General features: G+C 45.2%; 1 protein-coding gene, 1 long non-coding RNA gene and 1 pseudogene across 3 annotated transcripts; 1 reads left to right on the top strand and 2 right to left on the bottom strand.

Annotated features, from left to right (window-relative positions):
* The first annotated feature begins 17,702 nt into the window (after positions 1 to 17,702).
* LOC130267332 (protein NDNF-like) lies at positions 17,703 to 55,515 on the top strand. Of its 2 annotated transcripts, none has more exons than XM_056516907.1 (4): positions 17,703 to 17,861; positions 36,907 to 37,116; positions 52,079 to 52,179; positions 53,214 to 55,515. In XM_056516907.1, exons 2-4 carry the CDS (start codon positions 36,941 to 36,943, stop codon positions 54,575 to 54,577), a joined length of 1,641 nt encoding a protein of 546 aa, XP_056372882.1. In that variant the 5' UTR covers positions 17,703 to 17,861; positions 36,907 to 36,940; the 3' UTR covers positions 54,578 to 55,515. The 2 variants fall into 2 exon arrangements, with proteins under 2 accessions (XP_056372882.1, XP_056372883.1); XM_056516908.1 differs by lacking the exon at positions 17,703 to 17,861 and adding an exon at positions 36,477 to 36,499.
* On the bottom strand, positions 40,428 to 40,597 carry LOC130267916 (U2 spliceosomal RNA; annotated as a pseudogene).
* LOC130267333 (uncharacterized) lies at positions 53,405 to 69,161 on the bottom strand. Its single transcript, XR_008843148.1, has 3 exons — positions 69,060 to 69,161; positions 54,228 to 54,355; positions 53,405 to 53,527 (listed from the first exon to the last, which is right to left on the bottom strand). It is a non-coding gene; the product is annotated as an uncharacterized LOC130267333 (long non-coding RNA).
* Positions 69,162 to 72,089: the final 2,928 nt, after the last annotated feature.

Here is a 72,089-nt window from a genome sequence, read left to right as displayed (position 1 = left end):
CAAGATGCCAACTTTGTTGCATTTTTGCCAAAAAACACTGGGAGAGATTTATCAAAACCTAGTTGCCCATAACAACCAATCAGATCGCTTCTTTCATTTTTGAAAAAAAAAAAGGCCTCTGAAAAGTGAAAGACGCAATCTGATTGGTTGCTATGGTTACAAGTCATGTGATTTTTTGATAATGTGACTCAAGGATTTTTATTGAAAAATTGGGAAGAAAAATTACAAAACTTTATTAAAAAAATATTTTAAACATATTTATTTTGTCAAAAAAAGTTTGAGATTTGACCACTATTATTACTGTGAAGGATGGCTGCTGGTTGGGCCTTAAACTGTGAGTGACTGCCACTGTATACTGCTGAGTGTCGACACAAGAAATAAACACCAGACAAAATATTGGTATCTATCTCCTTCTCAGCATACTGGCTAAGGAGTTGTCCTAAGGAGTTCTGTTTATTACACGGAAGTACATTGATTTTTACATTTGACAAAAAGGGAAGGTTAGTTATCGCGTCAAATTCATCATGTTATATTTTGATTGGCTATTTGAGTATTGCGTCTGTATATATTAGGATATTAAACATTCATTTCTTTCTTTCATCCCCCTATTCTGCCAGAAAATTCTGGATATATCTGCCCTTCTGCACAGTCTATATCTCTTCAAATATTTTGTCTTCCAACTTTCAGCCTTTTCTTATCTTACCTCTTCTGGCCTCGTTCCAAGGTCTTCATCTTCTTGGTCACAAGCAAATAGCAAGCTGATATATCTCATAAGGAAAATAATGTTTTTGTGTAGCATATTAGCATATATATCTATTTTTAATATATATATTTATCAGTAATCAAAATCAAAATGATCATCCTTATCATTATCACCATATAGCGATAAGATAATACTACCATACTGATACTAAATATAACCACTCCAACTCCAAGTTAGGCAGCTTTCACACTAAAGAATGCTCAGTTTTAAAGGTCCGTTATAATGACCCGTTTACAAAACCATTAAAAACGGACGTTAAACGGCCGTTACAAAAACACATTATAGTGTATGGGATTTTTACATTACCCGTTTTAACCCGTCATAGCCCCTGCATGCACTATTTCTCCTTTTACCTCTCCCTTCACAAAATAACATCTGTTATTAATAATGGGCTATGATGGATTAGAACGGCCGGAGCCAGAGGCTATCTACCCAATGCGTTAGCTGCTGGGGCACCTTGGTTCTTAACACTTCTCCCCAGAACTCAACAAGTAGTGTGATACTATATCACCATTTTACCTCTGCATAATTCACTCTGCCTCTACACGTGTCTTACTTTTAGTTTCAGGGGAACCCTCTGGCCAGTAGAGTACCCTGTACACGAGGACAGAAAAATGTTAGACAGATAGATATAAATTGAACATTTGTGCACTGGGACTACAAGTAATGTTACAGCCCTAACTTAAGTGTTTACATATGAACTGACTATGTGTGGTACATAACCTTATACACTATATTGTGAGCTAATCTTTGTACCTTGCGGGAATTTGTCCTTGTGTTGAGGTAGTGGCTACACCTTTCCTGTGTGGGTCAGGATACCTCCTATATAAATTGCTATGCACAACAGACACTGTACACCTTGACATTTTGTACAAACACATTATATACATTTTATTACAATACATAATAACCATTATAGTACACCAACATTAGTATTTACTTGTGCAAAGAGAATGAGCAAAAATATATTACTTTAACGGTATACATATTTTCATTGTATTGCTCCACAGTCCTGGTACACTTAGGGAGTACTTAGTAAGAAATCACGGCTAAAACCAAGCACATACACTTACACAAATGGCTACAAATGAACTTCTTGACAAGTTCGTCAGGCACTTCTTCTTAAATGTTGCATAACCTGTGGAGAACAAAAGTACTTCACATGGAAAGTTAGTGATATACAGTAGAATTATCATGGGTAGACTCCTTTAACTTGGGAACTTGCCATCCCAGCCTCGCCGGTCGGACTGCTTCCGAGGCTAGGACATGTAACGGGGTCCACGGGTCTGTGCCGCCTCTAATGGACTCACTCAGGTGTTCCAGATCACCCGGGACAATGAGGACTCTGTAATGGTGGGGCTGATGGCAACCACCATTTGCACTGCAGTGGCGCCACTGGGTGAACAGCAGTTGGTGCCTGCTGGGCCGGCAAACCTACCCTGCAAGAGTAGGCCAAGGCACTTCAGTTGGTGCCCGCTGGTTAGGCCAAACCTCCTTGACCACAGGAGTAGGCCTGGGCACATTCACAGACGACTGTGGTAGATACTTTGGTGCCATGACAGGCACTTCGGGCATGTAGACCTCTTCCTCCTGGACAGTACCTCTGACTTTGGCGGCAGCAACCCAAAGGGATTGGCGTCCCAGTCATCCGATGGGAAGTAGGCAAACGGAATCTGGGTTGGATTCTTCGGACGGGTTACCGCAGCCGCCCACTCTCACCGCAGCCGCCTCTAAAGCTCTGTACAGGAGTATACTCCACGATCTCCCCGCTCTCTAGAGAATGCTATGATGGGGGAAGATAGTCTCTCTGCACTGCCCGACAATTTACCAAGATGGTCCCACCATGACAACAGTCCATGAGGGTGCCAAACCACCGTACTGTCAAATTTTATGACTGTGGCTCTGCGATGTTCCATGGGTGGCTCTCCTTCTCGGGCATGTTCTACTTTCAAATTGTACAGGGCCTTGCATGCTTTAGTGTCCTGCTGCTGCACTTGTCACACCTCATACTGTATGCAGGGCTTCGGGCAAATGGCCGCCGGCCAGGCAATACTTGGCAACATAACATAGCTTCAGACCTAATCTTGCACATGGTTGACACAGTAGTTTTCTTACACCTCCCTCTTTATTTCTCAAGCGCCACGAGTAAACTACTTTTCATTTGTAAAGTCCCATACACTTTCTGACGCAGACTTAAATCGCATCGGCATACGGTTTTTGCAGACAATATTGGACACAGTTCAGACTAGGGGAGGACTTGTGGCATAAGGCGCACACCCGTATCCTGTTCGTGACACCATAAATTGTGGTAATGGGGTGTGATGAGGGCAGATGTTGTTACCCTAGGGGCAGATGGCATTAACCCCTTGTATTCGTGACATCAGGGTGTGGTTTAGCCTAAAACCACCCGAAGGTATATTGCTGGATCCTGGGCTAGGCACGGGGGCAATAAAGACTCTGACGCCAAGTTAAAGACAACAGTAGCTTTACTGAGGGTAGACAGTTGGTAAAGTCTATACAATTCAGCCAGGGCCCAAGGAGGTGACCAGTGATGCAGAGACCTTAAGGGCTTACTGGGACATTTAGTAAGACTGGACAATTGAATGCAGACCATGCTGACTTGACAGATGACTTGACTCATAAAGCTGTGACTTTAGCTTACTTGACTTGATGGTGGCTGCAGGACTTGACTTTAGAAGCAAGAGCTCTAAGCTACAAGAGAGCAAGAAGAGAGAAGCTAGCTCCACCCAGGGCTTATAAGGGGGAGACAAGCACGGAGCCCATAGGTCACTCTTGGTACCTCCTGGGTAACAATCACATGACATAACTCTTAAAGATGCAAAACATTTTATAATACAATACACTGCAGAACATATGTACAGGGGGTAAACAGGTGCAAGTAGACAAGGGACACTGAAGGAGGCAGCAAGGGTACGGGGTAACATCTCCTGTACTGGACAACCACACAAAGGATAGGAGATAAGATGTCTGAAGGACCCCCGCGATCAGACAGCTTATCTCTTCTTTTAGAACACTGGGTGCAGGCGGCGGGGTTGTGACATCACTGACACACCCCTCATGACATTACACCACGCCCCTCAATGTAAGTCTATGGGGGGGGGCATGGCGGCCATCATGCCCCCTTCTATAGACTTGCATTAAGAGAGAGTGGCGTGGTGTCATGAGGGGCTTGGCCATCACGTCACAAACCCGCCACCCGCTCCAAGCATTCGGAACAAAATGTTCCGAATGCTGGGGCAGCGGAGTACCCCTTTAAAGACATGTTCAGTGTTTCTGCAGAATCCAATAAGCTGAATTTCCGCTTTAGAAACTCTGCAGTGTGAATGGGACAGCGGAATCCTCATTCAATAGAATATGCAGTAAATTTTGCTGGATTCCAGAGCAGAACATAGCCTTATGCATTGGAGAATTCATGGAACACATATGATCTTAATGGGAACCTATACATACCTACAAAAATTACAAAACCACATATATAAAATCAAATATTTTATTGTGCTAGTCATGCTGAAAAATACTTTTATTAAATAACAAAGATAAGTAGTCATGTGGGAGGTCCTACTGGGTAGGTGTGCTGCCAATCACTGAGTAGCACCGCCCACATGACTATATAGCCCAGAATAAGCAGAGTCTTACAAGAATAAGCTTTTCCCACAAAACTATATATCAATCTGCTCCACTCCTCTTGCTCTATAACACATTTCCTGCACATTATTCTCTCATTAACCATTTCATCTTCTGACATCGATTCTAAAAGCAAGTTGCATGGGGTGGCAAAATGGGCAGTTGTTCTGATCTCCCATTTCCTTGGGGGGCACCAAAGGACAGGATTTCCAGCAGTAATCAAATCTGACCCCTTCTCTACCCTAGACCATAATGTCACTTTTAACAACTTGTCCATCTTACAACCATCAATGTGGTGTGTATGTAGGTATAGGTATTATTAGGCTTTGGAATTTGGCTGTTATGCGTGAACTATATGAACTTTGATGGGCTTTTTTCGGCACCGAAGGCTTTATTTAATAATATGTGCATATTGTATGGAAGAATTATCGATATTCTATGTCAGTATTTGGGTATAAACCTTATTCAATAAACGATTCTAAAAAAAAACATTTTAAACAATGAAAATGAATATTAATGCATTATTATAAAGTAAAAGAAACATAAATTATTTGATCAAATCACTTGTATTTAATCAAAGATACAAATACATATCCAACAAATACATATTATACATCAACATATACCAATAGCAAAATAGCATTTTTATATATTTTTCATATTAAATATTGTAATAGCCACTGCAATAGTTCTGAGCATGTGTCACATGGCAGGGTGGGATAGCTCACCTGATCTTTTGTCAATGGAATTGCAAAGTGCAGGAATTAGACCTCTGGACACTAAGATTCTGTGAAACAACTTTAACACTTTACTGAGACTTTTAGCAGAAATCTCATACAATACTGTCTCTTTTGCGCAGTGTATGATGTTACAGCTCTAAGTGTAGATGAATGAGTATTTGGTCACTGTCCCTTTAAAGGTAGCTTTTTCAGCAGATTTATTGAATAAAAAGTGTCTGAGGTGCTCAGAGGACATGTAAATGTAGTGACAGACACAGATGTAAACAGATGTTACACAGTCCAATTAGCTTGTTCTCTACTGATGAGGATCTCCACAGGTTAGCTTACTGTGGTGCAGCCCCAGATGTAGGCAAAAACTTCCAGTGACATGACAGCCACCCAGCACTAACTCCAACTGTAGGTCACTGAAGAGATTAATGTATGCAAAGGGATCCTTGTACAGCTTATTTTTCTCCTTTGACTAAAACAAAAATTCTTGGAGCTGAAGACTTGAAGCACTTTATCCTCACAGCGTGGTCTGGAACAGGAAGAGGACAATGACATGTTTGTAGAACAGGTATAACACTTTGACATTGGTGCAGGTATGTCTAACAGAAGCAAAGCTAGGAAATATTGCTCTGGTCAAAGCCAGACTTAGAACTGACAAACAGGGTTTGACTCCTCCTTAGAGAAGAGACTGGACAAGGAACTCTTCCCACAGCAATAGGCTTAGGAAGCATTATGTGACCAAGGTATCATTCATCTGATACAACAGTAATGCAAAATTAAACGCTTACACTCTTGTTTTACCTCACTGTAGTACAATGTTGTACAGTTCCCAAAAAGAAACAAAAAAAACAAAACAGTTTTGCAAGTACCCTAAAAACATTAATGTAGCTTGCAGAAAGTTTTCTTACAGCTACACAAGTTCTTTATGGATGGTACCTGTAACATAGGTACTAGGACATTATAATATGAATTAAATGCTACCATTTAGTTGCTTGTATACCATATAGTTGCTTGTTCCCTAACAAAACAAGGCTACAAATAGTTACATAGCCATAAAAAACTAAAACAAAAAAAATCTCATCATTAAGGCCACAAACGGTTAAACCTCTTTGCCACTGCTCACTGATTTCTGTTCCTGGAAATGTGACATCACATGACATTGATATGAATGGTCCTTTTCTCAGAATTTCAGTACTTTTCTTAGTAATCTCTTAGAAGTGCCATAGGGGTTGAGATCATAGCCTTCACCAGTGTCATTTACTGACATGTATCTATGACCTCACTTTGACGATACTTCCCATTTAAAGCAGATCTCCTGTGCAGATCTAAATCCAGAGGTTGTTTTTGTATTGGTTTCATATTCCCATGTGCACTATGGTGAAGTACCCAGTAAGAAGCTCTAGTCCTCTACATTGAGGGAGAAACCACACAAGGGGCCGGCTGCGTGCATTGAATCTTTACCCTCATGCTTTGGTTAATGGCGACACGATGTAATGGTTGTGGGCCACCTTAGGAGAACGTGGTTTCAGCTTCATGCGACCAGTCACTCGTGCGCCTTCGCCCTTAGGACACTAGCACTGTTACGCCTAGCGCTCCGGGTCCCCGCTCCTCCCCGGAGCGCTCACGGCGTCTTTCTCCCTGCAGCTCCCCGGTCAGTCCCGCTGACCGGGAGCGCTGCTCTGTCATGGCCGTTGGGGATGCGATTCGCACAGCGGGACGCGCCCGCTCGCGAATCGCATCCCAGGTCACTTACCCGTTCCCGTCCCCTGCTGTCATGTGCTGGCGCGCGCGGCTCCGCTCTCTAGGGCGCGCGCGCGCCAGCTCCCTGAGACTTAAAGGGCCAGTGCACCAATGATTGGTGCCTGGCCCAATTAGCTTAATTGGCTCCCACCTGGTCCCTGACTATATCTAACCTCCTCCCTTGCACTTCCTTGCCGGATCTTGTTGCCCTTGTGCCTAGAGAAAGCGTTTTGTGTGTTTAAACCCTGTGTACCAGAACTTCTGCTATCTCCCCTGACTACGAACCTTGCCGCCTGCCCCCGACCTTCTGCTACGTCCGACTTTGCTTCTGCCTACTCCCTTGTACCTCGCCTATCTTCAGCAGCCAGAGAGGTGAGCCGTTGCTAGTGGATACGACCTGGTCACTACCGCCGCAGCAAGACCATCCCGCTTTGCGGCGGGCTCTGGTGAAAACCAGTAGTGTCTTAGAACCGGTCCACTAGCACGGTCCTCGCTATCCCTCTCTGGCACAGAGGATCCACCTCCTGCCAGCCGGCATCGTGACAGTAGATCCGGCCATGGATCCCGCTGAAGTTCCTCTGCCAGTTGTCGCTGACCTCCCTACGCTGGTCGCCCAGCAAGCTCGTCAGATCGCCCAGCAGTCGCAACAGATAGCGCAACAAGATCACCAGCTGTCGTACTTGACCACCATGACACAGCAACTCCAGTCACAACTACAGCAAGTACAGTCGCAGCTACAGCAGCAACAACCATCTCCTCCGCCAGCTCCAGCACCCCTTCCGCGGCGAGTGGCCGCTCCTAGCCTCCGCCTGTCCTTGCCGGACAAATTTAATGGGGACTCTAAGTTTTGCCGTGGCTTTCTTTCGCAATGTTCCTTGCACTTAGAGATGATGTCGGATCAGTTTCCTACTGAAAGGTCTAAGGTGGCTTTCGTAGTCAGCCTTCTGTCTGGAAAAGCCCTGTCATGGGCCACACCGCTCTGGGACCGCGATGACCCCGTCACTGCCTCTGTACACTCCTTCTTCTCGGAAATTCGAAGTGTCTTTGAGGAACCTGCCCGAGCCTCTTCTGCTGAGACTGCCCTGCTGAACCTGGTCCAGGGTAATTCCTCCGTTGGCGAGTACGCCATACAATTCCGTACTCTTGCTTCTGAACTATCCTGGAATAATGAGGCTCTCTGCGCGACCTTTAAAAAAGGCCTATCCAGCAACATTAAAGATGTTCTGGCCGCACGAGAGACTCCTGCTAACCTGCATGAACTCATTCATCTAGCCACTCGCATTGACATGCGTTTTTCTGAGAGGCATCAAGAGCTCCGCCAGGAAAAAGACTTAGATCTCTGGACACCTTTCCCACAGTCTCCACTGCAATCTGCGCCTAGGCCTCCCGCCGAGGAGGCCATGCAAGTGGATCGGTCTCGCCTGACCCTGGAAGAGAGGAATCGCCGTAAGGAAGAGAATCTTTGTCTGTACTGTGCCAGTACTGAACATTTTTTGGTGGATTGCCCAATCCGTCCTCCACGTCTGGGAAACGCACGCTCGCACTCAGCTCTCGTGGGTGTGGCGTCTCTTGATGCCAAGTCGGCTTCTCCACGTCTCACGGTACCTGTTCGGATTTCCACTTCAGCCAGCTCTCCCCTCTCAGCCGTGGCCTGCCTGGACTCTGGAGCTTCTGGGAATTTTATTCGGGAGTCCTTTGTGAATAAATTCCGCATTCCGGTGACCCGTCTTGTCAAGCCACTCCACATTTCCGCGGTCAACGGAGCCAGGTTGGATTGCACCGTGCGTTACCGCACGGAGCCCCTCCTAATGTGCATCGGACCTCATCACGAGGAGATTATATTTTTTGTCCTTCCTAATTGCTCTTCTGAAGTTCTCCTTGGACTACCCTGGCTTCAACACCATTCCCCAACCCTGGATTGGTCCACTGGGGAGATCAAGAGTTGGGGTCCCTCTTGTTCCAAGGACTGCCTTCAACCGGTTCCCAGTACTCCCTGCCGTGACCCTGTGGTTCCTCCTGTATCCGGTCCCCCTAAGGTCATTAAGGACTCTGCCTGCCACAGGAAATGCCCCTCCCCCCCTCCCAGTTCCATCAGGCAAGCTTCTGTGTCCCCTCATGGCCCTCGTCCTGGTGTCACACTGCCCCGTGCCAGGTCTCGCCCTCTGCCCTCTCTCCCCATTCCTACTCCTGCGGTTCTGCCTGCCGTTGAGGAATCCCTCCATCCTTTCCCGGTGTCCTCATCCCAGGGGAGGCAGTTACCCGATAAAGAGAAGGGGAGACCTAAGGGGGGGGGTACTGTTACGCCTAGCGCTCCGGGTCCCCGCTCCTCCCCGGAGCGCTCACGGCGTCTTTCTCCCTGCAGCTCCCCGGTCAGTCCCGCTGACCGGGAGCGCTGCTCTGTCATGGCCGTTGGGGATGCGATTCGCACAGCGGGACGCGCCCGCTCGCGAATCGCATCCCAGGTCACTTACCCGTTCCCGTCCCCTGCTGTCATGTGCTGGCGCGCGCGGCTCCGCTCTCTAGGGCGCGCGCGCGCCAGCTCCCTGAGACTTAAAGGGCCAGTGCACCAATGATTGGTGCCTGGCCCAATTAGCTTAATTGGCTCCCACCTGGTCCCTGACTATATCTAACCTCCTCCCTTGCACTTCCTTGCCGGATCTTGTTGCCCTTGTGCCTAGAGAAAGCGTTTTGTGTGTTTAAACCCTGTGTACCAGAACTTCTGCTATCTCCCCTGACTACGAACCTTGCCGCCTGCCCCCGACCTTCTGCTACGTCCGACTTTGCTTCTGCCTACTCCCTTGTACCTCGCCTATCTTCAGCAGCCAGAGAGGTGAGCCGTTGCTAGTGGATACGACCTGGTCACTACCGCCGCAGCAAGACCATCCCGCTTTGCGGCGGGCTCTGGTGAAAACCAGTAGTGTCTTAGAACCGGTCCACTAGCACGGTCCTCGCTATCCCTCTCTGGCACAGAGGATCCACCTCCTGCCAGCCGGCATCGTGACAAGCACAATGTCTTCCAGTGTGCTCGTGCTGTCAAACATTCTTAAATAGAGCAGTAAAGCATATTCATTGCTGTCATTCTTGAAATATGTGACATTTTAAACAAGTACATTACGCTTGAGGCGCCCTGAACGTCAACATTTTCCATTAGCAAATAAAGATATCACCTCATTGTATGGTTTATATGGATAGTCTGTGTACACTGAGCTCGGTGTGCAGTACAATATATGGTAGGTAAGTACTGGAGAGTCTATGGTGGTGAGCTGAAGTCCCCATCAGGTATAAGGGGGGGGGGGGGCGGAAGTACAACGAGGAGACCCCAGTATTATAAACCAAAAGACCCTCTCTAAATATACCATACATATGAAAAGCAATAATAAAGATAATTATAAGTACAATAATAGTTATAGTAATGATGATGTTCAACCCTTTAACATGTTTACACAAGACATGTCCATCCAGTCCTACCACCTGGGCAGACACAGACGCAAAATAATTATTGTCTATGGCTTTTTTCACATCTACATTGTGGCTTCCATTGCCCAATAAACCCACTGTAGGGTTCAATGGTTACCTTCATGCTGACGGGAAAAATAATAATGCACGTGGGGCTATTCCTTCTCTTGAATCTGAATAAATTTGCAATGGAGGTTCCAAATGGAGCATCTAGTGAAAGTGTGAACAGAGCCTCCGTTGGATATATATATTGATGTCAGAACTGTGTCAGCTCCTAGCTCACTGTGATATATGTTAGATATTGAATATAAACACAAAAAAGGGAAGAGGTCCGGCACAGCCCTATATACCTGTCAGTATAAGCCCTCTGAACACACAATGAAATGTACCAGGTGTCTGTTCTCCTGCGGGTGGGGCTCTACGCTGAAGATATACACAAAATCAAAGTCCATGGAAAAAAGAGATAGCGGAGCGACTCACCCGATCCTAAAGGAGTTGGTTCAGACAATAGACATTGTGGTCAGGCGAAGGTGCAGCGGGAGGCGGAAGGTGTTACGGGGGGAATTCAGGCGTTGGGCCACAGCCGTAACGCACCTCTTGGTGCGATTGCAGGGGCCTGACGAAGCACCAAGAGGTGCAATACGGCTGTGGCCCGACGCCTGAATTCTCCCCGTAACACCTTCCGCCTCCCACTGCACCTTTGCCTGACCGCGATGTCTATTGTCTGAACCAACTCCTTTAGGATCGGGTGAGTCGCTCCGCTATGTCTTTTTTCTGTGGACTATGTTAGATATTGTTTCTCATCTAGCTAATTCATTGGGTTGTAGCATAAAACCAGGAAAGGTTAAAGCACCTTAATGGGTACCACCGGGCCGTTTTTGGGCTAGCTGGTACGGACTGTGGGAAGGGGTTGTTGTGGAGCCTCTGTGATTAACCCCCTTTCTCTCCCACTAGTTCTGTGCAGCTTCAGGTTACTGGGGAGCTAGCAAAGTGTTAACTGGGGTGGGATACTATGCAGGAAGGGGTGGGCCATAGGGGTCACATAAGCCAGGCTTTCATACCCTCCCCTTCCTCTTATCGTGGTGTCCAGCAGGAGTTTGGTCGTTTCTCCCTGGCTGTGTAATGGCTGATCAGTTGATAGGTCTCCTCCAGGAGCGAGCCGCAGCGGACCCGAGGTTCCTGGCTCGCTTGCTGGATGATCTAGGTGCCTCCCGGCCAGCCTCCTCGCTGTGTCCCCCGGAGCCCGGAGTATCAGGAAGCCGGCGAACTGCGCGGCGTTCCCGTGCGCCGGAGCGCTTCCCCCCCCCACCCAGTGCCTCTGCTGTCTGCCATCACAAGGGCCGCACATAGGTCCCTGGTTCCGGCCCTGAAAGCTTTGTTGGCGCAGTTGGAATCCGGTTCACCGGGGGAGGGGACGTCACAACCCCCCCCCTCGGCAAAGCGCCCCTCTTCCCCGCCTCGGGTGGGGGTGCACAAAGAGGCCTTTTTCTGCGGCATCAGTCCCTTAGGGGCTCATGTCGACGAAGAGGTCAAGAAAAAGATATGGGCCAATCAATACATTGACATTTGGTCTTTGATTTCGGTTGATCAGAGTACGGTTGATAAAGAGCGTCGGCCTTTGTCTGATAAACCTTCTGACCGGCGGCCGCGCATAGCAAAAATGGTGAGCAATTGGTTGCAGGCCTTCTCGGTCCTGGGGTGCAATATGGGTCAGCGGCATCCTGAATGCTGTTCTGAACTCTTCATCTACATGGATTCTATCTATGGTGCTTTTAAATCCCATGGCGGTTCTTCGTGGTGGAAATATGATGAGGAGTTGAGACGGCGTTTAGCTTTTCAGCCTGAGGTGGGTTGGGGTTCCAGGGCCACGGATGTATGGCTTAGGTTGATGATGTCCCAGCGGTCCAATCCCTTTCCAGCAGGGGCCACTGCCTCCTCAGGGCGCAGTGGCTGCGCAACGTCCCGGTTCTCGCTGGCTTTTCAATGAGGGCCACTGCAAGTTCTTCGGACTCTGCAAATTTAAGCACGAATGCTTCACCTGCGGCAGTCAGGTGTCCCCGAGTGGCAAAATTGCCGGTTAGAGGGACACCTGCTCCTGAAGGGAAAGATGCCGGTGAATGTGGATGCGATGTTGCCCTGGCTAGAGCTCTACCCCAATAGGTCTGATGCCGGACAGTTATATTTTGGTTTTGCTTGTGGTTTTTTCATCCCATATGTTCCCTCTGTTTTTTCTCAGCAAGCCTCGAATTTGCAATCTGCCGTTCTTCATTCAGCTGCCCTGTGGGAGAAAGTCAGTAAGGAACCAATTTGGGTTGTTTTCAAGGTCCTTTTGTTTCCCCCTCTTTCCTAATTTGAGGGTATCCCCTTTGGAGGTGGTCCCCAAAAAGGAGAGTGGCAAATTTCGCCTCATCCATCACTTGTCTTACCCGAAGGGTGATTCCGTTAATAATGGCATTCCTAAGGATGCGCCTTCTGTTACTTAAGCCTTTGACTGGGCTGTGTCGCTGGTTCAGAAGGCAGGTAGGGGTGCCCTTATGGCTAAATCGGACATTGAATCTGCTTTCCGCCTCCTCCCGGTACACCCGGAATGTTATCATTCTGGGTTGCCACGTGGATGGGATGTACTACTATGACACCTGTTTACCCATGAGATGTTCCATTTCGTGCCACTACTTCGAAATGTTCAGTTCGTTCTTTGATTGGGTGGTACGATTTTAAACAGGCAGTTCGTCCATCATTCATTACTTGGAGCGAGTTTTGGACAGGGGATGATGTGCGCCTTGCTATCACTGGGGATTATTTGCTAGAGCTTCGGGCCTCGGGGTCCTCCGTGACAGTGGCTAGGCGGCGTTTATGCAGGGTTGGTTTTCATCTGAAGCTGCGAGGTTGGGCTGATATTACGAAGCAATTTTGTGTACAGCAGGCGCTTAAGGGTTGGCAGCAGGTGCAGGTCCACAAGGATTGCCGTCGGCCTGTTACTTTTTCATTGCTGGCTCGGTTACTGCGCGCGAACTCGGTGGTTTGTTCAGTGGATTATGAGGTTTCCCTTTTTCGTGCTGCTTTTTTGTTTGCATTTCTTGGCGCGCTGCGGGTGGGCGAGCTGGTCCCCCCCCCCTTTCGGCTACTGCTCAAGGGGGTATTCTTTTTGATGACATCCTGATCTCCAATGGGGTGGTCCAGTTGCGCATCAGGTGAGCGAAAACGGATCAGCTGGATCAGGGTTCTTGGCTGCGCATTTGCGCAGTGGGAGGTGAGCTGTGCCCGGTTTTGCTGGTTTTGTCCATTCTCCATTCGTGTGACGAATTTGTGCGGTGTGTGACCGTTTTTTGTCTCACGGGTCGGGCTACCCTTTGACGAGATATCATTTTTTGTCGGTTTTTAAACACAGCCTGGTGGCTGTGGGGGGCCCCCCCCGTCTGAGTCTCACTCTTTCCGTATCGGGGCGGCTATGGAAGCCACCAGGACTGGTCTTCCTGTCGCGGACATACAGCGCATTGGCCGATGGAAGTCTGATTGCTACACCGGTTATGTGCGCCCTGAGCTGTTATTGTAATGTATTTTCGTTTTCAGGCCCTCACCCCCCCGGTGATCCACATAGTGGGTCATTCATATGTCTATCGAGCGGCTCAGAGAGCCACGTGTCGTCCCCCGGGCAGATCGTTGGGTTTTCAAGGAATTGCTGTCCATTGGAGAGGTATCGGTGGCCTGCCTTGGTCCAGGGTGCTGACGGAGTGTGTGCAGATTGCAGGCCACACTCATATGCTGGTGGTGCTCGTTCTCCATGCTGGAGGAAATGACTTATGCTCTATGCCAGTTTCTGAATTGATCACCTTAATAAGGAATGACCTGGAACGTATAATTCTGTTGTTCTCTCATGTCATTGTGGTTTGGTTGGAGATCATTCCCAGAGTCACCTGGCAAGGGGCTCGTGATGCTATGGCAGTGTAGAGGGCCCGCCGTTCTGTCAACTCTTGCATGGCTCAGTATGTCTGGGCCCGTTCAGGAGTGGTGGTCCGGCACCGTCAGCTGGAAGGAGATAACCGTCGCCTTATGTCTTTTGATTGGTTTCATTTGAACGACATCGGGTTGGATATTTTTCTATCTGGGTAGCAGGACGGGATAAAGCAGGCCCTGTTTGTGTTCGGTGGGGGTCGGAGCTCAGTATGAGGATACGTGAGCTCCTCCTGTGACGGTACAGGAGGCAGTTGGTTAATTAATGGAGGTGGATGGTTGAGTTGCCCGTCGGCTAATGCCGGCTGGCAGTGCGCTTCCTCTCCGGTTACCAACCTACAGGAGGTTGAAGGTTAATGTTACGGTTGTTAAAAGGATATAATAAAGCTGTGGCCGACCCCCACGTCCACTTAATAAGGTTAATACTTGTTTATTGGGGAGCAAGGGAAAAAAGGGGGAGGTGCTGGGCAAGGGGGTAAGTGCCTTTCGCGCATTCCATGTATAGCTTGGAAGAAAGATGAGACAGAGGGGATATATACATAAAGTGAATCAGTATGGTAAAGGAGGAGAGGATATTTAATAGAAGAAAACTACCACAAGAGGACATAGTTTTATATTAGAGGACAGAGCTTTCTGCAGTAATATCAGGAAGTATTACTTTACTGAGAGAGTAGTGGATACATGGGATAGCCTTCCTGCAGAAGTGGTAGCTGCAAATACAGTGAAGGAGTTTAAGCATGCATGGGATAAGCATAAGGGTACCCTTTATATAAGATAGGGCCAGGGACTATTCATAGTATTAACCCTTTAAGGACTCAGCGTTTTTCAGTTTTTGCATTTTCGTTTTTTTCCTCCTTACCTTTTAAAAATCATAACCCTATAAATTTTCCACCTAAAAATACATATTATGGCTTTTTTTTTGCACCACCAATTCTACTTTGCAGTGACATTAGTCATTTTACCCAAAAATTCACCCGCAAAACGGAAAAAAAAAATCATTGTGCGACAAAGTTGAAGAAAAAACGCCATTTTGTAAATTTGGGGGCTTCCGTTTCTACACCTTATCATTATTCTGTAGGTCAATACGACTAAAATGATACTGTACTTATATAGGTTTGATTTTGTCGTACTTCTGGAAAAAATCATAAATACATGCAGGAAAATGTATATGTTTAAAAATGTCCTCTTCTGACCCCTATAACTTTTAGATTTTTCTGCATATGGGGATGTATGAGGGCTCACATTTTGCAGTATGATCTGCAGTTTTCATCGGTACCATTTTTGTTTTGATTGGACTTTTTCGATTGCTTTTTATTCATTTTTTTATGGTATAAAAAGTGACCAAAAATATGCTATTTTGGATTTTGGAATTTTTTTACGTGTACGTCATTGACTGAGCGGTTTCATTAATTATATATTTTTATTGTTTGGATATTTATGCACACGGGGATACAACATATGTTTATATTTATTTTTATTTACATAGTTTTTTTTTTAATGGGAGAAGGGGGGGGGGGGATTCTGACTTTTATTAGGGAAGGGGTTAAATCACATTTATTAAAGGGGTTATCCACCATAGGGTGATTTTAGTACATACCTGGCAGGCAGTAATGGACATACTTAGAATGGATTTGCACTTGTCTTGGAGCTAAATGGCTATGTTGTGAGATTACCATAACACTGTGGCTAGCTTTTTGTGAACCTGTGAACCAGTATTTCCTGTTTCAGTTTTCTTTTTTTTACTACAAATCCCATAATTCCATTTTCCTCCCTCCCACACATCAGCCACCCCACCCATTGAAATATAAATGAGCTGCATCCATTCAAAAAGACCTGTGGTTTTCAATCAGGGTGCCTACAGCTGTTGCATTAGTTGCAAATCGATCCTTCCAACCCATTGAAGCAGACAGGCTCCCTGTCATCAGCTGACTAGTGAGTCAGGTCTCGGCCGCATTGCAACCTGGGAAAAATCTGATACAACAGTCACTTTGTATGCTGTTAAAAATAAATATTGGGGTGAAAATCACATAAGAATTGTGAGAAAACCGTCACACACAGGTACAGACACTAAAATATCAAGTAGAAGTGAAAGGCACTAGGCACTGCAAGCTGTTAGTGTAGTCATGGACATCTAGGGTAAGTCTTGCTAGCTTCTGTGTGGGGTGCGACTTCTTAAGCAAACAATCATAAATATGAACTATGTCAGATAGATTCGAGAAATGCACTCACCACGCCTAGAGGTTTTCTGTATAAGGCTGGTCTCTTTATTGTAGTCCCGGCTTGATACGGTATACAACTTCAGCTTCTAGACAAGGATCTAGCAGCTGAAGTTGTATACCGTATCAAGCCGGGACTACAATAAAGAGACCAGCGTTATACAGCAAACCTCTAGGTGTGGTGAGTGCATTTCTCGAATCTATCTGACATAGTTCAGGTACAGACACTATATTATGAACTACACTAACTTTACAGCCCCTGTCGTATAGTCAAATAAAAAAAAATCCTGGAATACCCCTTTAACACTTTTTTTAAACTTTTTTTGTACTTTTTTTTTTCACCTGATCGCCTGATGAAGCTGCTGTTGCAGTGAAACGCGTTGCATGCTGGGAGAATAAACTACCCTTGCTTTTACCTATCCATGCTTCTTCTGTGACCTGCGCCATTGAAAGCCGGCACCTCTGTCTGAAGTCTGCCTCAAAGGATAAGAGACCTCTAGACTTGATATCAAGACCCCTATTGATCAATACTTATAATCTATCCTGTGGATAGGTGATAAATTATAATCTTGGGATAATCCCTTTAATTTGTGGCATTGAGAACATGTTGCGATTCTTTTTTGTCTTGTAGGGATTATTCAGAGATTTTTTTTTTACTTTATCATGGAACCTGTAGGCAGATGCCATCTTTACCAGCTACATTGTCTTCTCAGTCTCTCTGTTTATGATATATCGTGTAGTACAGGTACTCGCTCTCAGCAGGTCTTCATCATTCATGCCCCGAAGCATCAACTGAACTAGTTTGAACACCAGTCTTCAAACGTTGCTTTTACAACCATACAAACATTTAATACATATACAGTACATCAAACACATACTTTAACCCAGTGCTGCTCAGCAACTACTGCGCCAGTGTCTGCAGCTATCACCTTATTGTCCTTGACCAACCACATAATTACCAGCAAGTTCTACCACTGAACTATGCAATATGGTCCTAGGAAATGGCATTTTCTTAAGAAAAACGTGCACTTGTAGGTTGTCTTAATAGCCCTGGACGGGCTTTGTGACTAGGCTAGTTGTGACTTACTATACATGGGTTAAATATCTCCAAGGTACAGTACATACTTATTATACAGGCCAGCATTCCTGTTTTTATCATATGTAGATTTTCACTGATTGCATGCAAACCTGCAGGTGTGTCTGCACGGGGTGCGGCCGCATCAGGAGAACATTGCTATTTCTGTGTGTGCTGCGATACATGTAACAGGTAAATAGAGCAGAGCAACATATTCATTGGACACATCGGATACAACAGAGAGTCATAGGAGTTTCTACAGGACACTGGACTGCGCACCTTATCAGGTAAGACTAAAAATTCATCTTATTACTTTACTTACTTTCTGACAGGCGAACTTCATAGAACCTCATGGGGGTGTAATCAATACTCCAATAGTGGTGGGGGCCTCACTAAAGGGACCCCTTCCAATGCTGAGAATGGGGGTCTCGGTCCTGAGGACCCCTGCTCTTGGGACTAGAGAAGGGGATTCCCAGCATGTCTGACCCCAACAGTCAAACATTTGTAACCTAATTTGTGGATAGATGATAAGTTGCCCATGTGGATAAGAAAATAGATAAAAACAGATTACAATAGAAGCTTTTTGGAGGGGTTTTTCTACATTGGTGGGTGCAGTGCGGATATCTTTTTCATATTTGTCCAACTAAATTTTATTAACTTTAACAACAACATGTGCCAATCACAGATAACCCATTAATGCATAACTTTGCAGGATAAAACTTACCAGAAAAGGTTAAAGGACCTTAACATGTATAGCTTGGAAGAAAGAAGAGACAGAGTCGATATGATAGAGACTTTTATATTCATAAAGGGAATCAACACGGTAAAGGAGGAGAGGAGATTTAAGATAAGAAAAACTACCACAAGAGGACATAGTTTTATATTAGAGGGGCAAAGGTTTAAGAGTAATTTTAGAAATTATTACTTTACTGAGAGAGTAGTGGATGCATGGAATCACCGTCCTGCAGAAGTGGTAGCTACAAATACAGTGAAGGAGTTTAAACATGCATGGGATAAGCATAAGGCTATCCTTCATATAAGATAGGGCCAGGGACTATTCATAGGATTCAGATTATTGGGCAGGCTAGATGGACCAAATGGTTCTTATCTGCCGACACATTCTATGTTTCTATGTAACTTAGATACCCCTATATCAGTCTCAGATGTCCTACAGAATGCCTTACACTGATATTCTGCAAGTTGATGCCCAGAAAAGTGCCTCAGATGCCACCATTAGTGCCTTGGTCTTGGATTTCCCCCATCCAGACATGCGTTCTTTTATTCCCAAATTATCTATTCAAGAAATACTGAGATCTTATTACTTCATAAGTAGTGCAAATGTAGAGTGGTAGAGGGGAATAGCTAGTGGCATGTACGGATTCACCACATATAAACTTCGAATAATAATGATTCATATTTCTTAAGAAAATATATGGGCTATTGCTTAGTATATTTTTATAGAATCTTGAGGACTCAATTGTTCTTCAGATCTTCAGAAAACATTGGGCCTCATTTACTGAAGCTTTTCTGAGTAGATTTTGTAGGTTTTTTATTGTCGCATGTGTCAAATGCCTAGAATTTCCGACAAAAAATCCAAAAAACCCTACTAACTCTCCACTTTACTCCAAAAACCCTACAAAGGGGCATGGCCATCAGGGAAAAAGAGGCGTGTCTCCAAAAATCCCTACATTTTGGAAAGAAACCTACAAATTTACTAATGTTTCCATATAAAATGTGGTGGATTTGAGCTCGACATCTTAGAGTATGTGTAAAAAGAGCAAAACGTAGGGAAAATTACCAAATACAAGATACAATAGTAAATACCATGGAAACAAAAACCCACAAAGAAAACTACACTACACTCTTAGTAAATGAGAGCCATTGTGTAACTTTGCAGACATTTTACAATTCTGGCATGTTGATCCTGGGTTACAGCCTGTATTAAAGGGGGTGGTCCAGCAAAAAAATAAAAATAAAAAATTTGCCCAGGCTGTCTGATAAAATAAAAACTGTACTCAACTCTCTCGCAGCCTACATTATCGCAGCGCCTGATCTTTGCTGTGCCACATATCCTGACTGTTACGCCGAGCGCTCCGGGTCCCCGCTCCTCCCCGGAGCGCTCGCTTCACTCCCTCCGCTGCAGCGCTCCGGTCACGTCCTCTGACCCGGGGCGCTGCGATCCTGCTGCCAGCCGGGATGCGATTCGCGATGCGGGTAGCGCCCGCTCGCGATGCGCACCCCGGCTCCCCTACCTGACTCGCTCCCCGTCTGTTCTGTCCCGGCGCGCGCGGCCCCGCTCCCTAGGGCGCGCGCGCGCCGGGTCTCTGCGATTTAAAGGGCCACTGCGCCGCTGATTGGCGCAGTGGTTCCAATTAGGGTTTTCACCTGTGCACTTCCCTATATTACCTCACTTCCCTTGCACTCCCTTGCCGGATCTTGTTGCCTTAGTGCCAGTGAAAGCGTTCCTTGTGTGTTCCTTGCCTGTGTTTCCAGACCTTCTGCCGTTGCCCCTGACTACGATCCTTGCTGCCTGCCCCGACCTTCTGCTACGTCCGACCTTGCTTCTGCCTACTCCCTTGTACCGCGCCTATCTTCAGCAGCCAGAGAGGTGAGCCGTTGCTAGTGGATACGACCTGGTCACTACCGCCGCAGCAAGACCATCCCGCTTTGCGGCGGGCTCTGGTGAAAACCAGTAGTGGCTTAGAACCGGTCCACTAGCACGGTCCACGCCAATCCCTCTCTGGCACAGAGGGTCCACTACCTGCCAGCCGGCATCGTGACAGTAGATCCGGCCATGGATCCCGCTGAAGTTCCTCTGCCAGTTGTCGCTGACCTCACCACGGTGGTCGCCCAGCAGTCACAACAGATAGCGCAACAAGGCCAACAGCTGTCTCAACTGACCGTTATGCTACAACAGTTGCTACCACAGCTTCAGCAGTCATCTCCTCCGCCAGCTCCTGCACCTCCTCCGCAGCGAGTGGCCGCTCCTGGGATACGCTTATCCTTGCCGGATAAATTTGATGGGGACTCTAAGTTTTGCCGTGGCTTTCTTTCCCAATGTTCCCTGCATCTGGAGATGATGTCGGACCTGTTTCCCACTGAAAGGTCTAAGGTGGCTTTCGTAGTCAGTCTCCTGTCCGGAAAAGCCCTGTCATGGGCCACACCGCTCTGGGACCGCAATGACCCCGTCACTGCCTCTGTACACTCCTTCTTCTCGGAAATCCGAAGTGTCTTTGAGGAACCTGCCCGAGCCTCTTCTGCTGAGACTGCCCTGTTGAACCTGGTCCAGGGTAATTCTTCCGTTGGCGAGTATGCCGTACAATTCCGTACACTTGCTTCAGAATTGTCCTGGAATAATGAGGCCCTCTGCGCGACCTTCAAAAAAGGCCTATCCAGCAACATTAAAGATGTTCTGGCCGCACGAGAAATTCCTGCTAATCTACATGAACTTATTCACCTAGCCACTCGCATTGACATGCGTTTTTCTGAAAGGCGTCAGGAACTCCGCCAAGATATGGACTCTGTTCGCACGAGGCGTTTCGTCTCCTCGGCTCCTCTCTCCTCTGGTCCCCTGCAATCTGTTCCTGTGCCTCCCGCCGTGGAGGCTATGCAGGTCGACCGGTCTCGCCTGACACCTCAAGAGAGGACACGACGCCGTATGGAGAACCTCTGCCTGTACTGTGCTAGTACCGAACACTTCCTGAGGGATTGTCCTATCCGTCCTCCCCGCCTGGAAAAACGTACGCTGACTCCGCACAAAGGTGAGACAGTCCTTGATGTCTACTCTGCTTCTCCACGTCTTACTGTGCCTGTGCGGATGTCTGCCTCTGCCTTCTCCTTCTCTACAGTGGCCTTCTTGGACTCTGGATCTGCAGGAAATTTTATTTTGGCCTCTCTCGTCAACAGGTTCAACATCCCAGTGACCAGTCTCGCCAGACCCCTCTACATCAATTGTGTAAATAATGAAAGATTGGACTGTACCATACGTTTCCGCACGGAGCCCCTTCTTATGAGCATCGGATCTCATCATGAGAGGATTGAACTTTTGGTCCTCCCCAATTGCACCTCGGAGATTCTCCTTGGACTTCCCTGGCTTCAACTTCATTCCCCAACCCTGGATTGGTCCACTGGGGAGATCAAGAGTTGGGGGTCCTCTTGTTCCAAGAACTGTCTAAAACCGGTTCCCAGTAACCCTTGCCGTAACTCTGTGGTTCCTCCAGTAACCGGTCTCCCTAAGGCCTATATGGACTTCGCGGATGTTTTCTGCAAAAAACAAGCTGAGACTCTACCTCCTCACAGGCCTTATGATTGCCCTATCGACCTCCTCCCGGGTACTACTCCACCCCGGGGCAGAATTTATCCTCTCTCTGCCCCAGAGACTCTTGCCATGTCCGAATACGTCCAGGAGAATCTAAAAAAGGGCTTTATCCGTAAATCCTCCTCTCCTGCCGGAGCCGGATTTTTCTTTGTGTCCAAAAAAGATGGCTCCCTACGTCCTTGCATTGACTACCGCGGTCTTAATAAAATCACGGTTAAGAACCGCTACCCCTTACCCCTCATCTCTGAACTCTTTGATCGCCTCCAAGGTGCCCACATCTTCACTAAATTGGACTTAAGAGGCGCCTATAACCTCATCCGCATCAGAGAGGGGGACGAGTGGAAAACGGCATTTAACACCAGAGATGGACACTTTGAGTATCTGGTCATGCCCTTTGGACTGTGCAATGCCCCTGCCGTCTTCCAAGACTTTGTCAATGAAATTTTTCGTGATCTGTTATACTCCTGTGTTGTGGTATATCTGGACGATATCCTAATTTTTTCTGCCAATCTAGAAGAACACCGCCAGCATGTCCGTATGGTTCTTCAGAGACTTCGTGACAACCAACTCTATGCCAAAATTGAGAAATGTCTGTTTGAATGCCAATCTCTTCCTTTTCTAGGATATTTGGTCTCTGGCCAGGGACTACAGATGGATCCAGACAAACTCTCTGCCGTCTTAAATTGGCCACGCCCCTCCGGACTCCGTGCTATCCAACGCTTTTTGGGGTTCGCCAATTATTACAGGCAATTTATTCCACATTTTTCTACCATTGTGGCTCCTATCGTGGCTTTAACCAAGAAAAATGCTGATCCCAAGTCCTGGCCTCCTCAAGCAGAAGACTCCTTTAAACGACTCAAGTCTGCCTTTTCTTCGGCTCCCGTGCTCTCCAGACCTGACCCTTCCAAACCCTTCCTATTGGAGGTTGATGCCTCCTCAGTAGGAGCTGGAGCTGTTCTTCTACAAAAAAATCCTTCCGGGCATGCTGTCACTTGTGGTTTTTTCTCTAGGACTTTCTCTCCAGCGGAGAGGAACTACTCCATCGGGGATCGAGAGCTTCTAGCCATTAAATTAGCACTTGAGGAATGGAGGCATCTGCTGGAGGGATCAAGATTTCCTGTTATTATCTACACCGACCACAAGAACCTCTCCTACCTCCAGTCGGCCCAACGGCTAAATCCTCGCCAGGCCCGGTGGTCTCTGTTCTTTGCCCGATTTAATTTTGAGATTCACTTTCGTCCTGCCGATAAGAACATTAGGGCCGATGCTCTCTCTCGTTCCTCGGATGCCTCAGAAGTTGATCTCCCTCCGCAACACATCATTCCACCTGACTGCCTGATCTCCACTTCTCCTGCCTCCATCAGGCAGACTCCTCCAGGAAAGACCTTTGTTTCTCCACGCCAACGCCTCGGAATCCTCAAATGGGGTCACTCCTCCCATCTCGCAGGTCATGCGGGCATCAAGAAATCTGTGCAACTCATCTCCCGCTTCTATTGGTGGCCGACTCTGGAGACGGATGTTGGGGACTTTGTGCGAGCCTGCACTATCTGTGCCCGGGATAAGACTCCTCGCCAGAAGCCCGCTGGTTTTCTTCATCCTCTGCCTGTCCCCGAACAGCCTTGGTCTCTGATTGGTATGGATTTTATTACTGATTTACCCCCTTCCCGTGGCAACACCGTTATTTGGGTGGTCGTTGATCGATTCTCCAAAATGGCACATTTCATCCCTCTTCCTGGTCTTCCTTCTGCGCCTCAGTTGGCTAAACAATTTTTTGTACACATTTTTCGTCTTCACGGGTTGCCTACGCAGATTGTCTCGGATAGAGGGGTCCAATTCGTGTCTAAATTCTGGAGGGCTCTCTGTAAACAACTCAAGATTAAATTAAATTTTTCCTCTGCATATCATCCCCAGTCCAATGGACAAGTAGAAAGAATTAACCAGATCCTGGGTGATTATTTGCGACATTTTGTTTCCTCCCGCCAGGATGACTGGGCAGATCTCCTTCCATGGGCCGAATTTTCGTATAACTTCAGGGTCTCTGAATCTTCCTCCAAATCCCCATTTTTCGTGGTGTACGGCCGTCACCCTCTTCCCCCCCTCCCTACCCCCTTGCCCTCTGGTCTGCCCGCTGTGGATGAAATTTCTCGTGACCTTTCCATTATATGGAGAGAGACCCAAAATTCTCTCTTACAGGCTTCTTCACGCATGAAGAGGTTCGCGGATAAGAAAAGAAGAGCTCCCCCCGTTTTTTCCCCTGGAGACAAGGTATGGCTCTCCGCTAAATATGTCCGCTTCCGTGTCCCTAGCTACAAGTTGGGACCACGCTATCTTGGTCCTTTCAAAATTTTGTGTCAAATTAATCCTGTCTCTTATAAACTTCTTCTTCCTCCTTCTCTTCGTATCCCTAATGCCTTTCACGTCTCTCTTCTCAAACCACTCATCCTCAACCGTTTTTCTCCCAAATCTGTTCCTCCCACTCCTGTTTCCGGCTCCTCGGACGTCTTCTCGGTCAAGGAAATTTTGGCTGCCAAAAAGGTCAGAGGGAAAAATTTTTTTTTAGTAGACTGGGAGGGTTGTGGTCCTGAAGAGAGATCCTGGGAACCTGAGGACAACATCCTTGACAAAAGTCTGCTCCTCAGGTTCTCAGGCTCCAAGAAGAGGGGGAGACCCAAGGGGGGGGGGTACTGTTACGCCGAGCGCTCCGGGTCCCCGCTCCTCCCCGGAGCGCTCGCTTCACTCCCTCCGCTGCAGCGCTCCGGTCACGTCCTCTGACCCGGGGCGCTGCGATCCTGCTGCCAGCCGGGATGCGATTCGCGATGCGGGTAGCGCCCGCTCGCGATGCGCACCCCGGCTCCCCTACCTGACTCGCTCCCCGTCTGTTCTGTCCCGGCGCGCGCGGCCCCGCTCCCTAGGGCGCGCGCGCGCCGGGTCTCTGCGATTTAAAGGGCCACTGCGCCGCTGATTGGCGCAGTGGTTCCAATTAGGGTTTTCACCTGTGCACTTCCCTATATTACCTCACTTCCCTTGCACTCCCTTGCCGGATCTTGTTGCCTTAGTGCCAGTGAAAGCGTTCCTTGTGTGTTCCTTGCCTGTGTTTCCAGACCTTCTGCCGTTGCCCCTGACTACGATCCTTGCTGCCTGCCCCGACCTTCTGCTACGTCCGACCTTGCTTCTGCCTACTCCCTTGTACCGCGCCTATCTTCAGCAGCCAGAGAGGTGAGCCGTTGCTAGTGGATACGACCTGGTCACTACCGCCGCAGCAAGACCATCCCGCTTTGCGGCGGGCTCTGGTGAAAACCAGTAGTGGCTTAGAACCGGTCCACTAGCACGGTCCACGCCAATCCCTCTCTGGCACAGAGGGTCCACTACCTGCCAGCCGGCATCGTGACACTGACGCTGCAGACAATACGTCACATCACCCCTGCAGCCAGTGATTGGCTAAAGGGTGATGTATTGTCTGCAGAACTGGGAGGTATATTACGGCTGAGACTGGACAATGTGATAATGGAGGCTGCAGGAGAGCGAGGGAGGTAAGTACAGTTTTTATTAGACAGCCTGAGCTCTTTTCTTTAAAAATGCGTTTGCTGGACAACCCACTTTAAAGTCTAATACATTATTCACACACTGTAGTTTTGATGTATTTTCAAGCCAAGTCAGCAGTGGATGCAAAGAATAGAAGTATACATTTCATATTGCTCTCTCCTGTGTTTAGAATCCAGTCCTTGTACAGGTTTGATGCAAATGGTTATCAAATCTACAATGTGTGAATAAAGACGAAAGGTACATTCACAAGTTTAATACAACAAGAATTGTGTAGCTCACTCGGCCAGGGCTGACTCGAGGTTAACTGGGTAGGTCTATACCCCACAGACCTATAGGTATATATAGAAAAAGGATGTATAACAACAAGTGTATACAAGAACCAGTCCTCTAGAGCCAGTAGAAATGAGAAATGAGAAAATAGGAAAGAAAATAGAAAAGAGATGAAAATGAATGAAATAAAAACTTAAAAAATTCTAAAAATGATAAAAATAATACTGTAGTGAATTAAAAGATGAAAATTAGATAAATATTCCGTAATAGTCCCGAATTAAAGTTGGAAACATAAAAAAGATCTAACACATTTATTCATAATGTAATATACATCAGTGCAGGGCCCTTGCACGAGATGTATTACTACTGTTAAAAAACATATACTAATAAAAAAATATATAAAATGATGATATGCAAAATTATATATCACGATCAGCCACCTTTAAATGAATGTCAATTTGCTAAAGAAATAGTCTATGATAAAGTGATGTCTATGCAGCAGGTAATGATATATAGAGTGCCAGACTTGTTCACAATGTTTTAAAGGAGTTTCCGACATACAGTTTGGTACCTGTAGCAGACTACGGGTACCAAACTGTATGTACAGCGTTTTCGGAAACTCCTTTAAAACATTGTGAACAAGTCTGGCACTCTATATATCATTACCTGCTGCATGGACATCACTTTATCATAGACTATTTCTTTAGCAAATTGACATTCATTTAAAGGTGGCTGATCGTGATATATAATTTTGCATATCATCATTTTATATATTTTTTTTATTAGTATATGTTTTTTTACAGTTGTAATACATCTCGTGCAAGGGCCCTGCACTGATGTATATTACATTATGAATAAATGTGTTATATCTTTTTTATGTTTCCAAATTTAATTCGGGACTATTACAGAATATTTATCTAATTTTCATCTTTTAATTCACTACAGTATTATTTTTATCATTTTTAGAATTTTTTAATTTTTTATTTCATTAATTTTCATCTCTTTTCTATTTTCTTTCCTATTTTCTCATTTCTCATTTCTACTGGCTCTAGAGGACTGGTTCTTGTATACACTTGTTGTTATACATCCTTTTTCTATACATTCACAATTTTGCAGGCTTCAGGGCTAATATCTCCCAGCTTTGCTTTCTGTATAGAGCTTCCCATTTGGGGAAGTGCAGTTTTGACACTTAAAAGGGAACCTATCATCACTTTCATGCAGCCTGAACCAAGAGTCATTGGCGCGATTTCCAGTGGATTCTCCTCACCCCACCAGCCTTGATTGATAGAGCTCTCCCTATACCTCAACAGGACAAAATCTATCAATCAAGGCTGGTGATGACTCATGGTTCAGGCAGCATGAAATTGATCACAGGTTTCCTCTAAGGTCATACCCTTTAGTCACAAGATGGCCAAAACTTGCCTACTTAAGCAGGACCAGCTAACTGTTTAGAAAGTATGGCGGTCTCCTGACTTTCCCCTGACAAAGGATGTCAAAGGAGGGAAGAATCAGGCATATTAGTTGCCAACTAACTGACCCTTTTATTCTCAGGCTACATTTACACCATGTTACAGCGTACTGCAGCAATACAACAGGGGAATTATAAAACCTCCTTCTGCCTAATCCCCGCCATACCCGTGTCATACCCAGGGCTGTTTCTGCATATAAGCAAAATTGGCAGCTGCCTAGAGTGCCCTCTTGATGGGGCCCCGCTCTGCCCGCTGTAAGAAAGTTAAAGTTAAAAACCAGCATCTGAAGCTCCCGCTCATTCGAAGCACCAGCCCAGCCAGCACCACCGTCGCAGGGAGGGGGGTTACAGAGGGGGGTGTTACAGTGTGTCACCCCAGTAGTAGGTATCTATATAGAGGAAAAAAAACAGCAGAGCTTCTCATGGGATAGTAGTCCTTAAAAATATGGATGTATTCTTAAGTGCTGGAGGGACAATAGGGGCAATCTCGCTCATCTTTTGTGGTTGTGTGCCAGACACAACCACCTATGACAGCATGTAGTAACAGTGAAGCCACCTTGGCATCGGTAGTCAGGAAGCCTTGGCCGATCGTTGAACCATCAGATGGAAGGGTGTAGAAAATCTGCGAGGTCTCGGCGCAATCTGTTAAAATCACAATGCGTGATGTGTAGGTAAAAAGTCCATTTATTATATACCAGAATATAATAAATTGACTTTTTACCTACACATCACGCATTGTGATTTTACCTAATGGATTGCGCCGAGACCTTGCAGATTTTCTACACCCTTCCATCTGATACCCCCAGTAGTAAGGTAATTACATAATGAGGAGGATTGTTACAGTGTGTCACCCCAGTAGGAAGGTGGGGCTTTTTAAAGGGCAGAGCCAATGGGCAGGGTCAAGGGGTGGCAAAATTAGCTTTCATCTAGGGTGGCAAAATTCCTTGCACCAGCCCTGGTCGTACCCCACTCATTTCAATGAGGTGACCAGAGTCAGCTATAGACTCCCATTGGCACATTTTCTCACAGTATCTCATCGGTGGTCTGCTGCATTTTCAGTCCCGTACAAAGACTAGATTCTGTGGGAAAATTAGGCAACTGGACTGGAGTGACTCCGGTCACCTCATTGAAATGAATAGGGTACTGCATGGGTCCAGTAGAGTTGTGGCAGAAGGCGGTTTTAAAATTCCCCTGCCAGATCTGGCTGCCGTATGTTCCAAAGATAGTGTGAAAGCAGCAATCAGCCGCTGCCAAAGCTACCCATAGCAACTAGGGTTGCCACGTTTCTTGCCCAAAAATACCTGCCATTCTAATTTGCATAACTCATTATTTATGCATGATCACATTAATCTCCCCCTCTGATCCCCCTGTGCCATAATCATTTCACTTGATTCCCCCCTGTGCCCACCCGGTATCATCACCATTCCAATTGATTCCTCCCGTCCCTTTCCACTGATCCTCTTGTGCCATAACCATTACAATTGATTTATCCTCCCCCCCACCAATTCCCCTGTGCCATAACAATTTAACCATTTAAATTGATTAGCCCCCTCTAAGCCATACGCTTTTACTCCTTTCAATTGATCTTTGGTCAGTCCCTGCAGCCATCACCGCAGCACACTGTTTTAGAGTGGATGCAGCATCGGCTGCTTGTTATACAGCATGGGCCGCAACCTTAAAACAGTGTGCAGCGGTGGCTGCTGCAGGCAGGGCCAGGGCAGCGGGGCTAAGGGCGTATCATTTGTGTTACGCCGAGCGCTCCGGGTCCCCGCTCCTCCCCGGAGCGCTCGCTACACTCTCCCCACTGCAGCGCTCCGGTCAGATCCACTGACCCGGGGCGCTGCGATTACGCTTCCAGCCGGGATGCGATTCGCGATGCGGGTAGCGCCCGCTCGCGATGCGCACCCCGGCTCCCGTACCTGACTCGCTCTCCGTCTGTCCTGTCCCGGCGCGCGCGGCCCCGCTCCCTAGGGCGCGCGCGCGCCGGGTCTCTGCGATTTAAAGGGCCACTGCGCCGCTGATTGGCGCAGTGGTTCCAATTAGTGTGTTCACCTGTGCACTTCCCTATATCACCTCACTTCCCCTGCATTCCCTTGCCGGATCTTGTTGCCATCGTGCCAGTGAAAGCGTTTCCTTGTGTGTTCCTAGCCTGTGTTCCAGACCTCCTGCCGTTGCCCCTGACTACGATCCTTGCTGCCTGCCCCGACCTTCTGCTACGTCCGACCTTGCTTCTGTCTACTCCCTTGTACCGCGCCTATCTTCAGCAGTCAGAGAGGTTGAGCCGTTGCTAGTGGATACGACCTGGTCACTACCGCCGCAGCAAGTCCATCCCGCTTTGCGGCGGGCTCTGGTGAAAACCAGTAGTGACTTAGAACCGATCCACTAGCACGGTCCACGCCAATCCCTCTCTGGCACAGAGGATCCACTACCTGCCAGCCGGCATCGTGACAGTAGATCCGGCCATGGATCCCGCTGAAGTTCCTCTGCCAGTTGTCGCTGACCTCACCACGGTGGTCGCCCAGCAGTCACAACAGATAGCGCAACAAGGCCAACAGCTGTCTCAACTGACCGTTATGCTACAGCAGTTACTACCACAGCTTCAGCAGTCATCTCCTCCGCCAGCTCCTGCACCTCCTCCGCAGCGAGTGGCCGCTCCTGGTCTACGCCTATCCTTGCCGGATAAATTTGATGGGGACTCTAAGTTTTGCCGTGGCTTTCTTTCCCAATGTTCCCTGCATCTGGAGATGATGTCGGACCAGTTTCCCACTGAAAGGTCTAAGGTGGCTTTCGTAGTCAGCCTTCTGTCTGGAAAAGCCCTGTCTTGGGCCACACCGCTCTGGGACCGCAATGACCCCGTCACTGCCTCTGTACACTCCTTCTTCTCGGAGATCCGAAGTGTCTTTGAGGAACCTGCCCGAGCCTCTTCTGCTGAGACTGCCCTGTTGAACCTGGTCCAGGGTAATTCTTCCGTTGGCGAGTATGCCGTACAATTCCGTACTCTTGCTTCAGAATTATCCTGGAATAATGAGGCCCTCTGCGCGACCTTTAAAAAAGGCCTATCCAGCAACATTAAAGATGTTCTGGCCGCACGAGAAATCCCTGCTAATCTACATGAACTCATTCATCTAGCCACTCGCATTGACATGCGTTTTTCCGAAAGGCGTCAGGAGCTCCGCCAAGATATGGACTCTGTTCGCACGAGGCGTTTCTTCTCCTCGGCTCCTCTCTCCTCTGGTCCCCTGCAATCCGTTCCTGTGCCTCCCGCCGTGGAGGCTATGCAGGTCGACCGGTCTCGCCTGACACCTCAAGAGAGGACACGACGCCGCATGGAGAATCTCTGCCTGTACTGTGCTAGTACCGAACACTTCCTGAGGGATTGTCCTATCCGTCCTCCCCGCCTGGAAAAACGTACGCTGACTCCGCACAAAGGTGAGACAGTCCTTGATGTCTACTCTGCTTCTCCACGTCTTACTGTGCCTGTGCGGATGTCTGCCTCTGCCTTCTCCTTCTCTACTATGGCCTTCTTGGACTCTGGATCTGCAGGAAATTTTATTTTGGCCTCTCTCGTCAACAGGTTCAACATCCCAGTGACCAGTCTCGCCAGACCCCTTTACATCAATTGTGTAAACAATGAAAGATTGGACTGTACCATACGTTTCCGCACGGAGCCCCTTCTAATGTGTATCGGATCTCATCACGAGAGGATTGAACTTTTGGTCCTCCCCAATTGCACTTCTGAAATTCTCCTTGGACTTCCCTGGCTTCAACTTCATTCCCCAACCCTGGATTGGTCCACTGGGGAGATCAAGAGTTGGGGGCCCTCTTGTTCCAAGGACTGTCTAAAACCGGTTCCCAGTAACCCTTGCCGTGACTCTGTGGTTCCTCCAGTAACCGGTCTCCCTAAGGCCTATATGGACTTTGCGGATGTTTTCTGCAAAAAACAAGCTGAGACTCTACCTCCTCACAGGCCTTATGATTGTCCTATTGACCTCCTCCCGGGCACTACTCCACCCCGGGGCAGAATTTATCCTCTGTCCGCCCCAGAGACTCTTGCCATGTCTGAATACGTCCAGGAAAATTTAAAAAAGGGCTTTATCCGTAAATCCTCCTCTCCTGCCGGAGCCGGATTTTTCTTTGTGTCCAAAAAAGATGGCTCCCTACGTCCTTGCATTGACTACCGCGGTCTTAATAAAATCACGGTTAAGAACCGCTACCCCCTACCCCTCATCTCTGAACTCTTTGATCGCCTCCAAGGTGCCCACATCTTTACTAAACTGGACTTAAGAGGTGCTTATAATCTCATCCGCATCAGAGAGGGGGATGAATGGAAAACGGCATTTAACACCAGAGATGGACACTTTGAGTATCTGGTCATGCCCTTTGGCCTGTGCAACGCCCCTGCCGTCTTCCAAGACTTTGTTAATGAAATTTTTCGTGATCTTTTATACTCCTGTGTTGTTGTATATCTGGACGATATCCTAATTTTTTCTGCCAATCTAGAAGAACACCGCCAGCATGTCCGTATGGTTCTTCAGAGACTTCGTGACAATCAACTCTATGCCAAAATTGAGAAATGTCTGTTTGAATGCCAATCTCTTCCTTTTCTAGGATACTTGGTCTCTGGCCAGGGACTACAAATGGATCCAGACAAACTCTCTGCCGTCTTAGATTGGCCACGCCCCTCCGGACTCCGTGCCATCCAACGCTTTTTGGGGTTCGCCAATTATTACAGGCAATTTATTCCACATTTTTCTACCGTTGTGGCTCCTATCGTGGCTTTAACCAAAAAAAATGCCGATCCCAAGTCTTGGCCTCCTCAAGCGGAAGACGCCTTTAAACGACTCAAGTCTGCCTTTTCTTCGGCTCCCGTGCTCTCCAGACCTGACCCTTCCAAACCCTTCCTATTGGAGGTTGATGCCTCCTCAGTGGGAGCTGGAGCTGTTCTTCTACAAAAAAATTCTTCCGGGCATGCTGTCACTTGTGGTTTTTTTTCTAGGACCTTCTCTCCGGCGGAGAGGAACTACTCCATCGGGGATCGAGAGCTTCTAGCCATAAAATTAGCACTTGAGGAATGGAGGCATCTGCTGGAGGGATCAAGATTTCCAGTTATTATTTACACCGATCACAAGAACCTCTCCTACCTCCAGTCTGCCCAACGGCTGAATCCTCGCCAGGCCCGGTGGTCTCTGTTCTTTGCCCGATTTAATTTTGAAATTCACTTTCGGCCTGCCGATAAGAACATTAGGGCCGATGCTCTCTCTCGTTCCTCGGATGCCTCGGAGGTTGAACTCTCTCCGCAACACATCATTCCTCCTGACTGCCTGATTTCCACTTCTCCAGCCTCCATCAGGCAAACTCCTCCAGGAAAGACCTTTGTTTCTCCACGCCAACGCCTCGGAATCCTCAAATGGGGTCACTCCTCCCATCTCGCAGGTCATGTGGGCATCAAGAAATCTGTGCAACTCATCTCCCGCTTCTATTGGTGGCCGACTCTGGAGACGGATGTTGTGGACTTTGTACGAGCCTGCACTATCTGTGCCCGGGATAAGACTCCTCGCCAGAAGCCCGCTGGTTTTCTTCATCCCCTGCCTGTCCCCGAACAGCCTTGGTCTCTGATTGGTATGGATTTTATTACTGATTTACCCCCTTCCCGTGGCAACACTGTTATTTGGGTGGTCGTTGATCGATTCTCCAAAATGGCACATTTCATCCCTCTTCCTGGTCTTCCTTCAGCGCCTCAGTTGGCTAAACAATTTTTTGTACACATTTTTCGTCTTCACGGGTTGCCCACACAGATAGTCTCGGATAGAGGCGTCCAATTCGTGTCTAAATTCTGGAGGGCTCTTTGTAAACAACTCAAGATTAAATTAAATTTTTCTTCTGCATATCATCCCCAATCCAATGGACAAGTAGAAAGAATTAACCAGGTCTTGGGTGATTATTTACGACATTTTGTTTCCTCCCGCCAGGATGACTGGGCAGATCTCCTTCCATGGGCCGAATTCTCGTATAACTTCCGAGTCTCTGAATCTTCCTCCAAATCCCCATTTTTCGTGGTGTACGGCCGTCACCCTCTTCCCCCCCTCCCTACCCCCTTGCCCTCTGGTCTGCCCGCTGTGGATGAAATTTCTCGTGACCTTTCCATCATATGGAGAGAGACCCAAAATTCTCTCTTACAGGCGTCATCACGCATGAAGAAGTTCGCGGATAAGAAAAGAAGAGCTCCTCCCATTTTTTCCCCTGGAGACAAGGTATGGCTCTCCGCTAAATATGTCCGCTTCCGTGTCCCTAGCTACAAGTTGGGACCACGCTATCTTGGTCCTTTCAAAATTTTGTGTCAGATTAATCCTGTCTCTTACAAACTTCTTCTTCCTCCTTCTCTTCGTATTCCTAATGCCTTTCACGTTTCTCTTCTTAAACCACTCATCATCAACCGTTTCTCTCCCAAATCTGTTCCTCCCACTCCTGTTTCCGGCTCCTCGGACATCTTCTCTGTCAAAGAGATTCTAGCATCTAAGAAGGTCAGAGGGAAAACCTTTTTTTTAGTGGATTGGGAGGGTTGTGGTCCAGAAGAGAGATCCTGGGAACCTGAGGACAACATCCTAGACAAAAGTCTGCTCCTCAGGTTCTCAGGCTCTAAGAAGAGGGGGAGACCCAAGGGGGGGGGTACTGTTACGCCGAGCGCTCCGGGTCCCCGCTCCTCCCCGGAGCGCTCGCTACACTCTCCCCACTGCAGCGCTCCGGTCAGATCCACTGACCCGGGGCGCTGCGATTACGCTTCCAGCCGGGATGCGATTCGCGATGCGGGTAGCGCCCGCTCGCGATGCGCACCCCGGCTCCCGTACCTGACTCGCTCTCCGTCTGTCCTGTCCCGGCGCGCGCGGCCCCGCTCCCTAGGGCGCGCGCGCGCCGGGTCTCTGCGATTTAAAGGGCCACTGCGCCGCTGATTGGCGCAGTGGTTCCAATTAGTGTGTTCACCTGTGCACTTCCCTATATCACCTCACTTCCCCTGCACTCCCTTGCCGGATCTTGTTGCCATCGTGCCAGTGAAAGCGTTTCCTTGTGTGTTCCTAGCCTGTGTTCCAGACCTCCTGCCGTTGCCCCTGACTACGATCCTTGCTGCCTGCCCCGACCTTCTGCTACGTCCGACCTTGCTTCTGTCTACTCCCTTGTACCGCGCCTATCTTCAGCAGTCAGAGAGGTTGAGCCGTTGCTAGTGGATACGACCTGGTCACTACCGCCGCAGCAAGTCCATCCCGCTTTGCGGCGGGCTCTGGTGAAAACCAGTAGTGACTTAGAACCGATCCACTAGCACGGTCCACGCCAATCCCTCTCTGGCACAGAGGATCCACTACCTGCCAGCCGGCATCGTGACAATTTGATTTTGTCCGCAGTGGCCAGGGACTCTTTCACAAAAAATACCGGCTTTTGCATATTTTTTCTACAAAATTACAGGAGGAGGCATTAAAATACCGTCTGTGCCAGTAAAATACCGGCTGGGTGGCAACCCTAATAGCAACCAATCAGATTTTTGAAAAAGGCCTGTGAAAAATGAAAAGAGTATTCTGATTGGTTGCTATAGGCAACTGCACCACACTTCCTTTACACAGGTTTTGATAAAAGCTGTGTTCAAAATGAATGCTCTCTCTCATTATTGTCAATGCAGTGGGGACATATTCCTGCCATAATATACTGTTCCATCATCGGCCTTTCTCATAAACCTACTCTTACAAGCTCTGACAGGGCCATGGAAGGTGCTATAGCCATGGGTGCGGCTGAAAATTGGCAGGTCGCCCCTTGTCACACCTGAGCTTCTTGATAGGAATATATCATAAAAAGCAGAACTAGAGCTGAAAAGGCTGAACAGTGTCTAACCGCAGAAAACACTTTCCTTTTCTTATCAAGAGCCTTTTGTTACATTGCTGACTAACTAGATGGGCTTGTGATTTATCTCCAGGTTTCCATGGCAACTGTACAAGTGAAAGGCAGGCAAATAATAGCACTTACCGACTTCTTACAGAATGCCACGTGACCTCCAGATTTTTTCCCCCCAGTAATGCTAGACAAAGATACAACGATATTTGACATAATATATCCAATAGCTGTAATAAAAGTCTCTTGTTTGTCGAATGTGGGCCCTTTAATATGAAAAATACAACCATTTGGCAAAGAACAAGTGTATTATTCTATATATCAATGACGTCTGCCATACTAGAAATACTATCAGACAGCTGGGTGACAAACAATATGGCTGCCAAACTCTGGTTGCCACTGTTACTATACACACTGTTCCCTTATGACAGCACCACAAGACTTATTTGCCCATCCAGGATCTGGGGAATAAACAATATGGCTGCCATACTCTGGTTGTCACTGTTACTTTATCCAACATTGGAGCCCTTATTAGGAACACATAGGTTGTTTCTAGTGTTGTCTGAACTAGCAATATGCACAAAGCAAGTCACATGAATTAAAGGGGGTTATCCAATGAAAATGTATATTTATCTAATGTGCCCAGGCTACCTAAGAAAACAACAAAACCTTCAACTCACCTTCCTCGCACCTTTGTAGTCTCTGCCTTTTCTGTGGCCATTGACACTGCTTTTCTCTGAGGTAACTGACAGCACCACTCTGCCAATCACTGGCTGAGGCAGGATACTGCTGCGGCCAGTGATTGGCTGATCAGCACTGTGACGTCCCATCTGCAGCAACTCCAGAGAAGCAGAGTTCACCTTGGGTACCCTGATATGGGGGGCTACGAGGAAGCGAGGAAGGTGAGTCAAAGCTTTTATTGTTTTATTAGGCAGTCTGGGCCCATTAGTTAAATAAGAATTTTGACCAGAGAACCCCTTTAAAGGGATTGTCCACTTTGATGATCCAATAATAAGCACGTCCCACTGCAGGAACCACCAGTGATCAGCGATCAATTTTATGGGAGCTCAAAATCGACTGCCACATTTTCCTGCAGCACCACAGTAAAAAATAAGTATTACACAGTCAATGGGCTCTCCCATGTAATGCATGTACCGGGTCCTCCAGAGATGTTCTTGGCAGCTCTTCACCGCTCTTGGTTATAGTTGTGTGTCCTGAACTTGGGACCCCTCTTCTATATTTCAGTAGCAGGGTAATTTTAGGTGGAGGTGCTATCTATAGCCACTCTTATAGGTAGACATGAGACTCTGCAGAACCCATCCCCCCTCAGCATACTCATGCTGCCATTGAGGAACAGGATGTGCAAGGCTTAGTTAGAGTTCCATTGCAGCATGCATAGGTCAAGTCAGTTGTTCCCCTGGTATTTAAGTGGTGACAGTAGGAAATAGAGCATAGTGAGTGCTCAGGGGAGTAACTAGGTTAATTCAGGGGAGGGGTTAAGGCGGTGCCTAATTCTAAAAGTTCAGGGGGAGTTTAACCCATGTTTCTTGATCTAGGGATTAGTGGGGCTCCCACATAATGGTTTGTTTGTTACTTCTTGTATAGAAAACAACATATGTTGTTCCACATTCTTTTACATTATCCCAGGGCAATCGAAGTTCTACTTACAGCACCTGCTTTTACAGTACATACATTATATATGGCAATGCTTTCTGCTTCAATACAATGCACTGCAATACCAGATGTATAGAAAATGGGCCGTGCCTGTAATCCCATTATGTTGTCTTTCAATACACGGCACATAAAATATTTTTCCATAGACTTTTATAGCTAACATTTGTCTTGCTCCATTTTTGTGCAGACGGATTTATGTGTCAGCATAATATCTATCAGTCATGGAGAAAGTGATCCTGGTGCTACTTATTTCCCTTTATCCATTGGACTATGGCCTTGGGGGTTATATGGCTCATGCCTTGTATTCAGTGCACTCTAATCATATGGGAGATACCAGGAGGCCTCTTCCGGTGGGGCAAAGAGTGGATGGATATCTTCCCTTGGACAAGCCAGTCAGGTAAGCGTTGTAAGCAAACAAATGCATATACCCTTGTCTAGGGTTATACTGTTACGGTTGGATGAGTCACTAAATGCCAGACGCAAGATAAATGGTATGGTCATAGTTATTCCAGACATATGATGTAAACTATTTGTCAAGCCAAGAATAACCTTAGATGCACAAGTTCTCCAAAAACTACCTAGATACAAGGCAGACTGTAACACTTGCATAAATTCACACTTGTGCCTGGTGTCATCTGTATTGAATTGTGCATCATCGCTATAATGTGTGGAAATGCTTTTGACATGCAATGGATATCCATGAAAAATGCATTGCTTATGTGATATGCAAAATCTGTGCCATTAATTTAACATGGGTTTTCTTATGCCTTTGACAACAGGGCAAGGGCAGGACTGTAATCTCTGCACCCTATGGCAATGTGGATAAATCCTTGTAGACATTGTAGACATAGGTGGATTCTCCATAAAAAAAAATATTGCAAGATGGATTTACTAATACGAAAGAGCAGATGTGATATTTATATTATTTTATTAAAGGGGAACTCTTTCAAAAAGGTTTTTCTAAAAACATGGCCAGGCTATCTACTTATTCAAAAAAAACTATACTTACCTTTCTCTGATACCCGGTAGCCTCTGGTATTGCTGCTCTCAGTTTCCACCTTACTCCACTTCCTGGTGCTGAGGTGTCAGAGTGTCGGACAGCAAATTACTAGCTGAGGTGGGACACTGTGGCAGCCATTGATTGGCTGAGCAGCAATGTCTTGGTCTGTCACATCGTCACTCAGCCAATCACTTGCGGCAGCTGTGTTTCGCCCCATCCAGCACCAGGAAGTGAGGCATAGTGGAGTCTGGGAGCATCGATACTGGAGACTGTGTGAACAGAGTGAGAGATAAGCATAGTCTTTTGTTTAAGCGGGCAGTAGGCTGCAGCAGGAACCTCCCCTCTCTTTACTGTCTGCAGTAGGTCAAAAATATTGTTAAACTCTGCCCCCTTGGCTACTCTCTACCCCTCAACCGTTCCCTTTCTGAAAATGGAAGAGATCAGCAATAGATTAACTCCTGTATTCTCTTCATTATTGAAGTCTGTTACAGAAACACAAAGAGAATTTTGAAGACTAAAAAAGTGAGAGGAAGATTATCTCCTGTTTGCTTTTCTCATTCCTTTTTAGGTTTAGTGTTCCTTTAAGAGGCAATTATGCTATAAAAGAAAATTGAATACTTTTATAGAGATGTTTTTGTAGATATACCGTATGTACAGTTATAGTATCAAAGATGTACTGTAATCTTAATTGGTGCAGGGGTAGCAGTCCTACCCAAGCCCAGTAGCCCAAGTGGGCTCAAAAGGTCCTGCTGCCCTTAAAGGAGCTATAATTTATTTGTGGTACTTAGAGGTTATTTTACAGCTTATGAATTGGAGCTTCATGTTACACCCCTGTATCCTTGTAACATGAAGGATTTATTGTGGCCGCAAGAGCACTCATAAATACTATGGTAAGTGTTACCTGCAATGAACCTCTCAGCACTAGGGTGGGTTTGTTGTAAGAAGAGTATGAAGACTACCGTAATAGTCATCTAGTCATAGCTAGGTCCTGTCCTTATATTACCTTACCCTGAATAGGTCGAATGTAATGAGTAATGCAACTGTTCTGTGTTTCTTCATATCGTCATCGTGCAGATGGCTATAGATTGTTCATTTATCACTCACAGCTTTCTTAAGATATTTTATGTAAAAGTTTTATGACATGGTAATGGGATTGTTTGAGATAAGAAATACATGGCTGCTATCTTACTAGGTTTAAAGGAGCCTGTAAACCTTAGAATACAGTCAGCTAAGCCTGTTGCCTTCAGCGTGTTCAGCGACTGTCAAATATTTATAGCAGCCTCCCAACTCTCCACCAGCAGGTGATGTCACTGAGAGAAGAGTCGGGCATGTTGTTTTTTTACCATCTGACCCTATTGTTATGGAAGAGATAAACTGCCCCCATAAGAGCTGTCTGGCTGTGGATTACCACTCACTATAGAGGAAATATGAAGGTGTGCCCAAGGCTCATGCATATAGGGAAGTCCAAAGAGATAACTGTTGGCCGACAGTTACTACATGTGTATGGCTTCCTTTACTATCATTTTAGGCTTTTCCACTAACCAACCTTTTCTTTTTCAACAATACAACTTACAGTACAAGCTAATAGGTGTAGAAACTAGAAGAGCGGCACTCCAAATGGAAATTAGAAGTGATTTCATTCACCCATTACTGTTACAAAGTGTAATGTTTCAGCCTCACCATGAGGCCTCTCTTTTTTTTTTCTTTTTCTCCTACAGTACAAGCTTATTTGCTCCAACAATTCTGACCACAGTGGCCCCCACTAGTACCAGTGTACTTTTGAGAATGCTGTGCAAAGTACATCGAGTAATAAGCCAGTCATAGTCATAGCCATCATACAGTTTGCCTACTTGGCTACTTGGGATACACCAAGGTTGGCATTTTCGAAGGCTTGGCATTGCCCAGTCATGTACCTGGCTATACGCTCTTATGACTAATGTCTACAAGTGTCTCTCACCAAACAACAATTGCTAAAGACCAGAAGGATTAGACATGTTGGATTTTAAGATGTCCAAACCTTTGTTTTTTTTGTTTTTTTTAAGAGCCGAGGCAAGTGCTCTCTATCAACCAAAGTGCAAGAAAAAGTGCAAATGTGTCACACTAAAAAACGTGCACAAAGGATGCAGTCTATCGCTAAGCCCTTCTCGAACAGGAGAGAGGCCCCCCAACAAACCTACCCTTCACCTCCGGGCCAAAAGGCACCTGCAAGGATCCAGGTTCGATGCTCCTTTTCTCCTGAAGCTACTAAGGGGCCGAAAATGCTCCTGGCTTCAACCTAGGCGTTAACCAAGGTATCAGCCAAGGAGCCGTATACTGATAGCATCTTGACCAAAGCCAAGATGCCCAGGGGTTGCAGGGAGGTGAGGAACCTAATGGCCACACACATCTCTCCTAGACCACCAGGAGGGACACCCAGAAGGGATACCGCATCCTGCCAATCCTGTGTACAAAGAAAAAAATGAAACGTGGTACAGTGACATACAAAAAATAATAATAAATAAGTGAATGAAGTGCAGATATACTGCCCGGTCATCCGGCCGGATCTATAAAAATTTCCCCGATCCTAGCCAGAAGGCCAGGATACCAAGGGTGAGTGCCAAAGGTGAAGAGTAATGGTGCAGTGCTTTCACTCAGTGAGTTATAACACCCAGTGAGTTTCGGCACCTCAGGGCTATACACCCCTCTACCTCATGGCGAGACCCAGAGGAAACAGGTCACATCAGGACAGCCGTTGAGCTGATTCCTCAGAACCAGCCCCGGAATGCCCTGGTACACCTGCTCCCTCCATGCAGCATCCATCCCACATCAATGGCGAAGACCAAACCACTGATTAGAACAGATACTACACTTGATCTTAGCAAAAAGGCAGAGAAGCGATGTCCAAACCTTTGTTCACAAAGAAGATAATATACTGGTCAGGCCTGCAAACAGTAGTCCCCTATGCTGTTAAAAATTATGGGTCCAAATGGGTAAGGTTTCTCCTTGAGGAGAGCACCATAATGATGGGTGGAGACCCATAGGCCATTAATGCTCCACTGGGAATTATGGGACTAAAGGATAGGCAAAGCAGCTCTTTCATGCCACATTTTCCAAGTAGTTTTCCCTTAAAGTCAGTGTTTTGCCCTACTGGGCATGTATGCCAAGCCAGATACCTCTCTAGAAGAAGAGTATACCCATCTGTAAACAGCTGTTTTGGGGTCATATCCCTTGTCAGTACAGAGCAGGGTGCTGGCTTGGCTAGTGAAAGTCATGTAGACGTGGGTCCAAGCACGCTTGGCAGATGTTTTCGGTAGATGAAATGCTGTCAGCCAGATGACTGGTCATCCCACAGCTATTTAAAATGTACAGCTAACTTAGTGCATGTGGTTTAAAGTAGAAGAGAGTCAGTCAGCGGTTCTTAGAGGGTGGTGTACAAAGGGTTTCACTATGGCTCACCGACACCCAAAGAAACATTGCTGTAAGCATTTCTACTACCAAGTAAACACTTCAACACAAGGTTTACAAAAATCTTTAGATGAACTCCCCGGATCCCGTTTCCAAGATTAGATAATTTAGTATTTATGACTATGAGAAATGCTGTGGCAGCTCGGCCAAGTTATATATTGTACATTCCAGTCCTACTTCTGTGCCCCATGTTTACACACAGGGAAGATGTTTTCTTGTGATAAAGAGTTCACTGGTAGGACTGTGTCAGGACAAAGTTTACTCACTTGTTCCCAGTAACTGAATGCAAACAAACAGGAGAGAAATAGCCAAAAAAAAAAAAAAAGTTTGCATTAACTGTTTGGTTCCCGTTTACTGTACCATGTTTATTTTTCCTTTACAGAGATACGTATTCAGATTTAGCCTTCATTGCGTAGATATGACTGCACCAATTGAGTTCTATATCCACAGTTCCTCATTGGCTTCTCTGCACAAATAACATAGGGATTATCATGTTAATAACATCACTGGCATATTGCTAGAGTATGACTTTAATGTCCGATCGGTGGGGGTCTGACCATTGTTACTTCTCTTGATTAGTGTAATGTAGTTGCAGCAGTGCCAAAAAGTGGCTTTTTTGAAGTCACATGATCGGTTATTAAAGGAATAGTCCAGTATAGAAAACCCATTTTCATTGCACTATTTGGACATCTGGTCTCTTGTTCGGCTTGAAGGTATGTGGGGTGCCTCTGATGGAGAGGTGCAGATAACAGGATAATCAGGAAATTGATGAAAAACAGAACAGTCTTTACTAGGCAATGAAATTCTTCTATAGAAAAGGAGACAGTCTTTTTAGAATACAATCAACCTGTATTACTGACAGTATAGCTAGAACTGGGGGTTACCTTTCTGAGGCAAAGCAGAATGCTGGGGTCCCTGGAGCTTCTAGGCATGCTATTGTCAAGGATTGACCGAGGTGAGGCATTAAAATGTGAGTGACCGCTGCTGCACATCGCTCAGGGTTGGCGCAAGGGATTCACACCAGATAGGATGTTGGTATAATATCTCCTTTCTCAGCATATTCACTAAGCAGCTGCCCCAAAGGAGTTCTGTTTAATTCTGGCAGTACATTTAGTTTTTACATTTGACAAAAGACGAGGTTTAGTTATGACGTCAAAATCAGCATGTTACATTTTGATTATCTGGTTATTTGAGCTTTATCTCTGTATGTATTAGCATATTTAGTATTTGATTTCTTTCTTGGTCAAAGTTCATTTATGCGGCTCTCTCGCTCTCATACTGGAAAATTCCAGATCTTTGCCCTTCTATATAATCTGTATCTTCCTCAAATGTTTTGTCCTTTAAAGGGGTAGTCCAGTGGTGAAAAACTTATCCCTTATCCTAAGGATAGGGGATAAGTTTGAGATTGCGGGGGGTCCGACCGCTGGGGCCCCCTGCAATCTCTCTGTACGGGGCCCCGGCTCACTGCCCAGATAGCGGGTGTCGACCCCCGCACGAAGCGGCGGCCGACACGCCCCCTCAATACATCTCTATGGCAGAGCCGGAGATTGCCGAAGGCAGCGCTTCGGCTCTGCCATAGAGTTGTATTGAGGGGGCATGTCGGCCGCCGCCTCGTGCGGAGGTCGACACGCCCCCTTCCCGCGGGCTGTCGGGGCTCCGTACAGGAGAACGCAGGGGGCTCCAGCGGTCGGACCCCCCGCGATCTGCAACTTATCCCCTATCCTTAGGATAGGGGATAAGTTGCTCACCACTGGGTCACCACTGGACTACTCCTTTAACTTCTCATCTTGGCGTCATTCCAAGGTTTCCATCTTAGTCACGAGCAGATAGCAAGATCAGGAACATGACATCAGGAACATTGTGTATAGTTTAAGAGTAGGTAACAAATATCTTTTTTCAGCATTAGAAATGGCATATAAATATATAAGTATGAATATATACATTGATCGGCAGTCAGAATCATTTTAATCAACTTGTCACTATAACCTGTACAACAATACAATACCTAATTCTTACTTTCCTGACTGATATTGTTTGCCTGGTTGGCTCCCAGTGAATTCCAAGGAACAGTCTTTAAGCACTTTTGAGCTGCAATGCCCACTGCTCAACTCTCTTAAGGAAATGGTAGATGCACAGCTACTGGTCCCTAGGCCCAGCCAGAAGCCCTAAAATGTCCTGGGATGAATCACAAGTACAACTTATGTCCATAGACTCTAGATTCTCCCATTTTCCTTTCATTCTTGTTCTCTGAGGAAAATACTGAATTCTTTGCAGGAGTCAGTATGGCACCAAGCGGTGCTGAGACTCACTGATCTTCCATCCCTTCAGTCGAGGGGGGTTGGCTTAGAGAAAGCGCTTCTCTTCTCTGGAACTTTCGCAGTGCAAGTGTTTGGGTCTATATGTAGTGCATTAGTTAACCCCTTACTAACAGATAGAAATGGTATAAATATAACTACAACATAAAAGTGCAAGTACATATCAAACAAGACAGCAACAGCATTACACCAGCAGGCCCTACAGGGATGCTTAACGTTTTCTTCATGGCCATTTCTTTGAATTCTGAAAATACTGATGAAATTCCACAGAGACCTAGAATTTGTGCTATTATATACCCAGCTTTAACCCCATAACGACCAAGCCCATTTTGACTTTAAAGGGGTACTCCGCCCCTAGACATCTTATCCCCCATCCAAAGCATAGGGGATAAGATGTCAGATCGCCGCAGTCCCGCTGCTGGGGACCCCGGGGATCGCCGCTGCGGCACCCCGCTATCATTACTGCGCAGAGCGAGCTTGCTCTGTGCGTAATGATGGGCGATACAGGGGACGGAGCAGCGTGACATCATGGCTCCGCCCCTCGTGACATCACGGCCTGCCCTCTTAATGCAAGTCTATGGCAGGGGACGTGACGACCTTCACGCCCCCTCCCATAGACTTGTATTGAGGGGGACGGGCCGTGACATCACGATGGGCGGAGCCGTGGCTCCCGGCTCTGCATTGCCCGTCATTACGCGCAGAGCGTAATGACGGGCAATACAATCCCCGGGATCCCAAGCAGCGGGACTGCGGCGATCTGACATCTTATCCCCTATTCTTTGGATAGGGGATAAGATGTCTAGGGGCGGAGTACCCCTTTAAGGACCAGGCCAATTTTATTTTTGCATTTTCATTTTTTCCTCCTCGTCTTCTAAATATCGTAACTCTTTTATATTTTCATCCACAGACTAGTATGAGGGATTGTTTTTTGTGCGACCAGTTGTCCTGCATAATGACATCACACATTTTACCATAAAATATATGGCGCAACCAAAAAAATACTATTTGTGTTGGGAAATTAAAAAGAAAACCGCAATTTAGCAAATTTCAGAAGGTTTCGTTTTCACACCGTACAATTTATGGTAAATATGACATGTGTTCTTTATTCTGTGGGTCAATATGATTAAAATGATACCCATGATTACATATTTTTCTATTATTGTTGCGCTTAAAAAAAAATCGCAAACTTTTTAATCAAATGAGTATGTTTAAAATCCTTCTAAAATGTTTTAATTTTTCCATATAAGCGGTGGTATGAGGGCTCATTTTTTGCGCCATGATTTGTAAAATGGGAAAAAAGGGGATTTTAAATTTTTATTGGGGGAGGGGATTTTTCAAATTTTTTTAACTTTTTTTTTTTACTTTCATTTTTACACTTTAAAAGTCCCCATATGGGACTATTTATAGCAATCCTTTGATTGCTAATACTGTTCGGTGCTATGCATAGGACTTAGCACTGATCAGTGTTATCGGCTATCTTCTGCTCTGGTCTGCTCGCTCTCAGACCAGAGCAGAAGATCCGTGGAAGGCGGTGGAGGCAGGTGAGGGGACCTCCGTCTGCCGTTCTGGATGATGGGATCACCGCTGCAGCGCTGCAGGTGATCCGATCATCCATATTTCTGACTGCACTTCCGCAGATACTGTGATCTGTATTGATCACGGCATCTGAGGGGTTAATGGCAGACATCCGCATGATCGCGGATGTCGGCCATTACCGGCAGGTCCCTGGCTGCGATCAGCAGCTGGGACCAGCCGCGCATGATCCGAGCATCGCTCCGATGCTTGCGGTCATGTCCAGGATGTAAATATATGTCCTGGTGCGCTAAGTACCGCAGCACCAGGACTTGAATTTATGTCCTTGGTTGTTAAAGGGATACTCCACTGGAAAACATTTTCTTTTAAATCAACTGATGCCAGAAAGTTAAACAGATTTGTAAATTACTTCTATTTAAAAAATCTTAATCCTTCCAGTACTTATCAGCTACTGTATACTACAGAGGAAGTTCTTTTTATTTATTTATTATAATTTCCTCTTTGTTTCACCACATGTGCTCTCTGCTGACAACTCTGTCCCTGTCAGCAACTGTCCAGAGCAAGAGAGGCTTGCTATTAGGATTTGCTCCTACTCTAAAATGGACAGAGGTGTCAGCAGAAAGCACTGCGGTCAGACAGAAAAGAAATGCAAAAAGAAAAGAACTTACTATGGAGCATACAGCAGCTCATAAGTACTGGAAGGGTTCAGATTTTTAAATAGAAGTAATTTACAAATCTGTTTAACTTTCTGCCACTAGTTAATTTAAAAAAATGTTTGCCAGTGGAGTACCCCTTTAAATGGCCATATAAGCCCTGGATAATTGTAGACCACTAACCTTCCAGGATCTGTGGCCACCAGAATATCCTCTTGTCCTATGATGGCACCACTGTGTTTATATTCCAGCTTCTCGAATGGACTTTGGCTATTAAAATAGTGGGGAACAGATGCAATTGCTACTTCTGCAACCAAATATAGGGCAACCAACAGCACTTCTGTAGGGTCACCAAAGTTCCTGCAAACCATGGATCGCGTCTAACGTTACATTGTTCGTCTCAATCCAGTAACCAGGTAGACTTTTCTGTTATATAAAGTTCATTTACAGCTAAAAGCTGAGTCAGAACTTCCAGCTGTGTATAATATATATATTAACCTTTAACCATTCTGTGGATGTGAGCAGCTATTCCTTCTCTTTTACGTTCCTGTTAATACTTAATTTACTGTTCAACTATTTAACAGAAGAAAATATTTTCAGGAAACCATGGTTCACTAAGCTAAATCCTCTGGCTTCCACATATTGGGGGTCATATTCAGAACTCTTCAAATCAAAAATGTCGCATTGTGCGCTAAAATTTCACATGAAAAAGTTCACATCAGATAATCAAAGTGTTTAACGTGAGAATTATCCAAGGTTTACACTAGTCACACCAGTTTGCAAAAGTGGGCGTGTCTATGTAAATTTCATGTTTAAGGGTGCGTTCCCACCTTGTGTGTACGCAGCGTATTTACGGCAGCAGTGGGAAATATGCTGTGTATTCCTTGCTCACTATACACACAGTGAAGAGTATAGGAGAAAAAAGGGGGGAGGACAGCGCCTAGCGTATTTCTGTGGGCTGAGTGGTTTAAATAGCCCTTTAGTAGAAAAAGTGCTCACCTTTTTGAAAGTTTAAAAAAAGGGCATCGAACCCAAACTAATGGGAAATGGCAGGTCTGTATCCTGGGCTGCAGCCTGCAGGGAGAACCGGGCTTCTGGGCGAAGTCGGTGGAGATGCAGAGGTATGAAGAAAAGAAAAATCCTGCGGTGGCGCTTCCTCGGTGGATACGTATGGAGTCAGAGACGGGAGGATGAATTTTCATGTATTTTATTCATACATAGAAAATCAGATGACAGCAAGACGTGTTTCGAGGGCAAACTCCCTCTTTCTCAATTTGCCCTCGAAACGCGTCTTGCTGTCATCTGATTTTCTATGTATGAATAAAATACATGAAAATTCATCCTCCCGTCTCTGACTCCATACGTATCCACCGAGGCAGCGCCACCGCAGGATTTTTCTTTTCTTCATAACTAAACACACAGGGCTTTCTGGAGGCAGCCCTATGCGTATAGTGAGTTTTGGAGGCGGGGACGTGTGCCGGCGTGACTGTGACGCGCGGCTCCACCTCCAAAACTCACTGTACACATAGGGCTGCCGCCGGAAAGCCCTGTGTGTATCGTGAGCAAGGAATACGTGCCAAACTTAGCAATTTTGGCACAAAAAAAATCCAATATGACGGCAACAAAAAAATTGTTGGTGCCAAATTTGGCAATTTTTGGTGCGAAAAAACCAAAAGTGGCACGAAAATGAACTCTAACATATCTTCATATTTTCAAAGCAGCACTAAAGATCTTTGAAAATGTGAGGAGAAAATAAGAAAGTGTAATTAAAGGAGTACTCCGGCGCGCACTTTTTTCCTTTTATCCGGGCTGCAAAATAACAGAAAAGAAAACACACTTTCTCTTACCTGCCAACGAGCCCCCGGAGCTCCGGCACACTCCGGTACAGGTGTTCGGTCCCCGGGCTGTATTCTTCTTACTTCCTGGTAGCTCGGCACGTTACACGGAGCTTCAGCCTATCACCGGCCGAGGCGGGACATCGCTGCGACCGGTGATAGGCTAAGGCTCCGTGTGACGTGCCAGGCTACCAGGAAGTAAGAAGAATACAGCCCGGGGACTGAACACCTGTACCGGAGCTCCGGGGGCTCGTTGGCAGGTAAGAGAAAGTGTGTTTTCTTTTATTTTGCAGCCCAGACGGGATAAAAGGAAAAAAGTGCGCGCCGGAGTACTCCTTTAACATCGCTGGAACAGAAATTACAGTAGTTTTTGAATATCTCCCCCAATAATGTTTATAACCTCCTATTTCATTTTACAATGCCTATGCTATATATTAAAGTGTCCCCCTCATAAAAAAAAAATTGTGAAATATTTTTGATCGATCGGGGGCTTGGATAAGCGCTTCTTTCCTCGTGTTACTTGTTCCTGCACAAGACAGACTCTATTTAAAGTCTATGGAGTCTGTATTATGCAGAGAGCAGCGAGAAGGGGGAGAAGTGCTTCACTGAGCGCTACACCTGCCACATTTTGGCGATCGGTGGGGTCTAAACACCCAGACCCTGATTCTAAAATTTTTGACTTGTCACTTTAACAAGACATGGGGTGTTCCGGTGGAAAACATTATTTTTTTTTAAATAATCTTAATCCTTCCAGTACTTATCAGCTGCTGTATGCTCTACAGAAGTTCTTTTCTTTTTGAATTTCCTTTCTGTGTGACCACAGTGCTCTCTACTGACACCTCTGTCCATGTCAGGAACTGTCCAGAGCAGGAACAATTCCCCATAGCGAACCTGTCCTCCCCTGGAAAGTTCCTAACATGGACAGAGGTGTCAGCAGAGAGCACTGTGGTCAGACAGAAAATAAATTCAAAAAGAAAAGAACTTCCTCTGTAGCATACAGCAGCTGATAAGTATTGAAAGGATTACGATTTTTAAATAGAAGTCATTTACAAATCTGTTTAACTTTCTGGCACCGGTTGATAAAAAAAATATATATTTTCCACCGCAGTACCCCTTTAAACATTTCAACATGTTGTACCGATCAAATTCTTACTATATCTCTATAGGGATCAGAGCTCTGTATTTCTAGCTTAGGATTTTCCTAAGCACGTAACCGATATGTGCTCAGACATTGGCATTATGTACCGTCCATTCCATAAGTGCACATGCACATACTGAAAATAGTCCAAACCAAACACAATATGCTATATTGTTGCCAGATGTATTGGAAGTATAGTGGTGCTCTGTCTTAGCAGCTTGTCATATCATATCCAGTAGTACGAAAGAATAAAGAGACGGCAACTCGCCAGATCTTCTTGGTTTCTCCTTCATTTATCGATCATATTCACATCTTGACAGGGGGGACCGAGGCTACGGCTACCGTTTCACACTAATTGTGCTTCATCAGGCCTCTCGTATACTGCTGGTCACAGGTAAGATTAAATAGGGGCATGCTTCACCATCACCAATCTCATTAGATTACACCTATTCACGTGACTAAAAAACAGACGTTCTCTGAAGTAAGTACATCAGGCAAACAAATTCATGTTACATCTATCATTAAAGGGGTACTCCGCCCCTTGCATCTTATAAGATGTTAGATCGCCGCGGTCCCGCTGCTGGGGACTCCGGGGATCGCCGCTGTGGCACCCCGCCATCATTACTGCACAGAGCGAGTTCGCTCTGTGCGTAATGACGGGCGATACAGGGGCCGGAGCAGCGTGACGTCATGGCTCCGCCCCTCATGACATCACAGCCCGTCCCCTCAATGCCAGTCTATGGCAGGGGGCGTGACGACCGCCACGCCCCCTCCCATAGACTTGTATTGACGGGGCGGGCCGTGACGTAACGATGCTCCGGCCCCTGTATTGCCCGTCATTACGTGCAGAGCGATCTCGCTCTGCGCAGTAATGATAGCGGGGTGCTGCGCCGGGACCCCGGCGATCTGACATCTTATCCCCTATCCTTTGGATAGGGGATAAGATGTCTAGGGGCGGAGTACCCCTTTAAGCCCTAAGGGACCTAAGGCATTTGTTCTTATAATCCACTTAGTTTCTTGTTGTAATAGTTTTACATTTCTTTGTATTCCGGGTTCTGGGTTAACACTTTCTAATCCAACAAATATATGCATTTCCATTGGGGACTTCATTTACGTGTTTATCCCCTAAAGGACTTTGCATTTGCATTTCGGTTTTTCCTCCTTACCTTAAAAATCATAACCCTTTCAATTTTCCCCCTAAAAATCCATATGATGGCTTATTTATTTGCGTCACCAGTTCTACTTTGTAATGACATCAGTCATTTTAAAATTCGACGGTGAAAAAAAAAATCATTGTGTGACAAAATTGAAAAAAAATGCCATTTTGGAACTTTTGGGGGCTTCCGTTTCTACGCAATGCATTTTAGTCGGTAACAATGACACCCTCTCTTTATTCTGTAGGTCCATTTGGTTAAAATGATCCCCTACTTCTGGAAAAAATCATAACTACATGCACAAAAATTTATATGTTTAAAAATGTCCTCTTCTGACCCCTATAACTTTTAAATTTTTCTACATATGGGGATTTATGAGGGCACATTTTTGGCACCTTGATCTGAAGTTTTTATCGGTATTATTTTTGTTTTGATCGGACTTTTTGATTGCTTTTTATAAATTTTTTAATGGTATAAAAAGTGACCAAAAATACGTTATTTTGGACTTTGGAATAATTTTTTACGTGCATGCCATTAACTAAGCGGTTTAATTAATGAAATCTTTTTATAGCTTGGACATTTACGCGCGCGGCTATACCATATATGTTTATATTTATTTACATATCTTTTTTTTTATGGGAAAAGGGGGGGGGGGTGATTCAGACTTTTATTAGGGTAGGAGTTAAAGGAGTACTCTGGTGTAGAGTACTCCTGCTCCGTCCTGCCCGGGCTGCAAAAAATGAAAATAAACATCTCTCACCTTCCTGGGTTCCCGCGGAGCACCACTACAGCTGATCGGTCCTCCGGTCCATCATCTTCATACTTCCGTGTGTAACGAAGCGTCACACGGAAGTATGAAGAAGATGGGACCGTAGGACCGATCAGCTGTAGTGACGCTACCCGGGAACCCAGGAAGGTGAGGGATGGTTTATTTTCATTTTTTTTTTTTGCAGCCTGGCAGGACGGTGTAGGAGTACTCTGCACCAGAGTACTCCTTTAAATCACATTTATTAACACCTTATTTTCACTTTTTTTTTGCAATGTTATAGTCCCCATAATGGACTATAACATTGCACACACTGATTTCTTAAAATGTTCACTGCCATGCAATAGCATGGCACTGATCAGTGTTATCGCCGCTCGATTGCTCCTGCCTGTATCTCAGGCACAGAGCAGTCATTCGGCGATCGGACGTGCAGGAGGCAGGTAGGGATCCTCCTCGCGTCCTGCAAGCTGTTCGGGACGTCGTGATTTCACCGCGGCGGTCCCAAAAAGTACCGTTGAGCTACCAGGAAGGTTTTGGTTTCCCTTCAGAAGCGGCAATCAACTTTGATCGCTGCGTCTGAAGGATTAATAACGGGCATCATTGCAATCGCTGATGTCCAGTATTAGCCGCGGGTCCCGGCCGTTGATGGCCACCGGAACCGACCCAATATGACACGGGGTAAACGAGTGACCCCGTGTTATATCGCGGGAGCCGGTGCAGGATATAAATATACGTCCTGGGTCGTTAAAGGGGTTAATAAGATTGGGAGAACCTCTTCCCGTACACATAGAATAGAACTGCTCCATAATCCTAATGAACAATTGCCGGATCGTCTTCCCTACGTAAAAAAATCAACATGGACAGAATATGGCATATACTATAGTTTGAGCGGCATGTGATTAATTGTTTGACAGTGTGCTCTATACCACCTATGTTGATATGTTTACTGCACATGTTATATTTACAGAAGCTGCAATTCCTGCACTTGTAATTCCCTATCGGGGCACTACGTGGTTTATAAGAACAAATGCCTTAGGTCCGTTAGAGCTTAATGATAGATGTGACATGAATTTGTTTGCCCAATTTACTTACCTCCGAGAACATCTTTTCTGTTTTTAGTCACGTGAATAGGTGTAATCTAATGTGATTGGTGATGGTGAAGCATGCCCCTATTTAATCTTACCTGTGACCAGCAGTATACGAGTGGCGCGATGAAGCACAATTAGTGTGAAACGGTAGCCGTAGACTCGGTTCATCTACCTACCCCCTGCATGTCTCCCCCCTGTCAAGATGTGAATATGATCGATAAATAAAGGAGAAACCAAGAAGATTTGGTGAGTTTCCATCTCTTTATTCTTTTGTACTACTGGACATACTGAAAATAAGCTTGTTTTTTGGCTTTTACATTACGTATTTTTCTTTTGTGGCTTTATTATGTGTTGCATTTCAATGTTTCCCATACAATTGAATACATTTGTATAAGAAGGTCTTCACCATCATACCTTTGCTTTCCTTCTTCAGGTATTATTTTACAGTGAACAAAAGTCAGAGCGCAGTAACCATCCGAGTGACTCCATGTGAATCGCCCATCCTATGGACACTGTCTATCCTCTCCACCCAGGGTAGGATGTGATGACTAATCATAATCTCATACAGATAGGGCATTGACATTGGTGAATAGGAACAGGTACAATATGTGATGGCAGAGTGCATGTTGGCATCAGGTGCAGTATTCTCTATCCTTATACAGTATATGTGTATGGCAATAAAGAAGCCATGTTCCGTAATCAATACGTGTTTAATTCTGCATGTGACTGAAATGAGTAAATTAATTAAAGGTGTTATCTGGGATTAGAAACAGTGCCACTTTTGAAGCTAGTATTGTACGTCATTCACTTGAGAGGGCTGAACAATCGCTAACACAGCCCATAGACAAGATTGGTGTTAAACTATATGTATAATATGAAAGACTTTAAACTGCAATACTGCTGTAGAGAAAATACTAAGGTTCTTAGCATACCATTTGGCCAAACAGTGTGTACCATCCCACTACAATAAGGTCCCCTCATTTTGGGATGGACCCTACACTATAGATTATGTATCTCTTGTGCTTACACTAAGCCTACAATTTCAAGGAATGTTTGATCCAGCTACTCCCTGTATAAAACCACCTAGGTGGATGGATGTGGAATAATTTTTATTGGTCAAGGGTCACCTGAGGCCTACTCAGTCACCAGGGTCCCCCCAGTGTGACTGTTTCCTCTGTACCTTCTAAACGTATGCCCCCTAGTACCAGGGGTTAATAACCTTCACCTACCTAGACAACTCAGGGGCTTCTATGGGCAGGACCCAAACGGGGATGCCAGAAAAGATGGGACTGGACTGTGATGCGCACTGGCTCATAGCTGATAAAATATTACAGACCACAAAAGAAAATAATAGTGTTTTGTATTAAATTCTTCCATTGGCCCCTTCCTTACGCAGGTCCACCATAAAGCATGCATTTAACCCTATATTCCTTAGACCAGCAGGTCGTTCTCATGTTGGATTTTAGCCTGAAAAGATATAATAAAATATTTACAACAATGTAAGGAGTTTACTCTCTTATGTGAGATACTGTATATATTAATTTAATATCTCTATTCTTTTTTTATAGATTATTCTGAGCACCTAATTCCTAAAAAAAAGTATCATCACATAGGCCCTCAGAGAATATTTTCTATCAAAGGAAATGGGGAAGAATCATTCTCATCCATAGTGACGTCGGATGGCTATTACTTTCTTGACTTCATGTCACTTGAGTCTGACACCAGCTTCCAGGTCTTTGTCTTGAACCAAGGGGATGAATCTGTCCCATGGCCTATTCTCCCTGAGGACCCTCGAGTAGATGTCCTTTCGGTGGAAGAAAATAAAGTTGATTTATCTTGGGAACCAAGCTTGGGACCTTCTGAGATCGAGGTTGAGTACTGCCTATTCATCAATAGGAGACATAACTATAAGACTTTGTGCGCCACTGAGCAAGATGCTAAAAGTGAACAAGACAATTTGGATACCAAAGGAAAGAAATCTATGAATATAATTACAGAAAAGTCCAAAAGCAAAGTATATTCTTACCCAAAGTCCTATAAAAGTGTGAAGGTTCTGGGTATGGAGGGGGATGATAACTTTTTGTCTTCTAAAACCTGGGCAGGAGGTCAAAGAATGTGTGTGGGGACTTCCCTAAATGCAACTGTATACGGCCTAAAGCCTAAAAGTCTTTATTTCTTTGATGTATTTGCCATTAATTCTAAGGATGGGCTTAGTGTGGCCTACACTGGTACTTTTGCTGAGACCAAGCCCAAACAAAGATCCCAGATACCAAAACTTGCCGAAGAAGAAATCGTGAATGTTTTTCTGAAACGTAAAGGTGTTAAAATAATGAGCATTGATCCATCTGCCAGTGGACTTAGATGGCTTTTTGTCCATTCCTGCCTCCATAAAGCTCATATACAGATCACGGTAAATGGCCAAATTGAAGTCTCTAAAAGTCTTCAAGGAGCCTATAATTTCAAACTTATAGGAAATCCAAAAGATAACTTTATCATCAGTCTAAAATCAAGTAAAGGCGGTCCAGGCTTGGTGAAGCTCTTTACTACTACTGCACGCAACCATTTGCCATTTTCCAGCTTACCTCCTGATATCAACATGTCCGTATCCAAGAGAACATGCTCCTCTGCCACAGTGACCTGGACTGGAAGCGGCCCTGGAACCAAGTACTGTATCTATGTCAGACACCTAGAACATCATTTGGACCTGAAGCTGATACACAAACACCAGAACAGCTGCTTAAATACCAATGCTAGGTCAAGGGCTGAGAAGGTAGTTTGTCGACAAGCTGGAAGTCAAACAACTTTAGAAGAAAACATAACAGATTTGAAACCAGGTAAATCCTACCTTATAGACCTGTACTTTATTAGCCTCCATAACAACACAATAAAGTTCCCAAGTCAGGTTGTAAAGGCTCAGGAGTGGTGTACTTGAGTAGATTATGAGGACATCTAAAGATCTGAACATCTCAAGAACATTGCAGACATCATGCCCACTACTTAACTTTTTACAGGGTATTAAAGGCAATTACTTATCGTATACATATTCTGATTGAATGATGATGGACATTACTGACCAACCCCAATAATTGCAAAAATAGGAACTATATATTTTCAACAATAATAACATCAGCTTTATGGTGGTTTTTACTGAATTAAGACTGTCAAGAGTTTTCCTTATAAGGACCCTTATCTAGTGAATAAGAGAGCAGCTGCGAAGAGTGTCTGTCTAGAAGATGTACTGCTCATTGATTTCACTGGGCACAATGCAATGCTTCATTTCTCCTGCGGTGGTGCTGGAGGGGGATTGTTGAGAGGTTTCCCTGCTCATTGCAGCTGATCACTGGGGATCCCAGCAGTATCAGATCCTAAGATCAGGTTATATGAGGACACATTTTAAGGCTGGTTTCACATTTTTGTGTCTGAATTATTTCCACAAGTACTAGCCTGGCCACGGGTCTGATGACCCTAGCTGGCCACTGCGGTAGCAATATGGACACAGAAATACATCCCTAGAACACCCATGTAAAACTAGCCTTTAAACAGGCAGGGAAGTAAAAAAATGTTCATATCACTGTTCATATTACTTCCCTTTTTCCAGATGTCAGGTTGCTGTAAATAATGTATAATACTTGTATGGGAGGTTACTATTTTAATAGAAACTGGATTGAAATGTACAGCATTGTTCGTATTACTTTATTATACTAAGTGTTTTATTTATATTAGATCAATATGTCCTATGCCGCCTGAAAATGTTTTTCCTGTGCATTTGTACCAACAATATATACAAGATGCCACCATCAAAATGGACCAAGTCCAAATGGACCAATGTCAAAATGGACCAAGTGGTATTAGTTATACTTGTCTATTGACCATAATATAGTATGGTATGGAGCTAATGTTAAATGATAAGTATCATGAGGAAAAACTTATCCCCTATCCTTCGGATAGGGGATACGTTTTTCCTCATGATACTTATGCTTTAAGGACAGTTCACAACTCACAAATTGTACATTGATGGCATACTCTAAACATATGTCCTGAAATAACCCTTAAAAGGGTTATCCACCATAAGGTGATTTTAGTACGTACCTGGCAGACAGTAATGGACATGCTTAGGAAGGATCTGCGCTTGTCTTGGGGCTAAATGGCTAGGTTTTTGTGAACTGGTATTTCCTGTTTGACTTTTCTTTTTTTGACTACAAATCCCACAATTCCATTTTCCTCCCTCCCACACATCAGCCACCCCACCCATTGAAACATAAATGAGCTGCAGCCATTCAAAAGACCTGTGGGTTTCAATCAGGGTGCCTACAGCTGTTGCATTAGGCACCCTGATTGAAAATTAGTTACAGATTGATCTCTCTCCTACCAAGCGATCCCTCCACCCAGTGAAGCAGACAGGCTCCCCGTCATCAGCTGACTAGTATGTCAGGTCTCGGCCGCATTGCTAGCTGGGAAAAATCCGAGACTACAGTAATTTTGTATGCTGTTAAATAAATATTGGGGTGAAAATCCCATAAGAATTGTGAGAAAACCGTCACATACAGGTACAGACACTATATTATGAACTACACTAACTTTACAACCCCTGTAGCATAGTCAAAGAAAAAAAATTCCTGGAATACCCCTTTAAGGAGGTAGAAGTGTTGAGCACGAATATCCGTATGCAAATTTTTATTGCGAATACCGGCACTTTGCGATTTCACGAATATTTAGAATATAGTGCTATGTATTCGTAATGACGAATATTCTTTTTTTGTGGGTTTTTCTTACATGCAAATTTTTATGTGAACTTTTATGTGAATTTATGCTAATTTTCGCATGGAAAAAAAAAGTGAACGAACATAGCGAATATGCGAATTTCGCAAACATAGGATGAATAATCGTCAATATATTAGCAAAATATCGTGAATTCGAATATGGCCCCTGACGCTCATTACTATTCCCAACAAGGAACAAGGTCTTCCCGGCCCGATTCAGCCTGCTTTTGGTTGCCGGAGGTGGCCTGGAGTTGTGTAAACAGTGAAGTAACACAAGTTTGCTATTTCTGTACCTCCCGTAGAAGTAAAAGAAGAGAGTTCTTGGCAAGTAATTCACAAAATGTAGTGGCCTTCTTACCAAGTGAGACAGGGGTTAGAGATCACCGTTCTGTAGACGATGCAGAGGTGGGGCTTTGCTAATGTTTTGTCTCTCTAACTCTTAGGCTAGGTTTCCACACAGGTTTTTTTCTGGCGTTTTTTTGGAAAACTGCCACTGAAATTTTTGGGCCAAAGCCAGTGTATTCAAAAGGAATTGGGAATATAATGGAAACACTTTGGCTCAAAAACTGCAGTGACAGTATTCCAAAAATCACTAGGGAACTTAGCCTTAAGGTGACAAAGGATCTCCATAGTAACAGACAACAAACTCTGTGTAGTCTGATTCTGCAGCCATATTAATTCTATCTGTCTCCTACTTCTGCTTCTATCTTTCATCAGTTTCACCTGCACTAACCTGTCAATACAGACAGGTAGTGCAGGTGACACTGATGACAACCATACCTACCTGTTCCCACTCCATGCTCTGGTTCTCCCATTATCTTCTTCCGTATCTTCCATTCCGGTGCCGACTTGGAGCATGGATGGAGCTTCCTGACGTCACCGCTCCTGCATTTCTGCTGGGTCCCGCTGCTAGCAAAGTGTTTGCTAGCAGCGGGACCCAGCACAGATGCAGGAGCAATGATGTCTTGAAGCTCTACTCATGCTCCAAGTCATCCCCGGAGCAGAAGAAGATATGGAAGAAGATAATGGGAGAACAGGGGACTGAATGCGATTATGTAAGTATGGTTATCAGAAAGTAGGTGACAAATGGAAGAAAGTATGAGACCGAAAGACTGCAGGACTACACTACAGAGTTTATTTGCTTGGTCGAGTTGGAGAAACGAAAAGTATAGGAAATTTTTTATTACGACCTAGTGCAAATTTTTTCCAGTTTTCATTTAAGATAAACAGGGACAGTAAAAAAATTGTTTACAAAGCTATAGCCTCGACAACACGAAATGCTATAATCACATCACACCCATGTATGGCTTTGCCTGTGCTCATTTGTTGCTTGGTATGGTACTAGCAATAAAGAATATTTATTGTATATTTTCATTCTTCCTGTTGGGTTATATGCACACATTTAAATAAACATATATTTAACAAAGTATATTTTTGACTTGTTTTTAAAATTAGGTGTCCAACTATCCTTTGTTAACCTATGTAACTTAGGCTCCGTTCACATCATTCTGCACTCAATACCCTACATCCTATAATGACAAAGTGATAACAGAATGGTAGAAATCTTTGTTAATTTATTGAAAAGGAAAAAACTAAAATATTGCACTGAGATAAGTCGGAGAATTCCAAACTTTTCATAACGTGCATAGTTTGATGACACATTCCTCGCCGTACCACCAATTGCACATATCACGTTGTGAGTCCTACGACATGATACTATTATCTAGTATTAGCATTACAAATGTCGCCACTACCCCCTGTGCCATTTCATCACCCCTCTTATCACCCCCTGTGATGTCATGTCATTACCTCCCCATTGATCACCCCATGTCACTTCAGTCTCCCCCTTGATCCCCAGCTCTGCCACCTGATCCCCGTGTTCCTTTATTCTCCCCCTTGATCTCCAGCTGTGCCACTTCATCCCCCCCTTTAATCCCCCTCTTGTCACTTCATCCACACCATGATTCCCCCCTGTGTCACTTCATTCCACCCCTTCATTTCCCCTGTGGCACTTCCTTACTCCCCTTTATGACCCCCTAGGTCACTTCATTCTTTATGACCCCCTATGTCACTTCATTCCCCCCCAACATGCCATTTCATTACATCCCCTTCCTGAACCCCTGTGCCACATAATTCCCCACCTTGTTTCCCCCTTCTGTCACTTCATTCTCCCCCTTGTTCCCCCTCTGTGTCCCTTCACTCTCCCCCTTGATCCCATGCTGTGCCACTTCCCAACCCCATACCCCCTCCTGCCCCTCGGCAGGACATCAGGGGAGTAACTCATCAGTCCTGGCAGCCACCGCTGCTCACTGATTAAAAATGACCTTGGTGCTGGCTGCCTATTCAAGATCAACAACAGGGGCCATGGCAATTTAAGGACAGTGACGAGCAGCGGCGGCTGCTGCTGTGGTACAGGGCGGTCCTGTGACACACCTGAGGACTGGTGTCGAAACATTAATGTGTCGCGCACCCAGTTTGGAAAGCCCTGACATAAGTAATCACAGCCTTTTTCTTAGTACTTGAGCACCTTTGGCAGTCTTCCTGGGAATTATGCCACAAGGTTTGCACACCTGTATTTGGGGATTTTCTGCAGTTCTTCTCTACAGATCCTCTCAGGCTCTGTCATGTTGGATGAAGACCATCACTGAAAGCCATTTATAGGTCTCTCCGTGTTCTCTCCCCCCCCCCCCCCCCCCCACCAAATTACTTAGTTTGTCAGGGTCCTGGTTGAGGCAAGAGTCTGTCATTTAAAAATTATGGAGGCCACTGTGCCCTTGGAAACTTTCAGTGCAGCAAAAATATTTTTGTCCCAACCTCCAGATCTCTGCCTCCAAACGATCCTGTCTCTGATCTCTACAGGCAGTTTACGCCCCCCCTGGCCTGGTTTTCACTATAATATGCATTGTCAGCTGTGAGACCTTATATAGACAGAGTTGTGTGTTTCCAAATCATATTTAATAACCTGAATTTTGAAGAGATATGAGAGACCCCAAAGCTAAATATCAAGTGTCATACAAAGGGTCTGAATAATTTGGCAAAAATTTCCAAACTTTTGTTTTAATAATATGGAGTATCGATTGCAGAATGCTGAGGAAAACATATTTGTTTTCTTTTTTTTTTTTTTTTTTTTTTACAGTAAAAGGGTATAAAAACTTTCTGATTGCATTATACAGTGGGGCAAAAAAGTATTTAGTCAGCCACCAATTGTGCAAGTTAAAAAGATGAGAGGCCTGTAATTTTCATCACAGGTATACCTCAACTATGAAAGACATAATGAGAATAAAAAATCCATAAAATCAAATTGTCTGATTTTTAAAGAATTTATTTCCAAATTATGGTGGAAAATAAGTATTTGGTCACCTACAAACAAGCAAGATTTCTGGCTCTCACAGACCTGTAACTTCTTCTTTAAGAGTCTCCTCTGTCCTCCACTTGTTACCTGTATTAATGGCACCTATTTGAACTTGTTATCAGTATAAAAGACACCTTTCCACAACCTCAGACAGTCACACTCCAAACTCCACTATGGGCAAGACCAAAGAGCTGTCGAAGGACACCAGAAACAAAATTGTAGACCTGCACCAGGCTGGGAAGACTGAATCTGCAATAGTCAAGCAGCTTGGTGTGAAGAAATCAACTGTGGGAGCAATTATTAGAAAATGGAAGATATAAAAGACCACTGATAATCTCCCTCGATCTGAGGTTACATGCAAGATCTCACCTCGTGGTGTCAAAATGATCATGAACGGTGAGCAAAAATCCCAGAACCCCCCGGGAGACCTAGTGAATGACCTGCAGAGAGCTGGGACCAAAGTAACAAAGGCTACTATTAGTAACACACTATGCTGCCAGGGACTCATGCAGCGCCAGACGTGTCACCCTGCTTAAGCCAGTACATGTCCGGGCCTGTCTGAAGTTTTCTACAGAGCATTTGGATGATCCAGAAGAGTATTAGGAGAATGTCATATGGTCAGATGAAACCAAAGTAGAACTTTTTGGTAAAAACTCAACTCGTCATGTTTGGAGGAGAAAAAATTCTGAATTGCATTCAAAGAACACTATACCTACTGTGAAGCATGGGGGTGGAAACATCATGCTTTGGGGCTGTTTTTCTGCAAAGGGACCAGGACGACGTATCTGTGTAAAGGAAAGAAGGAATGGGCCATGCATTATAAGATTTTGAGTGAAAACCTCCTTCCATCAGTAAGGGCATTGAAGATGAAACTTGGCTGGGTCTTTCAGCATGACAATGATCCCACTGCCCAGGCAACGAAGGAGGGGCTTCATAAGAAGCATTTTTAAGGTCCTGGAGTGGCCTAGCCAGTCTCCAAATCTCAACCCCATAGAAAACCTTTGGAGGGAGTTGAAAGTCCGTGTTGCCCAGCGACAGCCCCAAAACATCACTGCTCTAGAGGAGATCTGCATGGAGGAATGGGCCAAAATACCAGCAACAGTGTGTGAAAACCTTGTGAAGACTTACAGAAAACTTTTGACCTCTGTCATCTCCAACAAAGGGTATATAACAAAGTATTGAGATTAACTTTTGTTATTGACCGAATACTTATTTTCCACCATAATTTGCAAATAAATTCTTTAAAAAATCAGACAATGTGATTTTATGGATTTTTTTTCTCATTATGTCTCTCATAGTTGAGGTATACCTATGATGAAAATTACAGGCCTCTCTCATCTTTTTAAGTGGGAGAACTTGCACAATTGGTGGCTGACTAAATACTTTTTTGCCCCATGTACGTCAGTTGTGAGCCAGTGTTTACCCTGCCTGAAAGTGAAGCCTCACCATGACTATCTCTGCCTAAAGTGACAGCCTATTTATATTGTAGTAACTTTGTAACATATATTTAACCCCTTAAGGACGCAGCCCATTTTTGGCCTTAAGGACACAGAAAAATTTATTTTTCATTTTTGTCCCCTCGCATACTAAAAGTCATAACTGTTTTATATTTACATTCACAGACCCATATGAGGGCTTTTTTTTTTTTTTTGCATGACCAATTGCATTTTGTAATGACATCTTTATTTTACCATAAAATGTATGGCAAAACTAAAAAAAATATTATTTGTGTTGGGAAATTGAAATGAAAACTGTAATTTTGCACATTTTGGAGGGTTTTGTTTTTACGCTGTACACTTTACGGTAAAAATTACATGTTTTTATTCTGTGGGTCAATACAATTAAAATGATACCCATGATTACATACTTTTCTATTATTGTACTGCTTTTAAAAAAACAAACTTTTTTTTTCACAAAAAAGTATGTTTAACCGCTTAAGGACATAGCATTTTTCCGTTTTTGTACTTTGGTTTTTCCTCTTTACCTTTTAAAAATCATAACCCTTTCAATTTTGCACCTCAAAATCCATATGATGGCTGATTTTTTGCACCACCAATTCTACTTTGTAATGACATCAGTCATTTTACCCAAAAATCTACGGCAAAACGGAAAAAAAATCATTGTGCGACAAAATGGAAAAAAAAAAACGAAATTTTGTAATTTTTGGGGGCTTCCGTTTCTACGCAGTACATTTTTTCGGTAAAAATGACACCTTATCTTTATTCTGTAGGTCCATACGATTAAAATGATACCCTACTTACAGTATTTATCGGCGTATAACACGCACTTTTTAGGCTAAAATTTTTAGCCTAAAGTCTGTGTGCGTGTTATACGCCGATACACCCCCAGGAAAGGCAGGGGGAGAGAGGCCGTCGCTGCCCGCTTCTCTCCCCCTGCCTTTCCTGGGGTCTAGAGCGCTGCTGTCGGCCCTTTTCACCCCCTGGTTATCGGCGACGCTGCCCGTTCTGTCCCCCTGACTATCGGTGCCGGCGCCGATAGCCAGGGAGAGAGAAGCTGCGCCGACAGCCAGGGGGAGAGAAGGGGCAGCGGCACCCATTGCGCTGCTGCCCCGTTGCCTCCCCCCATCCCCGGTGGCATAATTACCTGAGTCGGGTCCGCGCTGCTCCAGGCCTCCGTCGTGCGTCCCCGGCGTCATTGCTATGCGCTGAACGGCGCGGCACATGACGTCAGAGCGCCGCGCCGTGCATAGCTGCCTGATCGTGGGGGTCTCGCCGCTGGGGGACCCCCGTGATCTTTCATGCAGCACCCCATTACCATCAGCCCCCAGAGCATGTTTGCTCCGGGTCAGATGACTGCCGATCACGGGGCCAGAGTATTGTGACGTCACGGCTCCGCCCCGTGTGACGTCACGCTCCGCCCCCTCAATACAAGCCTATGGGAGGGGGCGGGACCCCCGCGATCAGGCATCTTTTCCCCTATACTTTGCATAGGGGATAAGATGTCTTAGCACTGGAGTACCCCTTTAAATCATCTTTATTAACTTTTTTTTGTTCACTTTTTTTTTTTTGCAATGTTGTAGCCCCCATAGGGGACTATAACATGCAGTAAATTTATTCAATACACTGATCAATGCATTGATCAGTGTTATTGGCGGTTGATTGCTCAAGCCTGGATTTCAGGCTTGGAGCAATCAATCGCTGATCGGATGCGCAGGAGGTAGGTAAAGCACCCTCCTGCTGCGTCCTAGCTGATCGGGACATCGCGATTTTACCGCTATGGTCCCGATCAGTCCAAGCTGCCGGGAAGCTTTTACTTTCACTTTAGACGCGGCCATCAACTTTGAGCTCAAGAGTTAATGCCGGACATCTGTCCGGCATTAGCCACGGGTCCTGGCTGCTAATAGCAGCCGGGACCGTCCGGGTATGCAGTGCTACCATCAGAAATTTTGGGGCCCCTTACACAGTTCAAGCTCTTCGCTCTGTCAATCAGCCAAGCCTGAGTGCCACATTGAACTATAGGCTTATAGTTTAATGCGTCCTGGACCTGCCATGGAAGCAGGAGACCGCAGCAGTCCCTTGCTTCTGTGCTGCGGCAGATGCAGGGGGTGCAACTGGGGCACGGGCCCCTCACTGGAGTACTGACTGTACCCCCCTGATGGCGGCCCTGTGGGTATGAGTTCGCTTCATAACCCTCGCGTGCCACAGTGCCATTTATAAACGGCGTTTTGCGGCAAGGGGTTAAAACTTCCCTATTTTGACCACCTATAACTTTCTAAATTTTTGTATACAGAGATATATGGGGGCTCATTTTCGGGGTTGTGATCTATAGTTTTTATAAGAACCAAGTTTGCTTATATGTGATATATTATTATTATTATTTTTTCCTTTTGGAATATTATGTGACAAAAAAGCAGTAATTTAGAATATTTTTTATTTTTATTTAATTTTTTTACATTTACACCGTTCACTATACGGGATCATTATCATTATATTTTGATAGTTCGAACATTGACGCACACGGCGATACCAAATATGTTTGTTTATTAATTAATTTATTTACGCTTTTTGGGGGTAATATGGGAAAAAGGGACTATTTACATTTTTATTAAGGGAGGAGATTTTTCAATTTTTTTTTTCTTTCTGTACACTCTTTTTTTTTTTACACTCTTTATGTCCACATAGGGGACTATCTATAGCAATCATTTGAATGCTAATACTGTTCAGTGGTATGCATAGGGCATAGCACTGATCAGTGTTATCGACAATCTTCTGTTATGGTTTGCTCGATCTCAGACCAGAGCAGAAGATCCATGGAGATGGACAGAGGCAGGTGAGGGGATCTCCGTCCGCCATTTTAGATGATCGGATCCCCGCGGCAATTTAACACCTGCATTGCCGCAGATGCCGTGATCTGTATTGATCACAGCATCTGAGGGGTTAATGGCGGACATCAGCTGGGGAAAGCCGTATCTGCTTGATTTTTGGCTTTATTTTGGGCAGTATTTTAAGCCAAATCAGAAGTGGAACTAACCCATAGAAAAACTATAATGGAAAGGTAAGGTTCACAATAATGTGCGTGTGCGCACAAAGTCTTACATGACAGTCATGCAAATGGATTGCCAGCTATGTAGAAATCCAGCTATAGTGTCTTGGTGGCAGAATAAGATCACATGGTCAGTAGTTGCGTCACCAATCAAAACCTTAAAAAACAATAAAGTGATTTCTAACCTTCAAAATTAGTCATTTGCATCACAAAAAGTTCTGTGGCAATTGCTCCAGAAGTGTTATTTCACAGGTATATTATATCAGACATGTCTGGAGAGCCACGCTTCGTCAGGCCTATTGCAATATGACATGTCTGGAGAACCGACAGTCTCTATAAATCCAGTGACTCACAGGTCATTCTATGGTTAGAGCTGTTTTTCATAGCCTTTTCACAGCAACAACTGCAGAGTTTGATGTAATATGTAATACTATATGTAATACTTATTCAAATGATCAGCGCTTCCATGGGAGCTAAATTTTCACCGTCCCTAGCAATAATCCCCCAATAATTTATTTTCTGATAGTTTGATCTGGTACGGGCGCTACATAGACGATCTCATATTTATATGGGGTTCCAGTGTAGCATCCGTATCAGGTTATTGTCACTTTTCTTAATACCAACCACTGTAACCTTACTTTTACTGTCCCACATCCCAAACTCTCTGTTGCTTTTCTAGATGTCACTTTGACAGGCAATGCACAGGAAGCTAGAGAAGTGTCCACCACGTATCGGCAAAGTACTGCGGTTAATGCAATTCTGTGTACCTGCTCGCATCACCCACCACATGTTATCAAGAACCTGAGATGAAACGGGCACGCAGAAATTTCTCCACAGACAAAGATTTTTTGAGGGAAGATGACTGTATTACATCCAGAAAACATAAAATACACAGAAGTGCTTCCTTGTGAAGAATCCTTAGTACAGATGGTGGTAAAGTGGTGAATAAAGAACGCACTCACCTGGTGTGGTTGTGCCTAATCCTATAACATGGAGAGAGGGACCACCGACGTGTAACAGATCAGAAGACAAAGGATGGAAGATGGAAGCTTGAGATCGCGCTGCTGATAAGAGATGTAGGAGCAAGCAGGTAACTACCCTTTTTGCAAGTTTATTTAGAACACACAACGCGTTTCTGGGTATTAATAACCCATTCGTCAGGCGTGATGAAAGGGTTATATTAATACCCTAAAACACATTGGCTCTCATTTACTAAGACTGGAGTGTCGGTTAGGTTTTTTTTTTCAGTGTACTCGTCTTTTTTTTCCTTGTGATTTACTAATCTGTCGCCCAATTTCCCTTTCTTTCTGTCGCAGGTTTTTTTTTCTGTGGCACAAAATGTATTCTGTGCGACAGAAAAAAGTATCTGCAAATTCGGACTACATTAGTGCTTGTACTACTACCCCCATCATTGAACAGGGTCTGTTCCATGTTGGGAGTAGTAGTAGAGGGGCTGAGGGATTGATCGCACCGGGTCTCACTTCTGAGACCCGATCCGATCAGATGTTATTAAGCAGGGGAGAGGACGGAATGTTCCGATCCCCTGCAATGTACTGTAAACTTTCATTTTTAAATTTTCCACCAGAAGCCCTGAATGGCCGGGACCGAGGAGCCAATCAGGGCTCCTGGCAGGGTTTTAATATAGAAGCCCTGTGGTGGGCAAAGATGTATAGAATCGCTGGGGGGGGGGGTATATATCTGGCCCCTCCAGCATTTCTATATATCTTTCCCCCTGCTGCGCTATATCAAACTTAGTGGCCGCTGCGCTTGAATAAATGTACTGCCCCCCCCAGTGCTATTATATATCTATACTGACCCCCGCTGCGCATATACTGACCCCCGCTGTGCATATTTATATATATATATACTGCCCCCCCCCCCCAAGCTGCGCACATTAATCTTCATCTTCTCCCTCCCCTGGCTGCCAATGAATGAAAACTCTATTAGCGGGGGAGCGGAGGGCTGCTGCCCGCTCACGCTGCTAAGAGTTTGTCATTCATAGCGGGCAGAAGCTGCATATCATGCTGTGGGGGTCAGACATATGGATATAGGTCTGACCCTCACAGCATCTATATATACATGTGGCGGCTCACCGCTATGAATGACAAGTAAAGCAGTGCAGGGAGCAGAGGCTCCGCTGCTGCTGCCAATAGCTTACTTGTCATTCATAGCGGTGAGTAGTGTTGAGCGGCATAGGCCATATTCGAATTCGCGAATATTCGCGAATATATGGACGAATATTCGCCATATATTCGCGAACATTCGCATATTCGTTATATCCTCGTTTTATTTTCGCATATGCGAAATTTCGCGTATGCGAAAATTTGCTGTTGTGAAAATTAGCATATACAAAATTAGCATAGATAAAATTCGCATGTATGAAAATTCGCATATGCTAAGTTTCGCATATGCGAATTTTCACACGCCAGTCTCACACAGTAGTATTAGAGCCTTCTTTACACCACACAAGCTGGAAGCAGAGAGGGGTGATCACTGTGATGTGTACTGTGAAGAAAAAAAAAAAAAAAAAAAAAAAAAAAAACGAATATTCGTAATTACGAATATATAGCGCTATATTCGCGAAATTCGCGAAATTCGCGAATATGCGATATTCGCGAATAATATTCGAATTGCGAATATTCGCGAGCAACACTAGCGGTGAGCCGGCATTTGTATATGTATGATGTGAGGGTCAGACATATATTCATATGTCTGACCCCCACAGCATGATATGCAGCTGCTGCCCGCTATGAATGACAAACTCTTAGCAGCGAGAGCGGGCAGCAGCCCTCCGCTCCCCCGCTAATAGAGTTTTCATTCATTGGCAGCCAGGGGAGGGAGAAGATGAAGATTAATATGCGCAGCTTGGGGGGGGGGGGGGGCAGTATATATATAAATATGCACAGTGGGGGTCAGTATATGCGCAGCGGGGGTCAGTATAGATATATACTAGCGCTGGGGGGCAGTACATTTATTCAAGCGCAGCGGCCACTAAGTTTGATATAGCGCAGCAGGGGGAAATATATATAGAAACGCTGGAGGGGCCAGATATATACCCCCCCCCCCCCCCCCAGCGATTCTATACATCTTTACCCACCACAGCGCTTCTATTTTAAAACCCTGGCAGGAGCCCTGATTGGCTCCTCGGTCCCGGCCATTCAGGGCTTCTGGTGGGGAATTTAAAAATGAAAGTTTATTGTACTTGCAGGGGATCGGAACATGCCGCTCGCTCCCCTGCTTAATAACATCTGATCGGATCGGGTCTCAGAAGTGAGAACCAGTGCGATCAATCCCTCAGCCCCTCTACTACTAGCCCCAACATGGAACAGACCCGGTTCCATGCTGGGGGTAGCAGGCTTCATTCCGTTTTGAGGAATTTACCGACAGCTCTGAGCTGTCGGCTTTCTGTGAAGCAAAACTCACAGGTTTTCCTGTGAGTTTTCTTCACACTCCGGGTTTTTTTTCTCTTTTTATCGGGTTCACGCCCCTTTTCGAGTAAAACACGCCCATTTTGTAGGTAAAAAAAAATCTCGGAGTGTTTCAGAAAATGTAGGTTGTGCGCCTAAATTTAAGTCGCAGATTTGGTCGCAAGCGGGATGCGACCAAATTTTAGGCGCAATAACCGAGAAAAAGCGTCGGTTATCCTTTAGTAAATGAGGGCCATTGTGTGTTCTGAATAAACTTGCAAAAAAGATACTTACCTGCTTGCTCCTACATCACTTATCAGCAGCGCGATCTCAAGCTTCCATCTTCCGTCGTTTGTCTTCTGATCTGTATTACATCCAGACTCCTACCACGAGGTCACCCCAGGTGGTCTCTCAATAGAGCTAAGAAAATCGCTCTCAGCAAGAATCGTTCCATCTTACTGACACAGAGTAAGACAAAAGCAGAGATTCCAGATGCATCTCCAGTAGTATTTTCCACCAATTAAAGAGTTGATTTTTTTCTATATGTAAAGGGGTGCTTAGATATATGCCTATGATACTTTCTGACCCGCTCTACTCATGTGTCTCTAAATCTGGATACAGGTGTGTTGCCAAGAGGGCACCAACCATTGGTCAGTTGGTGTCCACCAGTTTATTCCAGACATCCCGGCCCACCATGTCTTCATGGCTTACATATAAAGGATAATATAGATGTGGACACAATCGCTGTACTTGCTGCAGTGTGATGCATGTGACCAAAGCATTTGACTCTTCTGTAACTGGTAAAACATACACCATTAAACAGTATACCAATTGTAATTCCACATATGTGGTCTATTTGGTTTCATGCACCAATTGCAGAATGCAGTATGTGTGCTGTACCACAACCCCATTGAAAGTAAGAATACGGAAGCACCTATCAGACATTCTACACTTTGCCTCCAAAACATTTCTGCTGTATCTAGACACTGTACTGAAGTTCATAATGATTCCTTCTCATCTTTAAAGGGGTACTCCGGCCCTAAGACATCTTATCCATCCCCTGTCCAAAGGAGAGGGGATAAGAGGTCTGATTGCGGAGGTCCGGCCGCTGGGGATCCCCGCTATCTCGCATGCAGCACCCACCTCTGGGAGTCGAAGTCTGCTGGGTCACGACTACGGGGCTGGAGTATCATGACATCACAACTCCACCCCCGTGTGACGTCACACCCCACCCTGCAATGCAAGTCTATGCGAGGGGGCAAGACAGCACAGCAGGCCCCCTCCCATAGACTTGCATTGCGGGGTAATTGTTTCCCCTATATAAACCTGTGTATCTGTGCAATCAGTATACGACTAAGAGCGCAGCTGCACTTGAAACGTGTCATTGTCTACCTGTCTTTGTGAACTGGCCTGAAATAAAGCCGTGATTTGAAGCATCCTTGAGCTGGATTTTCTTCCTTTTCTGCATCGCATTGGTGTGCCATTTAGCACTTGCATCTGTTCTTCGGCCATCATGTTGGGGTGAGCTGGTGTAGCTAATAATAATAATAATTAATAATAATAATGCAACACACGGTGCCACCTGAGTATAGTGTAGCTACACCCATTGGACCTCCTAAATATGATAAAGCTAAACAAACTGTGCCCCTGAGAACAACAGAGCTACATGCATTGTGCCCCTGAATATAGTAGTACTACACCCTCCATGCCTCCTAAATATAATAGAGCTATACCCAGGGTTCCCACTGAAAATAATAGTTCCGCACATACACTGTGCCTCCTTAATATGTTACTCTTGTACAATATGTGAAAACAAAAACAGACAAAAGCGCAAGAGCATGTGCCGTTACTCCGATGGTACAGAGGTTAACATTGGCAGCAATAAAGATAACTGCTCACCTGTAGTGTTGCTCGCGAATATTCGCAATTCGAATATTATTCGCGAATATCGCATATTCGCGAATTCGCGAATTCGCGAATATAGCGCTATATATTCGTAATTACGAATATTCGTTTTTTTTTGTTGTTTTTTTTCTTCACAGTACACATCACAGTGATCACCCCTCTCTGCTTCCAGCTTGTGTGGTGTAAAAAAAGGCTGTAATACTACTGTGTGAGACTGGCGTGCGAAAATTCGCATATACGAAAATTCGCATATGCTAATTTTCGCATATGCGAATTTCCTCATATGCTAATTTTCGCATGCGCGTATTTTCGCTTACGCGAAAATAAAACGAGCATATAACGAATATGCGAATATTCGCGAATATATGACGAATATTCGTCCATATATTCGCGAATATTCGCGAATTCGAATATGGCCTATGCCGCTCAACACTACTCACCTGGGGGTGTTATGCTCAGAGCACAACACCTACTGAAGCCTGTACACCCAGTATCAGGGTATGAAGTCCGGAAGCAGCCTGGATCCTGCCCGTCTCTGTGGTACACAGTAGCGGTCGGGGAAATCACACCTGAAGCTACAAGGATGCAGAAAAAAAACTCGATCCTCCTGGCTCTCACCCGGTAGAAAAAGGTCATCAAATCGATGGATATAAATAAAAGATCTTTATTCAGCGCTAACGGACTACGCGTTTCAAGGGGTGGGACCCCCTCTTCATCAGGTCCTCTGATCAGAGGACCTGACGAAGAGGGGGTCCCACCCCTTGAAACGCGTAGTCCATTAGCGCTGAATAAAGATCTTATATTTATATCCATCGATTTGATTACCTTTTTCTACCGGGTGAGCGCCAGGAGGATTGAGTTTTTTTTCTGCATCCTTGCAGCTTCAGGTATGACTTAATATGTTACTGCAACATTCACTATGCCTCCTGAATATAACAGTTCTACATTCACTGTGCTTCCTGAATATAATAGAGCTTTACACACTGTACCCCTTGAATAAAATAGAACTACACACACTGTGCCTTCTGAATATAATAGAAATACACAGACTCTGCCTCCTGAATAAAGCAAGGCTACAGCCGCCATGCCTCCTGAGTATAATTGAGCTTCACCTACTGTGCCCAATGAATATGATGAACTACACACACTGTGTCCACTGAAGTTAATAGTGCCACACACACTGTGCCTCCAAAATATAATAAAGCTACACCCACTGTGCAGCCAATGATTGGCTGAGCGGGCCACTCCCACACGTCTTTGAGGGTAGGGGCTTCTCTGTTCCTAGAATGGGTAAGTAGCCAGTGCCCCAGCAGTCTGACCCGATCAGATCAGAAATGTATTCCCTATCTTGTGAATAGAGGATACCTTTTATTTACCTGGAGTACCCTTTTAAAGCAAATCTATTCCCAACTCAAAACGAGGGACAGAGGGACTTGGGTCAAAAGTAAAGACTGTGACACTTGTGAGGTATATACAAAGTGGTCTACAAAAAATTATAGTGCCACACAAATGTCTGCCCAAAAAATAGTTAATGCCACCCAGAACCCTTATCTCCCTGTCTTCTGAAGTCTTCACTAACAGCAGTTTATTAAGAGCATACAGAGACCCTGTTTTTAATATCTCTATTTCCCAAGTCAAGTGTTTGAAAGGGGTTGGCAATTTATTTTGTCTTTACAATGATTTACTATATTCCATATACCAAAAGCCAGAAATAATATTTTACTTGAACATACTTCTTGCATCAAATCCTTGGAGGGGTTTCGGTCCTTCCCACACGTTAGAACCGCATTTTTTTTTTTTTTTTTTACTGTATACAACACACCCAGAATATTAATATAGGGATCATGAGCCAAAAGCTTCCTAAACACAGACTCCATGTATTCATTACTATTCCCATTATCAGTGTGGGAAGGGATTAGTGGTTGTGGATTCATTTGGTTCTGTTTTTGCACAGCCATGATGTGGTGACTTGTTGACCTCTAGTGGTCAAAATGGAACTGTACAGACTAGTAAACAAGTAAAGACGAGCAAATATCCAATCTGCATAAGAGCCAGTCCATAGAAAAATGGGAGAGATTTACTATGACAAACAACCACCAAATAGTAGTAACACTACCCCCCCCACACACACACAAAGTAGTTCTAGATCCCCCAGGAAAATGAAAGTAGACAGCCTACTACTCAGGGGGATTTTGACCTGTTTAGCCAATAGTCTCGCTTTGTAACAGGCACTAACCCATGCTCACAGACACAGTAACCTGAAAAGGTTACAGTGTGGAGATTACAACTGGGCACAGACACCGATTGAAGGCAGGAATCGCAATCCATGTCTGACGCATCCATGACCAAGCATCTTCATATAACTGCCGAGACCCAAAACCTTTGCTACTAAGCCAATACCCCCTTTCCCCTCCCCTTAATTACTAAAATAAAAGTCATGCAACCAATTTAACTTTTTATGTGGGTGAAAGTCGGCCACAGCTTTTTATTTATAAATAACTAAACATGTAAACATTT

The sequence above is a fragment of the Hyla sarda genome, chromosome 4 (assembly GCF_029499605.1).
Source record: "Hyla sarda isolate aHylSar1 chromosome 4, aHylSar1.hap1, whole genome shotgun sequence".
Classification (NCBI taxonomy): domain Eukaryota; kingdom Metazoa; phylum Chordata; class Amphibia; order Anura; family Hylidae; genus Hyla; species Hyla sarda.
The sequence above is the reverse complement of the archived record's forward strand: the minus strand, read 5'-3'. Positions and strand labels throughout refer to the sequence as shown.

Coding starts and splice junctions, on each gene's coding strand:
- LOC130267332 (XM_056516907.1), top strand. CDS start 36,941: ATGGAGAAAGTGATCCTGGTGCTACTTATTTCCCTTTATCCATTGGAC. Junction 37,117..52,078: donor CCCTTGGACAAGCCAGTCAG/GTAAGCGTTGTA, acceptor TTCCTTCTTCAG/GTATTATTTTACAGTGAACA. Junction 52,180..53,213: donor GTCTATCCTCTCCACCCAGG/GTAGGATGTGAT, acceptor CTTTTTTTATAG/ATTATTCTGAGCACCTAATT.